At 47.5% G+C, this 70,402-nt stretch overlaps 2 protein-coding genes and 1 long non-coding RNA gene across 6 annotated transcripts in view; 2 read left to right on the top strand and 1 right to left on the bottom strand.

The window, feature by feature from the left end:
- Positions 1–1,237: 1,237 nt before the first annotated feature.
- On the top strand, positions 1,238–30,965 carry FOXO4 (forkhead box O4). Its single transcript, XM_081180472.1, has 3 exons — positions 1,238–1,945; positions 20,430–21,664; positions 27,597–30,965. Exons 1-2 carry the CDS (start codon positions 1,484–1,486, stop codon positions 21,645–21,647), a joined length of 1,680 nt encoding a protein of 559 aa, XP_081036598.1. The 5' UTR covers positions 1,238–1,483; the 3' UTR covers positions 21,648–21,664; positions 27,597–30,965.
- A 5,967-nt stretch (positions 30,966–36,932) lies between these two features.
- GDPD2 (glycerophosphodiester phosphodiesterase domain containing 2) lies at positions 36,933–58,095 on the bottom strand. 4 transcript variants are annotated; one of them, XM_081180475.1, is made up of 16 exons: positions 57,573–58,095; positions 54,789–54,923; positions 50,694–50,797; positions 50,505–50,598; positions 47,412–47,471; positions 45,521–45,619; positions 44,101–44,194; positions 43,034–43,179; positions 42,464–42,546; positions 42,183–42,333; positions 40,523–40,738; positions 40,053–40,204; positions 38,681–38,828; positions 38,447–38,529; positions 37,752–37,780; positions 36,933–37,380 (listed from the first exon to the last, which is right to left on the bottom strand). In XM_081180475.1, the coding sequence occupies exons 2-16, from the start codon at positions 54,888–54,890 to the stop codon at positions 37,328–37,330; spliced, it is 1,614 nt and encodes a 537-aa protein (XP_081036601.1). In that variant the 5' UTR covers positions 54,891–54,923; positions 57,573–58,095; the 3' UTR covers positions 36,933–37,327. The 4 variants fall into 4 exon arrangements, with proteins under 4 accessions (XP_081036601.1, XP_081036602.1, XP_081036603.1 ...); XM_081180476.1 differs by having other exon boundaries at positions 54,789–54,920; positions 57,573–57,732; XM_081180477.1 differs by lacking the exon at positions 57,573–58,095 and adding an exon at positions 55,100–55,228.
- A 10,648-nt stretch (positions 58,096–68,743) lies between these two features.
- The window catches only part of LOC308578381, an 8,498-nt gene continuing 6,839 nt past the window's right edge, over positions 68,744–70,402 (top strand). The window contains exon 1 of the long non-coding RNA XR_014003912.1: positions 68,744–69,341. This is a non-coding gene — a long non-coding RNA (uncharacterized lncRNA). The remainder of the gene's footprint in view (positions 69,342–70,402) is intronic.

Genomic DNA, 70,402 nt, shown 5'->3' on the forward strand with positions numbered 1-70,402 from the left:
AACAACTTTAATCACTCTTAAGGAAACTACCCTTCCCAGGATCTTTTGGGGGAAGGCATGACTGTTTAAAGTCCAGGCACTGAGTTCCAGCTCCGAGAGCCTTCTGGCAGATCCCTCACTGGGAGAAGTGAAGTTACAGGGAACCAGCAGAGGGCATTCTTGGTAGTAGTTGTCAAGGAGATAACCATATGTCTTCTTGAAGACACATGAAAGCAGCCCTGCTCCAACCAACTGAGCTATCCAGGTTCATACAGAAGTTTTTGATGTTTTATTGTGTTTTTGTATTTTGCTGGAGGCCACCCACAGTGGCTCAGGGAACCTAGTCAGATGGGTGGGATATAAATAATAACATTATTATTAAACTGGTATGATGCTGGTTTAAAATGTACACTTCAGGTGCCCCTTCCCCTCTTCAGCCAGTTTCATGGCTGAAGATCTGACCTTTGCTCACCTTGCACCGCAGGCAGCATCTGTCCTGAGTTCCTCCAACCGAGGAAGCTCATCCTCTCCAGAGACAAGCTGAATCTTGCAGCATCTTCTCAACTTGAGCGAAGCTTGCCTCCCCGCCCTCGGCCCCCCCAAGCAGTTTTATTCACATGTGAAAAACTGCAAATGTATTTTTCAATTTCTAAATGTCTATCTCATATGGAGAGAGAAAAACCACACGCAGAGACTTTGTGTAGAATAGTAGTAAGTACACACACACAAGCGAGAGAATTTGTGTAGGTTTAATCGATTAATAAATCAGTTGGCTAGCTGTCGTCTAATCAATCATTGAAGACGCCTTTAATCTGGCTGCATCATCCACGCGCGGGAGGGGGGCGATTAGACAGAACAGCCCCGGCAGAGCTTCGCCGTGGCGGGCAAAGGGGGGAGTAGCAACCGCTGGACACACCAGCCAAAGGAGTGGGAGCGCAGCGCCGCCTAGCACGGCGCACTTGTTTTGGATGAAGCGGATTGGTTGGTTGCTTATGTAACGCCGGCACGGTGGGGCGGGGGGGGAGGAGGAGGGAGACAGGGGGTAAGCTAGAAGCTGGAACTCTGGGGTTTGTAGTCCACATGATCTCCCTCCTTCCTCGAAAGAAAGTCTCGCGCTTGGCCTGACGGGAAACCGCGTCCAGCTTCGAGACGCTTCCCCCCGCCCGCTGTCGCTTGGGGGACTACGGCTCCCAAGGTGCACCGCGTGCGCACGCGCGGGCTCATTTCCAACTCCCCCGCCCCTCTCCCCGTCTGTGATAAACAGTGCCGCCGAGGCGCCTGCTCTCGTGGCGGAGCGCTCAGTTCTGAGCAAGAATCGGCGGCGAGCGGGAGGGCACTCAGGGCGGGCGGTACCACCGAGAGATCGAGATCGAGGCGCGGGCAAAGCCGCCGCTCGGGCCGCGCCACCTTCGGGCGAGGACCGGGGAGATCGCCGCGCGGGTCCGATCGTCGGCGGGTGATGTGGCGGCGCTGAGGGCGGCCGGAGCCCCGGAGCGTCGCCATCATGGCGGAGCCGGCGGGGAGCCCCTCAGCGGCGGAGCCTCCCTCGGTGGCGGCGGCTTTGGACCCGGAGTTCCCCCCTCAGAGCCGGCCGCGCTCTTGCACTTGGCCGCTGCCCCGCCCGGAGCTGGCGGCGGCCGACACGGAGCCCGGGGCAGCGCCCGGCAGCGGGCTGGGGAGCCCTGAGGAGCCGGCCGGGGTGGCGGCGGCCGGGGCAGCGGCGGCCGCGGCGCCGGGAGGCGGCGGCGGGTCCGGCGGAGCGCGGAAGAGCGGCGGCGGCGGCGGGTCCGGCGGCGGGGCGCGTCGCAACGCCTGGGGCAGCCAGTCTTACGCGGACCTCATCAGCCAAGCCATCGAGAGCGCCCCGGACAAGCGCCTGACGCTGGCGCAGATCTACGAGTGGATGGTCCGCTCCGTGCCTTACTTCCGCGACAAGGGCGACAGCAACAGCTCCGCCGGATGGAAGGTGAGTCCCCGGGGGTGGCGAGGGGGCAAGAAGTGGCTTCGTGGGGAAGACAGCAGAAAACCAGCCGACAACAACAAAGCAAGAGAACACGCCGCGGGGTTGATTCGGTTTGTTATCCACCTACGCCGCTTTACATTCGTAAAGCAGCTTACAAACAGAAGACAGCAACAGCACAATCTGCCCGCCTAAGTTACTGCACTCGGAGTAGACCCATCGGAATCACCTAATCCAAATTGAGCCGTACCCAGTTATTTCGGTGGGGCTGATCGGGAGTGGGGGTGGCATATTAGATGCAAGCCTATATCCACGCCGCTTTCCATTCGCATGAATTGCAAAGTGGCTAGCAAAGAGAAAACAACAACAGCATAATGTGCCCCACTAAGTTACTGCACTTGATATAAACCCATCAGAATCAGCGGGCCGAAATTGAGTCATGCCCAGTTATTTCGGTGGGTCTGAACTGGAGTGGAGCTGGCATATTGGATGTGATCCTGTAAATTGGGCAGTTCTTCTGCTTAGTAAGGCCACAAGAGAGTGTGCAGGATCTTAAGTTTTCTCCGGAACCCATCCAGTGAGGTGGTGAACAAAGCATCTGGGCTCTCTCGACCCTGCCACCTTCCTTCTCCAGTTTGCTCTGTTCACCATCTAGCCCAGGGGTCCTCAAACTTTTCCAGCAGGGAGCCGGTCCACTGTCCCTCACACCTTGTGGGGGCCCGGACTATATATTTTTTTTGGGGGGGGGGAATGAACAAATTCCTATGCCCCGCAAATAACCCAGAGATGCATTTTAAATAAAAGAACACATTGTACTCCGGCTGCCAGCCGGATTGTGAAGGCAATTTGCCTTAGTTTGCCTACCCATGATCTAGCCTGCCTGCTGAACAATTCTGAGGAGCTCCAGTGCCTATGTGATGTTTTTGCCATTCCAGATAATAGCAAATGGTTCAAATTTGGATTTTGGATAGTTTTCTTATGGTCCATTGTGGCTACATTTTATGCACATGGATGATAGTGTTCCTGTGGTGTACTTGAGTGCTGCCTCCTGTGCTCTTGTTTCAGGAGCCATTGCAACATTCCTGTAAGGTAGGCTAGTATTATCTTTCCTGTCTTGCAGAGTTGGAAGATTGAGTGAGTGTTGTTGACCGCTGAGTATGGTGAAAGGGAGATTGAAGCTGACTGCTTCCTGATTGTTTGTTGCTAAGCTACATGGAGCTATGACACTTCTACCTTTTCTTCCTTATCTCTCTTTCCACATCCCCCAACATCCCTGTGTTTATTCTTATATACTACATTTCCAAGTCATTTTTCTGCCACGGCACCTAAAGGCATATAGTGGCATGTGGTCTAAAAGACAAATACAGAATGCAAATACAGGAGGAGAAAAGAATACCTTTTCTTGGCAGGGTTTCTGTATCATCCTGAACAAACATTTTAATGCTTGGCAGATTATGCTTCCAACTTGCTTTACCAGCAACATCTTGACTTTATGGCTTTTCATAATAAAAGTTTTAGGATACTGCCCCTTTGCTTTTAGAATTTTTTTTGAGACCAAAGACCTCAACAGGTGACACTTTTTCTTGACAGAGCTGCTGTGCCAGTGTTAAAGGCACTTGAAAGAATTAAAAGGTGGAGACATCAGGGGATTGGGCACTGTCAGATTTTTACATGGAACCGTGTATAGCAGAGATTTTCAACCTTTTTGAGTCCATGGCTCCCTTGACATTCTTTCTACGGCTCCCCTCTGGGGAAACACGTTCTGGGTCTCAGAAGCCCAGTTATGTCACACCCTCCCTCGTAGAGTGTTCCCTCAGCCTCCTCTCCTCTCCCCTCTCCCTAGGAGTTCTCGGGGCAGCCACCACCTCCACCCCTGGTCTCTGAGCTCCCCTCCCCAAACAAAGGTGCCTGCTCCCTGGCCTGCCCCAGAAGCCCCATTCACCTCTGGAGCTTGTAGCCAGGGCTGCTGCAACAAACAGCCACACAAGCCTTTGGAAGGTTGAGACGCAAGAGGGCATCAGAGGAGGGAGAGAAGAAAAGAGGGATAGAGGCCAGTGTTGCCTGTGGCACCCTGGCTATCATTCAAGGCACCCCAGGGGGCCACGGTACACTGGTTGAGAACCACAGGTGTATAGTATTGCGCTGGCACTGGGATTATTAGTCAGCCTGCAAGCCAATTTCCAGTGCCAGCTAGGGAGGCATGGGAAAAGCATTCATCTCTTGCACAGAACATGAATGCGGAGTGTTGGAGAGAGAGGATAGTAAATAAGCCTTGTCCGTACAAAGGAGTCTGCTTCCTCTTGTGACCGATTGTGGTAGGGACTTTGGAGCTCCTAGATTTTAACTCTTCTACAGTTTTTGATCCACATGGAGAGGCTGCTGGATTTGACTTGGTGTATTTCTACATGTGCTAGTAATGTTGACTTCTGCAGAGTGGCTCTCTGAACAAAGGGGTGGATTGGTTCAGTCTCCTTTTTCCTGTGTCACAACACTGGCCTGATTACTGTGTGATGTCCCAGATACCCATAGTTTAGCTAAATTCCAACGGCAAACAACAGAGGATAGCCCTTTCTGAAGCTGTCATCTGTGCTGGATTAGGGAAATCTTGTTGCCAGAAATTGGGAGGATGATAGTAAAAACACTGTCTTTAGGGACTGAAAATATTCTGGAAATGTTCTCTCATCCTCCCCCCACCTCCTTCCTGCACATACTGTATTTACTCAAATCTAATGCTCACCTTTTTTGGCCAAATTACAATGCAAAAAATACAGTGTGCATTAGATTTGATGGCACATTTACATTCTCCAGCAAATCCTTTTTTTGTTTCAAGGTCCTGAAAATTGAGGTGCACATTAGATTCAATGCTGCATTAGACTTGAGTAAATATGGTAGCTGATATCTTCTAAAAACATAGTTTTAGACAGGAATTTGGGGAGATGGGGAGAAGGAATTCCAGCTTTGTTCTGTTCCATACAATTTTCTCTTATATGAATTTCTTTAAGTAATCTGTTAGTTTAGACATGCCTTCTTCAGCCTGGTGCCCTCCAGATGTTTTGGGTTATGTTTCCCATCAGCCTGACCATGGTTCCTGAGGCAGATGAAAGTTGTACCCAGAGGGCAGCAGGTTGGGCAAAGGTGGTCTAGAATGACTCTTTTTACCTAGGCAAACCTTGCCTTGGATCAGCCTAAATATTTATCTGGGCCAGCAGTGCCTCTGATAGTATCTAATAAAGGGTAGTGAGCAAGTATTAGGAGATGGAATTGGGGGGTTTCACAGCTGACTACTTCCCCACCCCATGTGTGTCTTTTCCTTCTTCCCTCCAGTGTGACCCTTAAGTTCACTTTGTTTCAGCACTTCCAAGAAAGGCCACTCCCTGCCCCCTTTGTAAATGTTCTCAGAAATTTCTTGGAAAGGCACGAGCTCGATCTGGAACTCTAGGCCAAGCTGCTGTGGAAGACCAAGTGTCACTTGAATAGTTTTCAATACTGGGCTTCAGTTCTTTGTCACCCAGCTGCGTTGATACTCAGTATAAATAACTCCTTCATAGCATGCATTCCTGGCTCACACAACCCATCCTTCAGAACAAGAACTCCGGGCAGAGAGGGAACATGCATGCTCTGTGCTGAGGAAGTTCAGTAAGGCTGAAAAGGCACTTAGAACGATCACTCTTTCTTTCAGATATGAGCCTTATTTGTCCTAAAAATGGGAAATGCCTGTATTAAAGGGAGTTGGCTCCTTCAGCGGCTTCATATGAGGTAGCTGTCCCGCTCTCGCAGGCCTATTCAGAATCCCAGAATAGCACCACATGCCAGAATGATCTACTCCTTGCAAGCTCGCATTTAAAGTACAGTGGTACCTCGGGTTACATACGCTTCAGGTTACACACTCCGCTAACCCAGAAATAGTGCTTCAGGTTAAGAACTTTGCTTCATGATAAGAACAGAAATCGTGCTCCGGCGGCGCAGTGGCAGCAGCAGGAGGCCCCATTAGCTAAAGTGGTGCTTCAGGTTAAGAACAGTTTCAGGTTTAGTACGGACCTCCGGAACAAATTAAGTACTTAACCCGAGGTACCACTGTAGTAACAAAAAAATACTCTTTTGCTTTTGAAGCACATGGACTTGCTTTGATTTTGGAGTTAATTTCCCCTCTTTTGCAAATATAGACAACTACCCTGTAGTTTATTCTGTGGTGCAGAAGCTTGCCTGAGGATGTCCCATAGGCTTCAAGGCTCAGCAGAACTTGAACTTGGTTACCTGTGTTCATATCTATCACACTGGCTGCCTTTTGTTTCTTTAGTCAATTCTCATTGTCCTCCACCCCCCTCAAACCCCGTCTGCCAAGTAAATGAAGATGTTCTGTTAGTGAAGGATGAATTAACAACAGTCCTACAAGCAGACACTGAACAGTTTCTTCCTGTCCTTTATTCTGCAGGATTCCCTTGTATGGATAGACACTTAATGAAAGGTTTTGTTCTAAAGCAGTTGAAACACATGTTTTGGCAGTGAGAACTGTTTTGAGCTGTCACTTATGCCAGGCATCTCCCATACAGGTGTCAGGAATATGGTTGAAGTCCCTTTCCCAGTGCTTGTGCTTTTAGCACGGGAAGCACAAGGATTTGCCAACAATATTGTGCCTTAATATTTATTTATTTTCTATCTTTAGAGAAGCATTCTGTATCATGCCAGTGAATCTGAGCACTGTAGTTAGGCCTGAACAACATAGACTATAAAATTAATCCCACCCAATCGACTAGAATGTGGTCTAACTCCCCCCATTAAATCCATCTCAACTAAAAGAAAATACCGAAGATTCTGGCGTATTAGGCGACTGGGCAGCTTCCTCCTGGTGTGGAGCCCGCCGCCCATTGCTGCTGCCCAGCGAAGCTGTCGCTGCTGCAGCAGTGGGTGGTGGGCTCCATGTTGGGAGGAAGCTGTCCAGCGAAGCTGGCTTAGCATCACTGGGCAGCTTTGTTGGGCAGCTTCCTCCCGGTGCGGAGCCTGCCACCCACTGCAGCCATACCCGGTGTATAAGACGACCCCCAACTTTTTAACCTCTTTTCCGGGGTTAAAAAGTCATCTTATGCGCCAGAATCTATGGTAACTCACCCTGAAACTCACTTACCAATGGTACCTAACACAAGGTAAACTAGGGCTGAGGCGCCCAGGATCCTCACCAAAATGCTGGAGAGGCTGCACCTCCATAGGCACATACCTTCACATGTGGTGGGAATGTCCCAAAATCCAACCTGTCATACAAGAACACCAGTCATAAAGAAATATGCAAAATAAATAAGTAGGTATTAGACGTCACCACAGAACATCGTCCAAGTTAATAATGCCCACTCACATTATGCAGAGCTCATAACCCACCTAATCTCAGCAGCCAGAAGCCTCATAGCCAGACACTGGAGGGACTTGTCAGGAGTAAACATGGGCAAATGGTATCAAACAGTATGGGAAACGGCCTCACTAGAAAAGCTAACCAATAAACTGAAACTGACATGGGGATAAATAGAAGAAGATGTTCTCACTCCAGTATGGTTCCTCTTCATCACATACACAGCCCAACAAGAATCTACCAACAGTGTACAAATCATTCTGGCTAACGACCCAAAAATCCACCCTCTCACACACATGAACAACTCTCACTACAGCCAACCAAAGAACCAACCAAACTCTAGGCTACCCCCAACCTCTCTCACCACCAAGGAAACATAAGTGAACAGAAAGAGAACCCATACAAGTGATGCTGACACAAAACCCCACATATAAAGAAAATAAGCATTACCGCCTGACCCCACCCCTCTCACCATCCCCTCCATCTGTCCCCTTCTTTTCTTACCGACCTTATACTGCATGCAACACTCAAGTCTCACAACAAATGTAACTGATCTGTAGAAAATGCAACTTGAGAAAAGAGACAATGCACATATTTTTTAAACTAAAATCTTCAATATTTTTTTTTTAAAGAGAAGGATGTTATAGCATTCGTGTATGTCTGTAGACTCTTGTGCAATTTTCTTGATGAATCATGAAGCATTTAAAATCCTTTCGGCTTTGAATGCTGCTTGGGTAAAGCTATACTTTGTATCTGTTAAATGGAAGCAAAACATTTCTATTGGTTTCATAGTAGGACTGTTAAAAGATTGGCATAAGATACCAGATTCTGCCCCAATCTTATAGAAACTTTCATACGTCTCTTTCAGGAAACTGCCTTAAGGATCCCTACACTTGACTGACTGAGCTCAGGCAAGATGGGATTGGCAAGTCCAAATTAATAGGGACAAGGGGGAAATTACTAAGTAGTTAGGCTGCATAAATTTCAGGGTAATGATTTATTGGTTATCCCCACTCACTGTGGCTGTCTTCACTCTTGTAGAGTCACCTGCCTCTATCAGAGTGCAAGCTTATAAGCTTACAGGGGAAAGTGGCTTTCTTTTAGAATGGAAACCCACAGATGTAGCAAAGAGAACAGTACAGTCATACCTCGGGTTGAAGTTGCTTCAGGTTGAGTGTTTTCAGGTTGTGCTCTGCGGCAACCCGGAAGTAACGGAACACGTTACTTCTGGGTTTCGCTGCTCGTGCATGCGCAGGTGGTCAAAATGATGTCATGCGCAGAAGCGGCGAATCACAACACGCGCAGACACGGGTTGCGTTCTGTTCTGGATGCGAACGGGGCTCTGGAACAGATTCCGTTCGTATCCAGAGGTACCACTGTACTCTGAAAAAATGGTATGTGAGAATCACCATACACCAGAAATCATCAAAGTTGATTTCCTCTACTTAGCTTGGACATCCTCCTTGTAAACCCAGTGTGTTTCTTCATTTGCAAGAAAGGCACTTCCAATTTTTCATTGATCAGAGGCTGTTCTTGTGTGCTGCTTTATGCTGGTGTGGATAGCTGTTTGCTTGGCTTCTTTCTGTGTATGGAATTTTATGACTTGTATCATTCCCAAAACAAGATGATTTATGTAGAAGATTTGGACATAATTCTCTTGGGTAGGTAAGAACCAAAGAGGTAAACTATACTTTGAGCACTGCTGCATAATAAATGTTGATGTTCAGGAGTAGGTGTGGTACATTGGAAAGGGTTCTCCAGCAACACCTGGGCTTGTCTGACTCAAACAGTTCTGTTGAAGCTTTGCAAAAGTTATGCTTTTGATATGCAAGTTACATGCATATTGGTGGGCCCAGCCTACAAGCATCTCACTTACAGTGCATGCCAGCTGGCAGATGAGATGGGTGATGAATGGAAATACAATGTATTAGAAAAAGATGAGGTGGCAAGCACAGTAGCACAATCCTATCCCAGTAATATCTTTGGGCATCTTTGCTAGGGAACCCACAGAGAGTATCTGCTCTGAGGTGTTGTCAGCCATGCCTATTCCTGAGTGAACTCTAGATTAAAAGCAGGGTGTGCTTAACTGAACAAGGACGGAACAGGACAAACATGCCCCACCCCAGAGCCATTTGGGTGCAGAGTCCCAGAGGGCACTTTCCCACTCCCTCCTCACATTGCTTGCTCTTCATAACTCAAGCTGAATTGTCTTGGAAAACCTTGGTGCTGTTTCTGCCAGTTTTTGAAAGAAGCTGTTTTCCCTGAAGAGAGCATGTGTACAGGTTGGCCTGCAGCTGTACTGAGCCCCAGAATAACTGCTTCCAGGCGCTTATACTGTGCCACCAGTTGTCCATATGAAGTGACTCTCCACCTACTATCTTTTGGCTTTTGTGCCTCTTGTCCATAAGACTTGATTTTGGGTTAAACATTCTACAGCAGTGTTTCCCAACCTTTTTTGGGCAAAGGCACACTTGTTTCATGAAAAAAATCTCGAGGCACACCACCATTAGAAAATGTTTAAAAAATTAACTCTGTGCCTATATTGACTATATATAAAGTAACTCTCTTTAATAGGAATCAATGAAGGCATATTCTACATATGTAGCTGAAATAGTCGAAAAAATTCTGAGTTGTAAGAATGGGCTTGTATCATGCCAGATGGGGAAAGGTCACTTTTTACTTATGTAAAAAAAAAATAAAAAAATAGTAACAGCATAGAAGGTAATGGTTAGGCTAGCATCCCTCTTCCAAATATGCTAGGTTTTTATTTGCAGGGACTGTTCTACATGGGAAAGCATTCAGCACTGTCATTCTCCCATCTGCCATCTGAATTGGTACTATTCTGGGTCAACTTACTCTGCTGCATATGTAGATGAAAATGGCACCAAGTGTGGGGGAGGGGGCAGAACAGGTTTCAGATACAGGATATTAAGCATACACGTACTTCAGATTGAACTGGTTGCTTGCTTTGCAAGTTTTCATTTCCCAAATGACTGCCTTGGCAAGCGCAATACCTACCAGGCTCAACGCCGGTCTCGCGCTGCCGCTTCCCGCGCTCTCAAGGACCCGGGAGGAGGAAGGCGTGAAGGGAATCCCGAAGGCGCGGAAACCTCGCGCATGCGCAGGCCTTCCGTCTGCGACAGCCCAGTAGGCCGGCCGAAGCGAGCGGCGATGGGATGTGGGAGGGAGCTCGCTCGCCGCCCCGCGTGTGCCTATGTGGGGCACGTTACAGCCCCGTGACGTCAGCGCCACGCAGGCAGCCAGGCAGGCAGATGGCGAGAGCCCCGCGCTGGGCGGCCTCTCCTCGCCGCCGCCGCCCCGCCTCTCGCCGCCCGACTCGCCCGCCTCCCTCCCACGGCACACCAGGCAACGTCTCGCGGCACACTAGTGTGCCGCGGAACACCGGTTGGGAAACACTGTTCTACAGAACATGTTGTGCACAGCCCCAACTTTTTACTCCCTTCCTGGCTGTGAAAGGAGAACTTACCGTATTTTTCGCTCTATAGGACACACTTTTTCCCCTTCAAAAATGAAGGGGAAATGTGTGTGCGTCCTATGAAGCGAAGACGCCATAGCCCCGCGACCCTCTCCCGGCTGGAGAGGTGACGCGCGGCTATGGCAGGAGCCTCTCCGCTGCGCCTTTCCGCTGCTCCCTGACCTGCTCTTTGGGGCTGGTGGTGGGCTTCCCCCTGCCAGCCCCAAAGAGCAGGTCGAAAGGAACCTGAAGCCTGGAGAGCGAGAGGGGTCAGTGCACACCAACCCCTCTCACTCTCCAGGCTTCCAAGGTAGCTGCCTGAACGGCACCTTGTTTTAGAGCGGGAAAACAAGAGGGGGAAAGTTCTCCCCCTCTCTGCGCAGTGCCTCCTGCCGCTTCACTGAAGGGGCGCTGGGCAGAGAGGGGGAGAATTTTTTTTTCTTTTTCTCCCCCTTCTAAAACAAAGTGCGTCCTATGGTGTGAAAAATATGGTAACTGGCACTAGGATCTTTGTATGAAAAGATAGTAGATTTGCCTATGAGCTGTGTGTGGTGTGTCCTAGGTTTAGGTAAACTAACTTATTTGCAACTTGGGAACCTTTAGTGCTTTGCATTATTTAGGGTTAGTGTTGGAGGAAGGGAGGAAGAGCAGTGTTCTTGTGCTTTTAACAGTTGTGGCAGGCAGAATGTCAGCAGGTTAAGCTTGTTCTAGTACGGAAATACTAGGAATTTAGTTTGCATAACTTTTGATGACCTCCTTCTTTGCAGACCTCAGTAGTATGGAGGTTAGAATCCCACTGTAAGGTAGAATAATTACTTGAGGGAGGGAGGCTTGTGCTCTGCGATGTTGTGGGTTGGAGAAATTTCAGTTGCAGGCTTGTGTACTATACTTACAGATAAAGGAAGAACGTGTCTGCTAGATCAGGCCTAAGGCCAATGTAGTCCAGCATCCTGTTCTCGTAGTGACCAACCAGATTCCTTTGGGGAACCCACAAGCAAGACCTGAGTGCAACAGCCGCTCTCCTCGCATATTCCCTAGCAAGTGGCATTCAGAGGCATCTTGACCATGACAGCTTTGAGGGAAATAACCTACTGTTACTGTGGTAACAACTTTTTTGTCAAGTTCTTCCTCAAGCTTCACTTTTTTCTGTGAAGCCTTTTCCCCCCAAGTCTTTTCTAACAACTGCAAAGCTAGCTAATTGCACTTAGCCGTTGTCATCTGCTGCCCTTGCCTTTTTCCACTGCTCCCCTTTCTGTGTTAGACTTTAGATTGTAAGGGTCTCATTTGCTATCAAACATCACCTACATTCAGTGGCGGAGCTTCATGCTCCACTGGGGGGGGGGGGGAGTGGAGAGCAGGCGGGGCGGGACTGGCGTGCATCCCGGGGGCGTAGCACACTACCTGCGGGGGCATGGTGCCCAGCACAGGGTAGGGGGCAGTTGCGATGGCACCCCACCGGGATCATGCTGCCGGGGTGGTGCGCTCCCCCCACACTCCTCTTCCTCTGCCAGTGCCTACATTAGCACTCTGTTAAAAGGTAGGTAGCTGTGAGAGAAGGGATGCTTTCTAAGGCTGAAATTCTTCCAGCTGCATTGGAGAGAGTGCAAGCTGCTGCTTTGGCATGGAGGTAGGGCTTGCCATTTGATATGGGAGGTGCCTTTCATTCCTCCCAGGAAAGTCGATGAGTATTTGGCACATCAAACTTTATTTGAAAACATCATTTTCTGTCTGTCCTGGTGAGGACAATTTGCCCCCAGCTTTGCTGCCAAATTCCTCACACATTTGAGGAGTTCCAAACAGGTACTAGCACCCTGGCATTTAAGAACCACACCAGAGGTTCCTGAAAAACAGTCAATATGTGCTGTCAAAATAGTATTTGCTTTAAGATGGTTGATGTGTGAGGCCTTTATTGGTTTTTCCTCTGCCCCTCATCATCACAGAACTTAGAATCACAGAATTGTAGAGCTGGAAGAGACCCTGAGGCTCATCTAGTCCAAGCCCCTGCAATGCAGATATGTGCAGCTGTCCCATATGGGGATCGAACCTGCAACCTTGGCATTATCAGCACCATGCTCTAAGCAGCTGAGCTATCCAGGTTGATGTCCTAAAATATATTTATAATTCAGAAAGTTTGAATTAGGGTTGGGTGAGGGGAGAGTTGAGGGTCAGCAGAGACTGAGCATTAAAAAGAAGAGCCTGTTCAAGACTGTTACCCCATTAAAGCTGTACTATCTATTAACTACATTTCGATACAAATAGTAATTATTTATTTATTTATACCCCACCCATCTGGCTGAGTTTCCCCAGCCACTCTGGGCGGCTTCCAATCGAATGTTAAAAACAATACAGCATTTAAAAACAATACAGCATTTTCAAATTAGAACAAAGGGTGGGGAAAGTATTTTCAAATTTGGTGCTTGGTCAAGTAACTGAGATACTGTTGCCTCCCCCCTTCCCACACTCAAACAACCACTTACCACAGGGGTCAGCAAACTTTTTCATGAGGGGGCTGGCCCACTGTCACTCAGACTTTGTGGGGGGCCGGACTATATTTTGAAAAATAAGTACCCTGCAAGGCAGTCCCACATCTGGCTCTGGACCTGGAGAAGGAACGCACTCTGCATGCGCTCAGAAGCGTGTCTCGCGCCACCCGCCCCCACTGTTGTTGATGAGGAGCAGCTGCTCCATTGGCCTTGGAGCTCCCAGGTGGCGTGCACCACGTGCTGCAGCCCGTCATCCAAGGCCAGGGGGGGCGGTAGGCTGGGCAGGCAGCGCGCCCTCCAGCTGCTCCAGTACAGCTGCTGAGTGTGCCTCCTGCAGCAGCGCCGAGCTGGACACCAGGCATGGGGCCAGCAGGCGAACCAAGCTCTGGCTGAAGCCCTGCGACGTGCCCGTCATGATGCCCATGGCATGGCTCAGACCTGCCACCTGCCCGTCGGCCTCTCCATCCATGGCTGCACTGGTTTACCTCAGCAAACTTCCTGTAGCCAATCCAAAGCCATGCCAGCGTCACAGAAGTCAGTCCCTGCGCGGCGAGGCATCTGTGGCTTCTTTTCAAGGAAATGCTGTGCCGTGCCAGTTTAGCTCAGTGTGGGGACTGACTGAGCGGGCAGCAGGGTCCACAAGCTGGATTTACGAGTCTGGTGGGCTGCATCCGGCCCCCGGGCCATAGTTTGCCGACCCCTGACTTAGTATAAATGATCAGGAAGGCTTTGTGGTTGGTATGGTATCTGATTTCCTAATCGATCAGTTATATTGCTATATTTGTTTTTGAACACACACACACTCACATATATGGGGTATATAGATTTTGCGCAACTCTGCCCAGATTTTTTTGTTTGACCCCCTCAGGATTCCTCTTGTGTTTTACTTGCTGGCTTTTGTTTTCTTCTACTTTGGGTCCTGATGTCTCTTAATGACTAGATTTAGCTATTATTGTAGAAGCCAAGTATGATAAGTCTGTTGTACCAGAAGAGCACTGTGCTGAAACTGGTTTTTTTAAAACCCTATAAAACCATAAGTAGCTCCAGCTCACTATAATTTTACAGACAGTCTCCTTCCATGTATTCCATGACAACCAGCAATTAGAATGAAATTGGATTGCCCTATTAGTAGCTTCATGAAACACACATGTACTATGTCCAAATGGCGAGGGTATAGCAAGAGGCATTCAAGGTGGCTGTTCTTCCCTCTGAACTCTCTCCAAAACATGGGCTTTTTGTTTTGCAAAGAGGATATATGGGTAGCCTGGGATTAAACCAGTAGGAAGGTATTTAAATTGATTGTGTCACTCTGATGTATTTTATCTCTTTCAAAAACAAGTGGATTATCTGCTCCGCCACACAGAGCCTTGGAGGTGTAGTGGAGTGCTTGGACTGTAAATCTAGATACGTGTAATAGAAAGCACTTCTCACTAGTATTCTCAGCAAAATGTAGAAAAACCAAGCCTACCTAGGAACGCCCTGTGGTGGCTTGTTTTTGTGAATGTTCAGACAGCCTTTGTGTGTGGTTGAAAGTGCTGTTGGAATCACTTTGTCACAGAGCAATAGAGTAGGGGGAAAGTGAGTGTTGGAAACATGTTCACTAACTGGGAGCCTGCAAACCCTCAATTTGCGTTAAATACCATTTAGCTAGAAACATAGTTGATGTGGTAGTTCCAAGCTTTTTATCTTTTCACCAAGTTTGCTTTGGATGCTCCAAAGATTGCTTGCTCCATAATAATGAGAAGAAAATAATAATAATAATAATAATAATAATAATAATAATAATAATAATAATACTACTACTACAGTGGTACCTCTGGATGCAAACGGGATCTGTTCCGGAGCCCCGTTCGCATCCTAAAGCGAACGCAACCTGCTTCTGCGAGAGTCGCGATATGCCACTTCCGCGCATGTGCGCGATGTCATTTTGAGTGTCTGCGCATGCGCGAGCGGCGAAACCCGAAAGTAATGCATTCCGTTACTTCCGGGTCATCGCAGAGCATAACCTGAAAACGCTCAAGCTGAAGCATATTTAACCCGAGGTGTGACTGTAATAATAATCCTTTATTTCATCTGTAGTTTCAGAACTACTATGGTAATTCTAAACTGGGCAACCCTTGAACTCTGGATTTTTAGGGAACGTTGTGTTGGGGTTCTACCTTAACTACCTCCTGGATATTCTTACTGGGGTGACTGTGGCTAAGTCACTGGGTTGCCTGAGCCACAGTCTAGTGCTGAAGGGACATTGCTTGGTGGCAGAACATTTCTTTGCATGCAGAAACCCCCAGGACCAGTCTCCAGATAGAACAGGAAATGACTGTTGTCTGAAACCCCAGAAAGTTGTTGCCAATCAGTATAGACACTAATGAGCTAGATGAACCCAAGGGTAGTTTTCCATGTTCTAGCTGTCTGTGCTGTCATGCCTTGGTTTCTGAACTTATTAAAACCAACACACTAAAAAATACTGTACAGTATTATCTTCATCAGAGAAGCTAAGGCAGGGGCCAGCAAACTTTTTCAGCAGGGGGCTGGTCCACTGTCCCTCAGACCTTGTGGGGAGCCGGACTATATTTTGGAAAAAAAATAATGAATGAATTCCTATGCCCCACAAATAACCCAGAGGCGCATTTTAAATAAAAGGACACATTCTACTCATATAAAAACACCAGGCAGGCCCGCAGATAACCCAGAGCTAAGGTATGGGTAGGCAAACTAAGCCCCAGGGGCCAGATCCGGCCCAATCGCCTTCTAAATCCAGCCCGTGGACAGTCCAGGAATCAGCGTGTTTTTACATGAGTAGAATGTGCGCTTATATTTAAAATGCATCTCTGGGTTATTTGTGGGGCATAGGAATTCGTTCATCCCCCCCCAAAAAAATATAGTCCGTCCCCCCACAAGTTCTGAGGGACAGTGGACCGGCCCTCTGCTGAAAAAGTTTGCTGACTCCTGAGCTAAGGCTTGATAGTTTCATCCTGTAGTTCCAGAACAGTTCTGCTGTTGGGCCAAGGACATCTGTTGATGCAAGGCTTAGCACACTGTGGTTCTGTCTGAGGAGGCCCGTTACCCAGAAACAAAACCTTACTACTATTCCTAGGAAGTTACATGCTGTTCTAAACCTCTTGGTTTCAAGTCACTCTGAAGCGTGTGGAGCCAAAGTCTTGTGGTTATGCAATTAAACTGCAGTCGTTCCTTTTGGGGAGGGAGGGTGGCTCCTGTTGGTCAGCTGGTTGACTCACTCCCTGTGGGGCGGGGCTGTGCAGCAACTTGTAGCTTGTAAACCACTGGGAGGGAAAATAATTATTCCATTCTAAATCAAGGGCAGCTATGGCATGACTATGGGGTGGTATTGGGTTTTTTCTTATTTGCAAAAGCTGCAGAAGAGATATTTGGAAGCCAGAGACCTCCAAGCCATAGTTGTCAACTTTTCCCTTTTCTTGTGAGGAATCCTGTTCGGAATAAGGGAATTTCCCTTTAAAAAAGGGAAACGTTTACAGCTATGCTCCAGGCTGGTGTAGCTGTTTGCAAAGGCTTTGAAAACAGCATTGTGTATTGGAATACACAAACTTCTGGTGGTGTAGGCACAGTTGAGGTTAATGACCAGTTCATGGAATTGCTTATTCTGTCACTAAGTCACTGATCCATCATGCTTCCCAGTTTGGAAGAGAAATCAGCATTTTCAGGGTCCACCCATGTGCCAAAAGAGGCCTAGGTCAGTTGAAATTGAGGACTTGTGTTTTAATGGCCCCAGCTGGGCTACCTTCTATTTCACTTGGGCTTGATGGGAAAAGTAAGCTATGGGAATAGTTCTCTGAATATTCCACACAACTGGAGTTGGAATCTTCCATTGGCAATGCCTTCTTGGAATTTGATCTGATATCAGCCGAGATGGCCACCCAGAAGAGACGGGAATGTGGCACAACACAGTGATTGGGTTGGCAGCTGATTCCCTTGGCAGTCAAAAGCTGGTGATTGCAAATCAGTTGGGAGTAGTAAACAGTGTTAGAAACTCAGATAAATAAACTAGGTGCCAAATGGCTTCTTAAACCAAGGTTGCAATCGCCAAAATGAAATGTCTAGTTACCATATTGGGGCCAGATGGCTCTAAAGTAATTTTTTTCAAATGATGGACTGACTGTGATTGATTCTCAGTTAAACATCTGGCTGGTTCAGATAATAGAATCATAGAATCATAGAGTTGGAAGAGACCACAAGGGCCATCGAGTCCAACCCCCTGCCAAGCAGGAAACACCATCAGAGCACTCTTGACATATGGTTGTCAAGCCTCTGCTTAAAGACCTCCAAAGTAGGAGACTCCACCACACTCCTTGGCAGCAAATTCCACTGTCGAACAGCTCTTACTGTCAGGAAGTTCTTCCGAATGTTTAGGTGGAATCTTCTTTCTTGTAGTTTGGATCCATTGCTCCGTGTCCGCTTCTCTGGAGCAGCAGAAAACAACCTTTCTCCCTCCTCTATGTGACATCCTTTTATATATTTGAACATGGCTATCATATCACCCCTTAACCTCCTCTTCTCCAGGCTAAACATGCCCAGCTCCCTTAGCCGTTCCTCATAAGGCATTGTTTCCAGGCCTTTGACCATTTTGGTTGCCCTCCTCTGGACACGTTCCAGTTTGTCAGTGTCCTTCTTGAATTGTGGTGCCCAGAACTGGACACAGTACTCCAGGTGAGGTCTGACCAGAGCAGAATACAGTGGCACTATTACTTCCCTTGATCTAGATGCTATACTCCTATTGATGCAGCCCAGAATTGCATTGGCTTTTTTAGCTGCCGCGTCACACTGTTGGCTCATGTCAAGTTTGTGGTCAACCAAGACTCCTAGATCCTTTTCACATGTACTGCTCTCAAGCCAGGTGTCACCCATCTTGTATTTGTGCCTCTCATTTCCCCCCCCCCCCAAGTGCAATACTTTACATTTCTCCCTGTTAAAATTCATCTTGTTTGTTTTGGCCCAGTTCTCTAATCTGTCAAGGTCGTTTTGAAGTGTGATCCTGTCCTCTGGGGTGTTAGCCACCCCTCCCAGTTTGGTGTCATCTGCAAATTTGATCAGGATGCCCTTGAGTCCATCATCCAAGTCATTGATAAAGATGTTGAATAAGACCGGGCCCAAGACAGAACCCTGTGGCACCCCACTAGTCACTCTTCTCCAGGATGAAGAGGAACCATTGATGAGCACCCTTTGGGTTCGTTCAGTCAGCCAGTTACAAATCCACTGAGTGGTACATAGTCAAGACCGCATTTTACCAGCTTCTTTACAAGAATATGTTTGATGTTTGAGCTTTGAGAACTTAAAGAAGAAAAGTCACTTGATTCGGGCACAGTCCACATATATATTGGCCTATTCCGACCTCTCTTTTTTTAATGGTAACTGCTCCTGCTCAAGCTGCACAGAAAAAGCATTTTTGTTCCAGAAATTTATTCTGATAGTGCAGATAAAATATAACTGACGTAATTCAACAGGATGGGGTATTAGGGTGTGAAAGCAGTCCAGATCCAATGATCCCCAGATGGTGGAGGTGCCATCCTGGTGCCCAGGCATCTTCACTTGGTCACAAGTGGTTGGAAGCCAGATGCAAAATGCACCTGGCGCCTGGCTAGTTTTGAACACTGGTAGGAAGGCAAAGGATGTAGAGGGGGAGTTACATGCAGAGGATTGAAAGAACAACTTTTTACATAAATGTCTTATTGCAATTTTTATAATAAAGGAAAACATTCAAATTGTTTGAAGAAAATAGGATAAAATATAAAAGAAGGAAATAAAAAGGGAAGGGGGAAAAAAGAATAAGGAGCATACAAACATAAAATGCATATTCATGTTCTCAAATGTTCTTTGCACTCAAGTAAATGATTACAGTTTCATTTCAATGAATTTGTAAAGACATTAGAAATTATCCTAAAGTATCCCTCAGTAACGATGCTCAGGTCAATGGTAGCCTTCAATCATGTTACATTTGCAGTACATAAGAAAGAAAGGAAAAGCAACTTTCCTGGAAAGTGCCTTTTTTGTTGGTTGGATTGCATCTCTGTCTTGTTTGTTTAGATAGTTTTTCCATGGGGGCAGCTGTGAAAGGACAACTCACTGCATGACTCTTGGCTCACTGCTGTACCTGCTTCCTGGGTATTCCTTCATATTTATGTTGGTTTGAACTTCCCAAGCAGAAGTTCCCAAACATCTTTGCTTACAGTGGGAAAGGCAAATTGCCTTTTCGGTCACCTTAGTCTCTGATGTCAGTCTTAAAATGCTGGGTGCAGTTTTTTTTCTAGATTGGTATAGAAAAAAAAAGGCATGTTCATGGACTTCTATGCCAAGCAATGCCTCTTCCTTTTTGTTTTTTGCTAAAGTCTATGTTGAGCAAGGACACAGAACCTGTGACAACTTCCCCCTCCCCCAGATCTTGTTGCTCTTGAATGTCCATCACTCATAAACCAACATGACCAGTGGCCAAGGGTGATGGGAGTTACAGACCTGAAATTCAGTGTGGGGCTTCATGAGAGAGGGCATTCTCAGCCCAGGCTCCTCTATTATGGAATCTGCCCCCCCCCCCAAACAAGGCTGGCACCCACTATTATGCATTTTGTGAGTTTACCCAGGCCATTGGATTAATTATTGCTGCTGATTTGCTCTGAATGTTAACTCTTTTCATCATTCATTCATTCATTCGTGCGTTACGGTGCTTAATGTACCGTATTTTTTGCACCATAACACTCACTTTTTTCCTCCTAGAAAGTAAGGGGAAATGTCTGTGCGTGTTATGGAGGGAATGCCTATGGGTGGCATGCCTACGGATTTTCCTCCTCTAAAAACTATGTGCGTGTTATGGTTGGGTGCGTGTTATAGAGCGAAAAATACGGTAACTCTCTGGGATGCACATTTTTTAAAAAAATTAAGAGTGGGCTAAACATAGTTTAAGTACATAAATTAAGTATGGGGGTGAGAGTAAAAGATTGTCCATATCTGCTTGAGAGAGGAGAATGGTCTGATGCAGGGTTTCCCAAACTTGGATCTCCAGTTGTTTTTTGACTATAGCTCCCATTATCCCTAGCTAGCAGGACCAGTGGTCAGGGATGATGGGAGTTGGAGTCCTAAAGCAGCTGGAGACCCAAGTTTGGGAAGTCCTGGTCTAATGGGCTATATGGGAATGATGCTAACACACTGCCCTTTTCCACTTCCTTCCAGAACTCCATCCGACACAACCTCTCCCTGCATAGCAAGTTCATTAAAGTGCACAACGAGGCTACAGGGAAGAGCTCTTGGTGGATGCTGAATCCAGAAGGCGGCAAGAGTGGAAAGGCCCCACGGAGGAGAGCGGCCTCCATGGACAACAGCAGCAAGCTGGTCAAGCCCAGAGGAAAAGCTCCCAGGAAGAAGGCAGTCATGCCAGTGGCCCCGGAATCTACTGCCGACAGCCCAGGCTCCCAGTACTCCAAGTGGCCTGGCAGCCCTTCTTCCAGAAGCAACGAGGACTCTGATGTGTGGACCAGCATCCGGCCTCGGACCAGCTCCAATGCCAGCACCATCAGTGCAAGGCTTTCCCCCATCCTAACTGAGCCAGATGACCTTGGAGACGAGGCGCTCCTTCCATCCCTTGTCTACTCCAGCGCATCTAGCAGTGTCCCACCCACAGTGACAGAGGAGCTGGAACTCATTGACGGCCTGAATCTGATGTCATCAAGCTCATCTTTGCTGTCAACTCAGCAGCCTTCTCCAGGCGGTCTGGCACAGAGGAATCCCAGTTTCTCCTTGCGAAGCCAGAGCTCAGCTGCTCAGGCATCGTCATTTGGCAGCTCCCTCTTCAACCCTGTTGATATCTCTCTGCACAGCTCTGCCAGCCACTTCTCTAGCCCACAGACCCTGGAAGCCCTCCTGACATCCAACTCACCACCACCCAGTGACGTAATGATGACACAGGTAGATCCGATCCTCCCGCAGAGCGGAGGCAGGTTGAACAGCCAGACTTTTCTGCTTCTGGGGGAGCAGCCCTCCAAAAACAGGATGAGGCCAGTTAACCCATTAAGAAAGCCTCCGGAGCAGCAGCTGGAGTCGGTTGGCACTGCTTCCTTGCCGACTGCATTTTCAATGGCATCTCCTCAGAATACAGTCAGCCTGTCAGCTTTGAAGGCACCGGGCTCCACACAGCCTGCCCAGGCGGTCCAGCTGGGCACCCAGCCATTTCTGTCTGCAGCTACATTTGCCCCCTGTGGAGGCAATCAGGACAGATTGCCCAATGATTTGGACGATATGTACATGGAAAACCTTGAATGTGATGTGGATTACATAATCAACACTGACCTCATGGATGGAGAAGGACTGGACTTCAATTTTGAACCCCTTCCATCTGCTCCCAGCTATCCCAACACGTCACAGGCCTCCAACCATACCTGGGTACCCAGTTAACTTCAGGATTGACAAAGGTAGGTGGATGTATGCAACCCACACTTCTCCAGCCTGGTGCCCTCCAGATGTTTTGCACTACAACTCCAATCCCTGCACTTTCCTATTTCAGATTGTCACAGGTTCTGAAAAGTCACACAGTGGTGAGGGTTACCCCTACTATCAGGAGTAGTTAATCACATGAAATAAGTGAAGTTAACTCTTTATTAGAAAAACAACAACAGGATCTGCACAGGAGTGTCAGGCCTAATGAGCATTAGCAAGTTTTCTTTGGTTGCAGACTCTGAAGGTCCCTCCTTCCTAGCAGCTGCCTAATTCCTCTCCTTGCCCAGGTTTCCCCAAGCAATCTGAGCCTGCACCTGCATGGCACTAATTTACTGCCTCGGCCCATTATACCTGAAGGAACATCTCCACCCCCATTGATCAGCCTGGACACTGAGGTGCCTCCTCCAACAGTCTTCTGTTGGTTCCCTTACTGTGAGAAGTGAAGTTACAGGGAACCAGGCAGATGTCAAGGAGATAAAGAACTACATAACTTTTAGAAGACCTCTGAAGGCAGCCCTGTATAGGGAAGTTTTGATATTTTACTATGTTTTATATATGTTGTAGGGACACGGGTGGTGCTGTGGTCTAAACCACAGAGCCTAGGACTTGCCGATCAGTAGGTCGGTGGTTCAAATCCCAGCAACGGGGTGAGCTCCCGTTGCTCAGTCCCTGCTCCTGCCAACCTAGCAGTTCGAAAGCACGTCAAAGTGCAAGTAGACAAGTAGGTACTGCTCCGGTGGGAAGGTAAACAACGTTTCCGTGCGCTGCTCTGGTTTGCCAGAAGCGGCTTAGTCATGCTGGCCACATGACCCGGAAGCTGTTTGTGGACAAACGCCGGCTCCTTTGGCCTATAGAGCGAGATGAGCACCGCAACCCCAGAGTCGTCCGTGACTGTTACCTTTACCTTTATATATGTTGTAAGCCTCCCAGAGTGACTGGGTAAACTCAGCCAGATGGGTGGGGGTTACAAATAATAAAATTTTATTATTATTATTATTATTATTATTATTATTATTATTATTATTTTAAAAAAAATATTTCTCCTCCACCCTCTTCATGCCTCTCCTGCTTCTGGGAGACTGGGGCGGGGGGAGGTTGCCACAACAAGAAAGGGAAACAGACACCTGTGACTCTTCACCAGCCTGACTCATCTCTGCCTCTTGGCTTCCCTCAACCCACTCTCCTGCTTCAGCTTCAGCTTCTGCCTCTGAGTCTGGACTGCTCTCTGCCACAGACTCACCCAGTTCTCTAAGCCCTGTTACCTCTTCAGCTTCCAGCACCTCCTTTTCCCCATCTTCTCCCTCTCATCGCCATCCCACACCAATTCCTGGCTCTGAGGCTTTTACCATTGGAAGTTCTCTGGCTTTTTCTGTCCACCATTCCTCTGCATCCAATCTGTTCCCGACACCTACACAGGGCTGAAAAATAATTCAGGTATTGAGGTGCTGAATCAGAATCTCCAGCTTTGGTTTAATCCCACCAGCTGTTCTGCCATAAAGTGATTGCATGGTCAAGCTAACAAACTGTGAGTGCTTAATACCTTAGAAAGTGTGAGGAACACAAGGAGTATGATATAATAATTCTCCATTCCATCCATCTCAGCATCTTTTTGATCTTGGTGCTGCTGTTAATATGGGCAGCACTAGCTATGACATTAAATTAATTTATTACATTGAATGTGTGCATTCTTTAAATGCATAAAACCTAAATAGCCATTGACCCATGAGAAGAATTTGGTCTAGACTAGAGCAGGGGTGTGGAAGCGGGTGGCACTCTGGTCTAAACCACAGAGCCTCTTGGGCTTGCTGATCAGAAGGTTGGCAGTTTGAATCCCCATAACAGGGTGAGCTCCTGTTGCTCGGTCCCAGCTTCTGCCAACCTAGCAGTTCGAAACACGTCAAAAAGGGCAAGTAGATAAATAGGTACCACTCCGGCGGGAAGGCAGATGGCATTTCCATGCACTGCTCTGGTGTCACCAGAAGCAGCTTAGGCATGCTGGCCACCTGACCCAGAAAAACTGTCTATGGACAAACGCCGGCTCCTTCGGCCTGTAAAGCGAGATAAGCACCGCAACCCCGGAGTCGTCTGCGACTGGACCTAATGGTCAGGGATCCTTTACCTTTTAGCGCAGGGATTATTATACCTGCCACCCACTAATGCATCTTTCTTGATGGTAAAATTTCCCTACCACCCACCAGTCCTCGATGGAAGGAGGATTCACTTTGTGCCATAGAACCCCCTACCACCCACCTAGAATCCTGAAACGCCCACTAGTGGGCGGTAGGGATCAGGTTGACAACCCCTAGTCTAGAGGGTGGGGGCCTGGAATGGATCCAACGAGACTTTTCCTGCAAAATCAAAATGCAGCAGAGGGGAGTTATTAGGTTCATAGCAGTGGGGAGGCTTAACTCCCCCCCCCCAGTGCAGGGGGACCCACACAGCAACTATTCATATTTTTCAAAATAAATTTAATAAATGAATACTAAACACATTACTGTAATTCATTTAAAATCAGGTGTTTGGCCCCCTTCCCCCCCAGTATTTGCCCTAGATTTTGTGAAGTGAAAGCTTGTCCAGTATTATGGAAGCAAGTTGTCCCTTTGTAAATGTGTGATTCAGATTCTGGGAGGGTTGAGAGTGGGCAAATTATTATTTTATTGGATTTCTTACCCACCCTTCACCATGAGGTGCCAGGGTGAGTCACAACAACTTTAAAATATGACATTGAAACCACTTCAGATGGATTACAATCATGGGAATAAGGTGGCCCTAAAATATATATCTTAGGTGTCAAGGGCCAGGGTAGTGGGGAGTGTATTTAGGATCTGACAAAAAGTACATAATGAATGTGCCAGACGCATTTCTGTGAGGAGGGTATTTCACAGCTTAGGGGTTGCCACAGTGGATGCCCTTTCCTGTGTTGCCCTCCACCAACTTCTGAGGTCACCTTCCTTTGCCACCACCTCATGCAAATGTCTTTAGACAGGATTGTGACCTGTTAGATGGTGGTTTATTGTGCCTAGCTCTAAACCTGTTTTAATGTCACTGGGGCTACAGCATAAACAGCAGCAACAGGCACCCAGATGGTTGTGTCAAAGGTGCCTCTGTTCTAGCAAAGCATTTGGCCTCCCAGGTTTCTTGTGTTCAGAGCATTGTCCTCCATCCTGAGACACAATGAGGTTGTAGAGCAGGTGTGGGGAACCTGTGGCCCTCCAGGTATTGATGATTCCACTGCCCATGAATACCATCCAACATGGCCCATGGGTTAGATATGATGAGAGTTGTAGCCCCATGACATCTGGAGAGCCACAGGTTCCACACTCCTGACATAGTGTAGAAATGTGCCCCAAACTCTCCTTTCCTTCTCGGTTATAGACAGGAGTCTTTGCCTAAGAATGAGTTCCTAATCATGTTGGCAAAACTGAGCCAAATTGTGTATGGCAGGTGTTGGGAGCAGGATTTCCTAAAATGCTTATGCCCTCTGTACAGCAGAAGAAATCCTGCTTCTTCCTCAAAAGGAGGGTGATATATGGGTGTTATGGAGTTCTTCCCTGCTGGCTATTTTCCTTATGCCTTGTAAGTTATTGCTGGCCCCATTCTTCTAGCCAGGCATTTTTGTGTGTGACAGTACTTACCAGTATGGAGTGCTGGCACCTCTTCTTTTGCTGCCCATGGCAGCCACTTTGTGTGGGCACCCCACAGCACTTTTTTTGTGTTTTACTTAGAAAAAGAGCAAACCAATAAAGTTATCAGTAAAAGCTGTTAGCAACAAATATTTAAAACATTCAAGCACCATTGACATAAACAATAAAAAGAAAACAGAATAAAGCATTATGCATGTCTGGGTAGGCTTGCATTACCTAACAAAAATGCTTTAAGCAGGTGCTGAAAAAAGCTCCCTGATGTCTGTAGGCAGGGAGTTCCAAGGCCACCCACCTGTCATATGGCATCAGACAATTCGAAGTTACAGCCACAGGAGCAGACACTGGCTTATTGCCAATCTTAGTACTGTAGTCCCACAGTGCTAAGGCTTATATCCAATCTTAGCACCACAGACCTAAGACTGGAGATAACCTTATTGGATCTCCGCACTGTGATGCTACGCGCTAAGATTCAAGAGCTCCCTTATCTCCACTCTTGGCACTTGTAGGTAAAGGGTAAAGGGACCCCTGACCATTAGGTCCAGTCGCGGACAACTCTGGAATTGCACCACTCATCTCGCTTTATTGGCTGAGGGAGCCGGCGTACAGCTTCCGGGTCATGTGGCCAGCAGGACTAAGCCGCTTCTGGCGAACCAGAACAGCGCACGGAAACGCTGTTTACCTTCCCGCCAGAGCAGTACCTATTTATATAATTGAACTTTGATGTGTTTTCGAACTGCTAGGTTGGCAGGAGCAGGGACTGAGCAACGGGAGCTCACCCCGTCACAGGGATTCAAACCGTCAACCTTCTGATTGGCAAGTCCTAGGCTCAGTGGTTTATCCCACAGTGCCACCTGTGTCCCGTATCTCCACTCTTGGCACTTAGGATGTAGATCAGATAATAAATCTCCACTATGCATGTAAAGTGACTGCCAGCTGGGCATCATTTGCCCAAAAGGGCCTTGTGGGCCAAATTCAATGGTCTGGCAATCCTAATTATTCATGCAGGCTGGACATCACCCACTGTGGCAAAGATGGAAACTGACCAATTAAGAGATGCTTTTATTTAAGGGTCAGCCAATTGTGGACAAGCACATAAAAAAATACTTTGCCTTCAAAAGTGTGCCATGTGTGGCTTAAAATAAAAAAAGGAGTCAACTTTTGTAAAGAACTTGTGAAGCTGTCTTTTCAGATTCATTGGAGAAAATCCACTATTTTCTACTCAGAATGGCTGCAGTTTTCCAGGATCAGACAGAACTCTTTCCCAGCTGTTCTGCCTGAGAATTCTTTACCTGGAGGTGCTGGGGAATGAGCCAGGGCCTAATGCATTCAGTGAGCTATCATTTTGCAAGGGCCCCTTTCCATACTTCTCTGCCTGATCACCTGGATGCAGTTACTACCACAGGCAGTAAGGTGACTGACAGGCTGTTTGTAGACTCAGAACAGTAACTTCTCTGTAGCATTGCTTTCATAGATTTAGTGCCTGCTTCGGTCTTCAAGACAGTATTGCTAGCAAACCATTTCACATGTTTGATTCTGTTTCATACTTATTTTTGAGGATGACCAGGACATGGCAGAGAAGATGAGTTAATCCTCTCCCCCTCCCTCCTGGCCCAAAGCTAGGGTAACCAGAAGTGTACGATACTTGTGGCCATATGACAGATGTGATGGGCAGCTGTGAGCTGTCGCTCTGTCTCACACCATCCCTCATCCTTGAGTTCTGCTGAACTCTGATTTCTATTGCCATGTGCAGATAAGGGTTGCTTTGGATGGAAGGTGCTGATGGGCAGGAGGGTGCATATATGGAAGAAGGAGACTTCAGGGAAGTTGGAGCAGAAATGATACTGACGGCAGAATGAGCCTACGTAACAGGATGCATTTGAGGCCTTGAACCAAGAGGTGAAAAGAGTCTGGGCTTCCAAGAGGTTGTAGTAATTACACAATGCACAATCCCTGGGGCTTTGGGGCTAGAAGCAATCTGACAGTTGTGGATTAATATGGAGCCTCTGTTGGGGGCAGATTAACCTACATTTGCCTGGTGTGGGAGTCTTGAAGCTCGCAAACCTCTGTGGATTCAGGCTTTGGCTCTAAACTGGGAATCAGACCTTCAGAAATGGAGGTGCTCAAGGAACAGTGATACTAAATATCTGGAAACCGGAGTTCCCTCAAGGCTGGATGTGTCTTACTCTGTTGTGTGTATTTTCTGTTGTACATCCATGCACAGTAGTGCACTAAGTATCTTCTCTCTCCCCCCCTCCCCCCACAGTGCCCTTCTGGTCCTGGAGTTATTGCACTCCCAGAGGAGTCTGGAATGCAAAGAGCACCTGGTGTCCGTCTTACTGTTCTGCAAACCAGCTGGAAGCAAGGGTGAAGCAAACGGCAACTGGAAGAGAGAGAGATCCTGTTAAGTGCCACATCTTTTCCTGAGCCTCCCGTTAAGCCCTGCAAGCCCCATCCAGGAGCCTGAGAAGAGGCCCAGGAAGTGCTCCACCCATGGCCAAAGACACTTCCTGCCCTTCATAAGCATTCTCCGGATTGATGGGGTTTTGGCCTGGCCGCGATAGGTCAGAGAGCTGTCTGAAGGGGGAGGGCATTGATCACCCCTCCAGCTGATCTCAGCCTCAACTCCCCTTTGACTTGACACCCTGTGGATGGGGTGAGAAGATGGTCTGTGAATCATGTGGCTGTCTGAGTTGAGAAGTCCCTCCCCTCTTGAGCACTTCCCTTGTTCCTTTTCTGATGGGAGCAGGTGGTGGTGCTGGAGGAGGAGGAGGCTGAGGGAAGTAAAGTTGCCCTGTTTGGGGTGGTGGTGGTGGGAAGCTGTAGAACTCATTATTGACTGTGCACCTGGCCTACAGGTGCCTTCTGGAAGTTAAGGCCCGGTCTGACCTTGTGAAACCCTCACCTATGTGTTCTTGGGCAGCACTTCCCTGAAACAATGGCTCCCCCAAAGCAGGCAAGCAGGTGCTAAAAGCTGTTGCTAAGAAACCAAAATGACTTCTCTTTGGGTTCGTTTCTGGGCTGTTTTGTGTTGCAGCTGAGAAATGGAAAACCCATATCTGGCCTTAACCAGAGCCCTGATCTGCATTTTCCCTTTTTCTAGTCCAGAAGGGCATTTTTCTACAGATGAACTATTTTGGAGGTTGCTTTTTCTTCTCCTCCCCCTGACATGGGCAGAAGGCAGGGCTTTCTGTGGCAGCCTTCAAACTGTATTATTTGTGTCTCTGTATTATGAGTGCCTTTCCTTCCCTCAGAGATGGCGCTACTGGCAGTAGCTGTTGCTTTTCAAAACTGCATCAAGAACAATGTGGCAACTCCTTGGGTGCATTTGCTGGGGGGTGGGAATGGGAATGGGGAGAGAAGGGCACGGAAGCAGCTTTGTTCTTTGGAACTGGGGCAGGTGGTGGAGTTGCACGTTATAGATAATTACCTGCAAAGCTAGCAGCAGATTAAATAGAAGCTTTTGTAAACTTTGGCGCGGGGTTGGGAAGAACTGTCTATATTTTAATGCAGAATCCTATGGCGTCATTGGCTAAAAGTGCAGCCTGTTTTCTTGCAGCTTTACACCTTTTGATACCAGACAAAACACTAAAGCACACAAGGCCCAGGGATGGGTCTGAAGATGGGATTATGGGACAGCTACCCTGCTGGGGGGAGGATGGGGAGGGGTCCTCCTTTCAACCTTGTGCTTTTCAGTAGCTAATTATGAATTGCCAGCAGGACATGTTGGGGTCCTCTAAGCCTTAGAATAGCTGGGTCACAGCTGCCACTGTGGATGCCTTTTGAGCCCTTGCCCACTTTGTGCAGAGCCCTGGCAGAGCGGTGGCTGGCTCAGGCCCACCTCTGCTGAGCAACTGTGATGGCCTTGGGTGGGTTGCCTGCTGTGAGCTTTCGCTGTTAAGCTTGGGAGGCAGAACAAATAAAATAATAGCTAGGATTCTGAGGGTTGGGGGACCACTTTATTGCCATGAGAAAAGTACCTTGAGGAGCCAGGGAAACTCTAGAGGAGATCTGGTAGCTCCTTGGATAGATGGGAGAATTAAGGGTGTCAGAAATGGGGACTGTGGGTGGATTCCTGTCTGGTATGGCCCTGCTCAGGAAAGGGGCGATATTTGCAGGCTATTCTTTCTACCCTAGGGATGTTATGTTTGGAGTCTCACTTGAGCTACTGTAGCCGGGTGGGAGCAGGTGAGGCTTCAGCCCCCTGAAGCACTCTCAGGAAGGGCAAACAGCACAAGCCTTCTCTTCAGCCACTTACTTTCTAAAAAACTTTCCTCAGAGCCTTCCTTAGGTTAACAAAGGTCCTCTGTGGTTAGCACAGGGCAAAGGGTGTGTTCTGAAGCACATGTGCAGAATATGTCAGCTAGGGAGGCATGACTTGAGGAAGCACCCAGGCTCCCCCTGCTTGCAGCAGCAGCAGCCCTGGTCCTTGGTAGCACGCTCTTGCTGTTTCCTGCTGTGACCTCCAAGCGAGTCACACTAGGTGTTTGCAGGTTCAGCCCAGGCCCTGTCACCTCCCCTAGCTTAGAATGGCACTCCTGTCCTCTCCCAGCACACATGTAGAGCAGTTCCCTGACAGCCATTGCTGTAGTAGTAAGCCTACTTTTAAAAATGAGGGAAGCCAGCAGAGTTGAGCAGCAAGTGCTACGCAGTGGCAGGAACTAACCTGCTTCTGAGCCAGGGTTGCTCAGGGAAGTCCCCTGCCTCACTTTGCATGGCAGGCCTCAGCCAGGTTGGGCTCGGGGAAGAAGCATAAGTAACATGAAGAACTACATCCTCTAACTTAGAGTTGGTTAATTGTGTAAGAACTGCCACTGCTCTGCTTCACTTCTATGCCTAAGGTGGGCTACATCAAAGCCTTAGGGCCGTTCACACTAAAAAAGGGGTCAGTTGGTGATCTAAAGTATACGAAGGATGAACTGATCTGCATTAAGCAATTGTGAGCAGCCTCCCAGAACCCCTTGCTTCTTGTTGCCTTTTCCTCCCCAGCTGCTTCAGAGGACTCTGAGCAGGAAGGTGGGGCTGGTTTTGGTGCCTCAGAATAATTAAAAATGAAGGCAACAGAGTGTGGTGCAGTGGTAGAATGCACTCCTCTTTGATGATCTTGGTCTGCTGCTAAGTTAGCTTGTCAAACAGTCGGCAGGGGAAGCTTTGGCGATTTGGGAGCAGCAGGGTGGAAGCTACGTGTTGGATATTTGTGCGACTCTCAGGGTGGGCTGCTGAGGCCTCTTCTCCCCAGAAGTAATATCTAGACACAGCAGGTGACCTTTGGCTGGCCTCTTTCCAGGACGGACCTGTGGACTCCATGGGCAAAGAGGTCCATGCTGTGTGCCTGATCTCCTTGGACTGCTGCCCTGCTCTGGTACAGTTGATGGCTTGGGGAGAAGCTGGTTCAAAACAGGCTTTTCCCTGTTTCTCCTGAGGAAGTGATCCCTCATGCTAATGCTCTATTTTGCTTTTGTCCCTTTTGTAACCCGCTTTGAGGTTTTTTCTACAATCAAGCGGTATATAAATTTTATGAAATAAATAATAAATAAATTGTAGCAATACAGTCTCTACCAGCGACCCCCCCCCAAACTGTGTGGAATGTGCTGGAGGTCAAAACGTGACAAATAAATATCTATAATCTCTATTATCTGCCAGTGTCATAGCATTTCTTGTTTCCTATCCCTGTAATAGTCAGGAAACGGGGATTCTGGTGAATGTGTCTGCCAATTGAGTATGGGAGAAGCTTTGACCCCATGGCAAAGGTTGCTGTGCTGGCTGCGGTCATCTTGCCTGCTGGTCTGGGCCTAGTATTGGAGATAAAAGCCCATGGTTCAACACATGCTGGTTGCAAAGTTTAAGCCTGGGGCAAGTTATGGCACAGCGACTGTGTCTGAGCACAGTGTGGACTGCATTCGCCACACCAGTCAGTCCATGCAGTGAGTCTTCCCCTCACCACAGGTGTTAAGTTGGAGGTGGGAGCTGCAAAAAAATAAACGGTTCTGTTATGTGAGTAAGGATCATAAGTTGGCCTGCAGAAGGACACATCTATTTAGTTCAGGACTTGCCTCCCAAAAGGAGCCACCACCCAAGTGCTCTCATTGTACAGGGAGAACCAGCTCTGTCTGTTCTGATGGTGGAAGTTCTGTTCTTTGCTAGTCTGCCTAATAGCTGTTACTAAACCTATTCCTCAAGGGAATAGTTTGTGCGTGTTGCATCTGGCACTCTCCACTTCCACCTGGGAAAGGAGGTGGGACTGCTCCAGCTCCAGCTTCACCCAGGAGCAGCTGAGAGAGAGCTGCTTCTGAGATGGGCTTGTTGCTTGGCTTGAGAAGGAGCTGAAAGCCAAGTGCAGCAAGGAAATCCAACAGATTAGCCACTTCTGGGGGCACTGAAGTGAACAGTTGATTTTTGGAAGAGAGAAAACCCCACTTATTAAAGGTGGAGGGCGGAATTATCAACACATTGAGTGACTTTGCCAGTGGCCAAGCTCCCAAAAGTGTTGGCAGCAGTGATTCCATTCCTTGGATATACAGTGGTACCTCGGGTTAAGTACTTAATTCGTTCCGGAGGTGCATACTTAACCTGAAACTGTTCTTAACCTGAAGTACCACTTTAGCTAATGGGGCCTCCTGCTGCTGCTGCGCCACCGGAGCATGATTTCTGTTCTCATCCTGAAGCAGTTCTTAACCTGAAGCACTATTTCTGGGTTAGCGGAGTCTGTAACCTGTAGCATCTGTAACCTGAAGCGTATGTAACCCGAGGTACCACTGTATAGTGAAAAACCATTTTGCAAGCCCCCAAAAGCTACTCAGCAAGCCTTTTCATTTTTTAAAAAGCAGTGAAATAACTGCCTTGTGCCATCGGCATGATTTAGGCTAGTGTGACAGCAGAGTTGGTTCGCTTTGCTGCCTGTAATTTCTCTCTTGACAAACTGGGAAAGGGGAAGGTGCAAGCAGGAACAAGGAAGAGGAGCCTCCCCTCCTGCTTTGTGGAGTAAACGAGTGAGCAGCTGTGGTTCAGCCAACAGCCGATGACTCCTTGGGGCAGGCTGCATTCCAGCACAGAGAGCTGCTCTTTGTAGGCCAGCACATTCCATTTTTTCCTCCCACCAGCAGGACTGGGAGCAGCCTCTGCCTGCTGCCTCTGTCAAGACAGCCGCCTGCTCCCTGTGGTAGTCAAGGTAGGTAGCTGCATTTGCCTGTTCCACCCTCAGGAAGCTGAGCCAGCTGTGACCTACTGTCTGGTGCTGTACATAGCCAGATGGAGCCTATGCAGGTCTGTGGAAAACATGAGCTCTATAGACTGGTCTGATCACTCCAGTCAGCCAATCCATGTCTTATCTGCAAAGTTGCATGCTGTATCCTGAGGTGCTTTTAAACCTCAGCATTTTGCATAAAGAAAAATAATCCTAAATCGTGCTAATACAGAAACTTGGCTCAGTTAAGTGTCAGTGTAGCCAAGGAAGGGGCCAAGAGCTGCGTATGTTACTGGGGGAAAAGAGTTAAAAGTGGGTGTTTGTAATGGAATACTCCTGCAGGCCCCATGGCCTCCTCCGGCAACTGGAACAGCTACACAGCATTCCTGGGAAGCTGTTCTGGGACTCACAGCTGCTCTCTTGTGAGCACCCGGTAGCAGAGTAAAGCAGCGCAGACAGAGGTGAGGAGGTATCTGGGCATACCTACTTTATTTCTACCAATTACAGATTAAAGAACATAACAAACAAACATAACATGTATGAGAGGAGCAGCCCTCAATCAGACATCCTGTCTTGTTGCAAGACAGAGCCAGAGCAGAAAGAAAAAGTACAATACTGTAGTACCAGAGACAGAAGTCACACAGACAGGCTTCCTTTCTCACGGAACAGAAAGTAAACAATAGGATCAGATGATCCTTAAAATGGGAGGAGTGAAATACTAACAGTTTGCATACATTCTTCTCTTATTTTACTTATACTCTGCAGTTTAGGTCAAGGATGGGGAACCAGATGCTGACCTCCAACTTCCACCAGCCCCTGTAACTACTGCCAGTGGTCAGGGATAGTGGGAGGGAGGAACTCGGAAACCTCTGGAGGAACACAGGTTCTTCATCCGAGCCTTAGACACAGGAAAGGAGACAGATGGGTTTGGGGGAATAGCTTGATGGAAGGGATGGGGAATGTGACTTTTTAGTTGCTGTTTGACTCCCAGCTCCCATCTGCCCCAGTCAGCCTGTCCGCTGCCCAGAAATGATGGGAGTTAGAGGAAGATAGAATCCGGATTCAAGATGACCTGCACAGATTGGGGAACTGGACAAAACAACCAACCAACATGAATTTCAGCAGGGGACAAAGTCAGGGTTCTGCACTTAGGCAGGAATCATCAGATGCACAAATATAGGATGAGGACATCTGGTTTGACAGCAGCACATGTGAAAAGGATCTAGGGGTTAAACTTGGTAGACGTCAAGTTTAACATGAATCAACAGTGTGGTGCAGCGGGGGTGGGTGGGGGGTGGAGCCAATGCAATTCTAGGTTGCATCAAGAGAAGTCTAGTGTCCCGATCAAGAGAAGTAATAGTTCCAATCTCTTCTGCCTTGATCAAACCACACCTGGAATACTGTGTCCAGTTCTGGGCGCTACATTTTAAGGACATTGACAAGCTGGAACATGAACAGAGGAAGGTGACCAAGATGATAAAGGGTCTGGAAATCAAAATTTATGAGGAATGGTTGAGGATGTTTAGCCTGGAGAAGAGAAGTCCGAGAAGTGATATGATAGCTGTCTTCAAATATCAATTAAGGGCTGTCACATGGAAGACTGAGCAAGCTTGTTTTTTGCTGCTCCAGAGCATATGACCCAAACCAAACTGCAAGAAAGGAGATTCTGACTAAATGTTAGGAAGACTTTCCGATGGCAAGAGCTGTTCCATATTGGAACGGACTACTTCAGAAGAAGATGGTGGGTTCTCCTCCACTGGAGGCTTTTAAGCAGGTTGGATGGCCATCTGTCAGGGATGTGATTCCTGCATTGCAGGGGGCTGGTCCAGGTGACCCTTTGTGTCCCTTCCAGTCCTACAGTTCTGTGATTCTATCCCTGGTTAAATACAGAGGAAAGGCCCCTTTTGCACATGAGTACAAAAGGCCCCAAGATGGCAACCCTGTCATTTCTAGTTAAAAGGGTTAGGTCCTAAGCTAGATGGATAAATAGTCTGACATGGTATAAAGAAGCATGCTATGTTCTCTGTGCTTGGATGAGAATAAGGTTTTTCTCTCCTCAAAAGTTCCATGATTGGTGGTGGCAAGCAGCAGGAGCAGCAGCAGCAGCCCAGATCTTCACTGCTTCCAACAAATCAGCAGTTATTGGAGATGCGGTGCCACCTGGTGGTCAAGAATTCCAGGAGAGATTTCAACTCCCACCCAAACACAATACGCAGGACATTCTCCATCTGGCTGGCCAGGGACATGTTTTCACTTATGTGAGCACTGGTACAGTCTGTTATAGTTAGTGCTTTGGCTGCTTAAGCAGTAGCCCATCTCTGCTTGAGGTTAAGTGGTAGCACATTTTGGCAGAGCTGTAGCTCGTACAGCTTTTGACTTCAAGCCTTGTTTGCCTCTGGAGCTGCATTATTGCTTCATTCCCATTGTGCCATTGAAGTCAGTTGCGTGACACCTTGCCCTTAGCAGCTATGCTGAAAGTTCAAATGGGTCTTAAGGGCAGCCAGATAATTGTGTGCCCTTTCCGTGAGACGTCTGCTGCTGCTGCTGTCTGAACCTAAATACCTCCTAGAAGCACTGTGGAAAGTTTCCTGTTAAGTGGGTTCAGATTCCATGCTAAGCATTTAGTATATAGCTTCCTCCTTTAAGCTGTGCCATCCTCTCCTTCACCCCAAGATCTTTGCCCATACCAAAGCAACATTTGCAAGCCTATGTTTTTAATGAAACTTGGACTGCAACCTCATTACAATTTATTTAAACCAACTCACTTCCAAAGCAGGTTAATTAATCAGCAAACTAAATCTGCACACCAGTAAAAGTGTTTTGAAAACAATAAGTATGCTTTCCCTCTAGAAGAGAAATTGCTTCTTAAGATGGTGCTTTGTCACAGGAAGCTCTTTCATAAAAATAAGCCTACTGCCCAGTTATGCAGGTGTGTAAGTCCTATTAGCAGAGACTTAGGGCTGCAACATTTTTTGCAACTTCTGATCTTTATCAAAATAGCAGCAGCTCCTTCAGCTTATTAAAAGAACCATGGTGAAGTTTCAATAAAAGATCCTTTCTTGTGCTTTATGCAGCATCCCTCAAGGCTGTCTGAAAATCTGCAGCCAAGAAAGGAACTTCTTTCAAGCCCTTGGTCTCAGGAACAAGTAGGAGCTATCTATAGCACTCTGTACCTACAGAGAAACAATCTTTTCACATGCTCTGCGGCCAAACCTTGGTCTTATAAACAGGTTTCAGGCCCAGATAAGCTGATGGGCAGCAACTTTAGCCTTGCCTTTTTGTGGGGATTGGTGGCACAAATGAGCTCTGCACAAGGAACTTTGCCACTTGCCAGATTGGGAGTGCTGGGCCCTTAGAAGTTGGTCCCTGACACAGCAAAGGAGGGTGTAGCATGGCAACGTATGAGGTAGTTTACTGAACCTCCAGGAAGCATTCTGCAGTTTTTCACACCCTGCATATTTTGGCTTGGTTCTACCTTAGCATAACACACAGGGAAGTGTGGGGTTATGTGGTACCCATGGTTTACTGAAACGAGTGAAGATCACAAACCACAGCTTGAAGCTGGCTTCTCTCAATACATCACTGTTAATACCGCAGTTTGTCCACCTTCAGGTATAAAATGAAAAATTGCAGTTTAAAGTGGAAGCAGGCGCTTGGCACAACTACAAGGTGATTGGAGAGGATGGGGGAAGTGTATGAGCCTGAGACTTGTAAATGCTTTTTTTCTTTAATTAAGTGATGTTTATTCAAAATGTGGTCGTTAATTCTGGTTAGTGAACAAAACACTACTGTGCCGCTACCACCAGAGCTATACCCGGAACCTCTTTTATTCAACATGTCAAAAGACTAAGAAGTTTGCTCTTCCCACTAAAAGACACAGTTTTCTGTGAAGAATTCTGCAAGGGGTTCTTGAGCAGGGGAAAGATCTCAAAGTATCTTTAAAAGTATGCCTGTTTGGCTAGAAACACAGGTAGAACAGATTCATGGGGAGGGAGGGGGTGCCTCCCTTCCCTACAACGCACTGTTGCACAATGAGACACAACAGGTTGGCACTTTTGACACAGACAAAGCAGGCTGGGATTTGGAAGGGATGGCGTCACTCTTGTGGAGAGGCTGGCGCTGGGCTGATCAACTCTTGTATATGTAATGTTAAGCAATGGTTTAGTGTAGCTCTATGCTAGATCACAGCCTATAGCAGCCTTCACCAAAGTGGTGCCTTCCAGCTGTTTTGGATTACAACTCCCATCTGGCTGGGGCTAATAGGAAGTGCAGTCCCAAATTGCTGGAGGGCACCAGGCTGGCAAAGGCTGAATGAGAGCCATGTTTGAGATGCAAAGTGCCTAGCTGCAAGAAAGCATGTACTTTCTCTTCGTCCTTGTCCTCCACACCCCTGGAACAAGAACTGCAGCCTGGCTCAGCTTTCTCAAATCAGGCAGGGTCTTTTATTGATAACAGTTTCAGAAGCATGTAAGAAAAAAGAAAATTTCTATCACCTCCCAGACCAGGGACAACACTTAAACCTTAAGATGGGATCTCCAGTTCTTTGCCACAACTGGTACAGTCCTTTCCCGGCAGTTTCAGGATCTAGGCCATGCTGAGAGAGATGATTGCAGGATAATTGCAGAAGTCCTGCTGTGCTCCCCAGAGGTTATGTGGCGGCTGTGCCTCTTGGCTCCCGGGGTCAGAGGCCCCCACAACCAGGTCTCAGCAACAGCCAGAAGCCATCCCCAGAAAAGACATTTTGAAAGGTGAAAACTGCCCTGCCCATTCACCAATGGGAAGGACAGGGCCTCTGCTCTGTTTGTGCTGATATGTCACTCAGACAACAGGCTGTGGATCTTTGTCAGGAGCACATCTGAGTCATAACCTGGAAGAGCAGAAAGGAAAAAGAAGAATGTCAACACAGGAGATCCTGGGTAGGGGACTACTAGCTTTATGGTCTATTCACTGTGGGTCAAGGTGTTTGTATGTTTTAAACAGACAGGCTCCACCTGCAGGGTCATTGTGGGTGAGAACCATGTACGCTACCCTTAAGCTCCTTCGAAGAAAGGTGCAATAGAAATAACTGCAGCCTCTGCCCACTGATGGAGTTGCTGAATAGAGTTCAAGTCACCCCTGTCAGTTTGCAGGTATCCCAAACGATGGTGGAAAGTGGATCGCTTTTCTTTGTACAGCACAACACACACAAAATATAGCAGAAATATCACACCGATCTGAAGGCCCAACGTCTCCCTTTACCTTGTGGCTCTTTTCTTCGGGACCATTTTCTGTAAGGGGAAGAGGGGGAATAAGTTAGCTCAGAGACAGGTGTGCCCTCCCACCCTCAGCTTCAGCGCTAGTTGTTCTGCCAGAGACAAGGGAAGTATTTTGATCTTGGTGGAATAGAGGAAGCTAGGATATATCACGCCAGTCATTAGCCATGTTGCAAATACAGGGGGATTATTTTACCCACAACTTATTACCAACAATTCCAAGAAAAAGAGGAGAGCAACCATCCAATGGAGCTCAGGAACCTGAAAAAATATTTTAGGTAGGTCAACAGTGTCACTCAGTGTTGAGGCCATGTTTGGATTAGGGAAGAGCAGAGCAGAGGTGAGGTCAAGGCTGCAAGGACACACCAGCAAGACTGGCAGATTGGTCCATGACATCAGGTGACTGACAGGTGGGTGGCGCCCAAGTGAATACACTTGTGCATTGGTTTTCCTAAATGCCCCCTTGGTAGGCAGAGCCCAGCCCATGCTGTGAAGACATGGCTATATAGCAGGGAAGGCGGTCATCAGTGGCCCCCACAACTCCCATCAGCCCCAGGCAGAATGGCTAATGGTCAATGAATCATGGGAGTGCCACAGGTTTCCCCAGCCCTGCTATGTTAGGGGTTGGCAGCTGCAGGATGCCCTGCCCATGCAGAAGGGAGCTCCTCACACTCTACTCACTTCAGCAAGAAGAAGGCCCAGACAATCAGCAGAAAGGAGACACAGTCTGTCACAATCCAGATCATTTGGTATGTGGCACGAGGCTGTGGAGAAGGGAACATGGGGAATGGAGGTCATTGGGGTGGGAGAAAGGGCAAACGGGCAGCTGCCAGTTTCCCCGGGAAGCTGCCTACACAGGGGTGGTGGTGGTGGTGGTCTACAAGTCTAGTCCTTCCCTGCCACTGCCAGTCTTACCAGTAGCCAGAGGGGGCGCTCCATTCCCTGCAGCACCTGGCAAGCATTAGTGGTGACAGAGTTGGCTCCTGCGCACCACAGGATCGAGAAGAGCCACGGGGCGTTCACCACGTACAAGTTCACAGAGATGTTGTCACGGCGATACTCCCTAGGGAAGAAGGTGGGATTCATGGTACCAAAGCAGAATAGGGAAACTCCCGTGAAGCCTCTAGGGAGGAGAAACCCTAGTGCCTAAGATACGCTGAAGGGAAAAGACAGGCTCCCAGAAGCAAAGGCAGAGAGGGAGACTGAGCGTAAGCCCCACAGTTTCCACCCACAGAGTTTGCTGCTGTGTTCTGGGACGATGTTCAGGGCTTATCATCTGGGGTTAGATATACACTGGTACCTCAGGTTAAGTACTTAATTCCAGAGGTCCGTTCTTAACCTGAAACTGTTCTTAACCTGAAGCACCACTTTAGCTAATGGGGCCTCCCACTGCCGCCGCGCTGCCAGAGCACGATTTCTGTTCTCACCCTGAAGCAAAGTTCTTAACCTGAAGCACTATTTCTGGGTTAGCGGAGTGAAGCGTATATAACCTGAAGCGTATGTAACCCGAGGTACCACTGTATCCTTTGCTCACCCCAAAAGGGTGCCAGATCCCCTGCATGCCCTGTGTGAGAGCATCCAGCAGACAGTGGTGGACTTTGGGGTCTCAAGTTTCAGCGGCACCCTGTGTGACACCAACATTTGGCACGCACACACCCTGGCCTGCATTCTAAATAATGGTTGCAGTGCCACCGAGGCTCCACGTCCGGTGTAACTGAACTGGTTGTGCTCCCCTAAATCCACTCCTGCTGCAGATACCATTCTATCAGGAGGTCCATTCTGCACCATGTTGGAATCGGGCCTTTAGTTTGGAAGTATCTCCCCTCTGGAACTCCCTCCCACTGCATATCAGAGGGGCACTTTCTCTATTGCCTTTTTGGAACCTGCTAAAGACATTCCTCTTTCAACAAGCTTTCTAAGTGGAAATTTTATCCTGGCGATTATCTGGCTTGGATCTGCATTGATTTTGTGCATGTGCTGTTCTAAATTGTTCTCCTTTATGTAGGATTCTGTCCAAAGTTAGTTCCACTCAAAGTGATCCAACTGAAATTTGTGGACGTGATTAACTTGGGTCCATTGATTTCAATGAGCCTACTCTATATTTCCAAACTTATTCATGGAGTAACAAAAACTTGAGACTTTTTTTTCAAAAAGAAAAGACGTTGTCTCAGGATGCTCAAACTATCTTTGCTAGCCAATTCTCTTTCCTTGACCTATGCCTGGGACAGACACCAACCTGCCCCACTGTCACTGCCCTCCCTCCTGCGCATCGCCTCCCCCAACTAACCGGATTTCAGTGCTGCTCAGATTTTGGTAGGGCAGGTTAATACGCATAAGGTCTTCTGTTTCATTGCTCAGCTTCTTCCGGCCATAGACCTGCTGGAACCTGGGCGCCCGCTGCTTCACCCAGTCTCGAAACTCGTCAGGGAGCCACAGGATCTGGGAAGGAGGGAAATGGTAAGCAAGAGATCCCTCCTCACTCCCACTGCTTCATGGGGGGCAAGACCTACAAGAGAGGACTTGCTGTGCTCATTAGGCCAGACACTCCTGTGTAGATCCCGTTTTTGTTAATAAACAGCTACTTGCTCTATTTGCTCAGTGTGATTTACTGCTGGCTTGATCTTGCCTTCCTTGTTGTTTGCATTCAGGCAGAATTTCTCAAGGCAAGCATGCCAGCCTCATCCCTGTCCACCCACTTTCCCCACCAACTCCAAGGGGAAGCCCACTGTGTCCTGTCAAGCAGTGAGGACAACTCACCAGCTCCGGGGAGATGTCTGAATGGAGGATAGTCTCCACAGTGACATTGACAAGGTCCTCATAGTGGGGATCCTCCTCGGGACGCAAGTCAAACATGACGGACACGTTGTGCCTCTTGGCCTCAACCAGCAGCTGCTTCAGAGACAGAACACGCTGTGCCTGTGCCAAAGCTCGTTCTGCCTTTGAGAGGCTTCGTGCTGTGGGGAAGGGCGGCTTCTGGTAGGGGGCAAGAATGGAGTCAATGAGAGAGGACATCATAGAGCCCTGCAGCTCCGGGCTTTTCCAACCCAGGCTTAGTTCCCCATTGAGGGCGAATAGGCAATCACCACCCATCCATTTTTGCTGCATGCAAGGGCTTCCCCAGTCAGATCTAAGGATCTTGCTCACTACAAGGGAGCATAATGAACACTGTACCATTCACTCCTATGGGACAAGAGAAAGTAAGAGGGCAATTGCACTTGAGAGAATGCTGTTTCCATGGTCTGGGACTGGTAATCACAATAATATTCATTCAACAAAATATTTAATGGTATTCAGCATTGCTCAACAAACCAAAATGTAAACATAGAAACAGTTTATTGATGATAACCATTTTGACAAGCAGTTGCAAAGCAAGGCTATGTGATACAAAACAAGAACGAAACCAAACCAGAGGCCTCTTGAAAAAGAACAGTGTTTTGAAAGTGTTTGAATAAGCCTCCCTTGGGAGAGAGTTCTGAAGTATCAGGGCTGCTCAAAGAAAGCCCTGGTCTTTTGTGAAGGATACTTACCTTCACAGTAAGACAGAATTTGGAGCAGGACCACATCAGGATATCAAAGGATTTACCCAATTAGCATGCAGCCCATGGAGCTCTGCTACCTCAGAGCAGTCATCTGCACAGCCTATTGAGCACACGGGCTCAGTAGGGATCAGATCATCATCAGCAAATACCACAGCCCACATGCCCCTATTGGATTCATTAGATCTGGTCCTATTGAGGGACTAAGCCAGGTGCCAATCACCTTTCTGGGCCCACAGGAACATTTGGAATTTTGAGAAAGTACCATGCGCACCAGTCACAAAACGTTGGTATGTGTGAGTTGCAGGGAAGCATGGCGTAATGCAAATTGGCTGCCACACCTAAAAGAGCAGAGAAAATTGAAGGCAAGCCCCCTCCAGCATCACTGGGAAGGGGGGGGGGAGAGGCATCTTGACAGAGAGAAGCCCTTTGCACCTCTCCTCTGTTCAGAATGGAAAAGAGGGTGGGTGTCCAATTCTGGAGGGTATGTCCCATGTAGGAGAGGCTGAACTGGTGAAAACAGGGGCTGAGCAGGAAGAGCTAAACGTCTCCCATGTATTGCGGATTTTGGAGCAGATATATGCTGAGATCTTTGCGGGTGCCGTAAAGGTACAGATGGGCACAATGGAGAAGCCCACACTGGCAAACCCAGGTCTGTGTATTCTGGTAGTAAGAATTACAGCCAGATATACAGCACCTTCTTGTCTGTTCTCCATCCCACACAACAGGAAATCATTTCCCACCGTATTGTATCCCTTCAGAGAGCAAATGCACAGGGAGCAACCAATGCTATTCCACTCATGCAAGTCAGCCCAGCAGCACCCATTTCACCCCACCAAGCTTGCACAGGGCTTGACTTGGCCCCACCACACAGCTCTCACCTGCAGAAACCAGCTGCCAGCATCAAGTTGCTGCAGCTGTGTCCAGTTGAAGGAGCTGGCATTGGACTGGGCTTGAGCAGGGAAAACCTCTTGCACATTTGTGGTCCGGATGAGCTTCTCGTCATGCATGATGAAAGGGACCCCATCGGCACTGCCAGGCGAGAAAGAGGAAAAGAGCTTGGTCTGGGGAATGGATTCATCTCTACTGCTGGAGGGAGAAGTTGCCTTGGGGCCTCCTCATCTCCCACAGACAGCTGATCTGCCACCTCCGCTCCCCTTACCTCACCAGGACATCTGTCTCCAAGACGCTCACTCCATAGTCAACTGCCTTCTGGAAGGACATCAGAGTATTCTCAGGTGCAAGCTGGATGGAGATTAAAAATGGACATAAAATGACAGGTGGGAGAGGGCCTTCTTGGTGGCTGCCTCCAAGCTTTGGAAGTCCCTCCCTAGAGAAGCTAAACTGCTGTCTTTCTGCTAGCCAGTGAAGACTTTGTTGTTCCAACAGGCCTTTGGGAACTGACTGCTTTTAATGAAAGGGCTGGTGCTGTGCTGCTTTCATTGTAATTATCTGCATATATTTTTGTATAATTTTAATTCTACCAGTGCTAAATCGCATATTAATGATGGATTTTTCTATGTCTTTTCTTGTTTTTATCTGTAGGCTACTTTGAGTCCTTTTGGGGGGAAAGGTAGAATATAAATCTAAGAAGAAGAAGAAGGAGGGGGAGTGGTGGTGGAGGAAGAGATAAGGCACCTCTGGATCCCTTTAGTCAGTCTCCCTGTCCCCAGTTGGATATGCCACCTATTATTCTGCTTCTTGCTGTGCAAAGGAGGTGCTGGCTACTCACCATGGGAGCTCCACGGTGCCCGAACAGAGCTGGCTTGGGGGGCAGCTGGCTGTACTCCAAAAGACAGGGGGAATCAATACCCAGTGGGGCTAAGTACAGAGCAAACACTGCACCCAGATACAACAGCAACAGAAGAGTTCTGAGGACTGTGGAGAAACAGACAGATGGAAAATGCAGGTAAAATGCAACGGCAGTCTTGGAAGAAGATAACAGCAAGCTAGACCTTCATTACTAGCATTGAGAAGACATTCCAGGTAAGATATCAGAACTGGGCCCCCAGCTCTTTGGGATCATCCTAGTCTCTTCCCACCAGTGAGGCTACTTGTTTCTTCAGAGTGGAACTCTAATAATGCAATGGTGCCACCTGCTAGAGCCCTAAAGAAATATCTGAGCAACACACTGCAGCATGCAGTGCTGCCAATAAACAAGACGTAGGGCCCCTCCATACTGGCATTTTATTCAGAGTGTAGTCTGCAACATGCTCTTGGCACAATAGTGGTGCATTAGTGGTGAATTTAGTCTGCTTTGCTAGTTGTTCTGTGATGCTTCCCCACCGCTGCTATGTCATTGTTGTCTGGAGGGGCTATAAAACGACAAAAGTGGGACAACTTTCCCCTCACTCTCCCAGTTTTGGTACAAATAAATAGGATTTTAACAGGATATGCACTGGCTGGAAATGAAGCAGTATGACTGCCCCAAACATTTGCAGGTGCAAACAGTATTTGAAGTGAGATTGTGTGTAATTGTCCGAGTAGCCTTATCACAAGCACAAATAATCATGAATGAGTGGTAAAAAAAGACACTAGGGCTGGATCGACACTGATCTGGAAAACTATATATTTCCCAATGCAAGTCCTCATTGGCAACATTTCGCTGCTCTACAGGGCTATCCGGTGTCACATTTTAATAACACATTTCTAACGTTTTAAATGATGAGGGTAGATTAGTCCTAGGAGGGACCCCGTGTGGCCTTGAAACATTGTCCAACACCTAAGGAAGACTCCGAAATGCCTGCTGTAGGGGCCTGTACTGGGAGAGAACAAGAATAGCTTTGGCCTCCCTGGTACCTGAGCAGGATGTACGGTAAAAGCAGTCAGCCACTGGCCAGGCAAGCAGTGTCATGCCCACCACAGCTCCGATGTGCAGGAAGGGACCTGTTGCCTGGCAGGGCAGAAACAAGAGTTAGCCATTGGTTTGGAGTTTCCAAGAGAGTCATATCAGGCTGCAGCAACATGGAACAAACAGAGCAGGTAGAATGAAGGGGCAATGCCAGGGAATAGGCTGGCCCTGAAGCTAAGCTTTTAACCCATAGTTCCCTGCAGGATAATGGCACAGGGCATCAAGGGCTGGAGTCCTCACCCAGAAGGAAAAGCCACAGTTAGTGTTAATTGCTGCAAGATGCTTTCACAAGGAATGACTCATAAATTAAATAAGTGATCTGGAAATTAAACTGTACTAAGATTATAAGCTTTTGGCAAGAGGCGTTGAGGTTTATAAATGAACTTCTTTATGGCGATATAATCTTAACCACCAAATATGTTTTACTGGAGTGTCTGAAATGCATAGCAAATGTGGAAGGTTTGGAACTTGCAACACTGCAGCCAGAGTAGCCACAACAAGGAACTGGAAATCAGATAAACCAGCTGACATCTTGCAATGGTAATAAAACATATGGAATATATAGCACTGTTGACAAAACTTGCATGTTATAAAAGAGATGCTGAAGGATGTGCATAAAACCAATTTTATTGAAAAATTGAGTACTAGATAAGGTTGAACATTCCAAAACAATGTTCAACCTTATCTAGTATTCTCAGTCTTATAATTTGTCATTTTGCTTAAAATATAATAATGAGCAAGGATGCCTGATTATATAATGCTCCTTAAACCATAACTGACATTTTGTATATACATGATATTAAGACATTATATATCTATTATTTATTTTTGTAGCCCCTTTATTTTGGGATATAAAACTTGGTCAAAATGTGCAAGGGTGTTCTGTGTTCCAATCAACTTTGCCTCCTCCTGTCTGGTCTTCATCAGCCATAAGAACCACCCTACCACCGGCACATTGCCTGACTTGCTTCGTACTACCTGTACTGGGTGGGATGCTAGAGGGCAGGGGGTATCAGACTTTTCCTGGGGGTCTACCTGTGCTGTCAGTTGTCTGGCCAACAAGGTCCAACAGGTGCACAAGCAACTGTTGCTGAATGTACCCACTGGGATGGTTCACAAGTTAACTGCTGTGTAGAAGCTGCTATGAATCATTCCATGTTTCAGTTGCTGCTGCAAGCGATGCCATGCGCAGCAGCTCAGCAAGAAGGGAAGGCAAGGAAAAAAACACAACCTGTGCCAAAATCACATGGCAAACACTTGTTATATCCCAAAATCTCACCATTCAATTCATTTTTGGGCAGCATTCATGTGGCAACTGTGCCATGGCTCATATTCTCTGAGATCATGCCATCAGCTGTGGATTCTTACCTGCAGGGAGATGCGGGCACTTTCCCACTGCTCTTCCCACTGAACCTCCACCCCCACAAAAGCAGAAGCCACCACAAGTGCCGTCAGGATCAGAAGAAGCTGGAAGGAAGAGAAGACAGCATCAAGTGCCTGGGGGCGGGGACAACTGTATTCAAGCCACTTTAAGAGCTTTATTTTGAAAAGGAGGCAGTATGTATAGACCAGGGATCGGCAAACCTTTTCAGCAAGGGGCCAGTCCATTGTCCCTCAGACCTTGCGGGGGGCCAGACTATATTTTGGGTGAAAAAATGAACCCTCTCTCTTTTCCCTCCCCCCATAAATCTCTTGCCCCCTCCCTCTCCCTGGGTAGTGCCTCTTTTCCTGCCAGCGGCACCTCCTCCCCCTGCTTTTCCTCATTCTGAAGGAGGACTTTGCATAAGAACATGCGGCAGCGTCCCTCTTTTTTGTCTTTTCCCCTAGGGAGCTCAGAAAGCGGTTGGGCCGGGTTAACGACCCTTGCGGGCCTGATCCGGCCCGCGGACTGTAGTTTGCCAACCCCTGGTATAGACTGTCAAGACCTTTCTGCAAGGACTGTACTACTTTGGTTATTTTGTACATTGTTGCAACTAAATAAAGCTATTGGTTTCTCACCATTCTGGAAAAAAGTGTGCTTGCTTTGGCAACACATACATTACAAATTATTTTTTTTTTGGGGGGGGAGTGAAAAGTTTGGAGCTGCAGGGTTCTGTTCTGGGCCTAGTGTTGTTGAACATCTTTAGAGAGATTGTTTTGCATTTGGAATGGGAAAGTAATAAGTTTGCTTGTGAGTGTTTGAGAGAGAGAGAAAGTGAGTAGCAGAACATAGAATCACAGAATGGTAGAGTTGGAAGGGATCCCGAGGGTCATGCCGTCCCTGCAATGCATATATTGGGGTGCAGTGAGGCTTCTCTCTGGGGAAGCTGATGTGTGTATCCTTTTCACTTCCACCTGTGTTCTACTTGCATGTTTGTAGGGAATGGTGAATATGTCAGTTTCAGTTTATTTTAGTTTCCTATTTTTCTAGTCTTAAGCCCGGTTCCCTACATTTCCAAATCAGTTACAAGTCCTTGTGAAAAGCCGTTAAGCATTTTAGTGCGTATTTATATGCACACTTTACTGTATGCATTTTTAACATATTGCTTGGCTGGAGAACTACACAGAAAAAAAATAGAGAAATGTAAATTTCAAAGCACAGCAGTATTTTGGTTCTCACATTGTAGTCATGTTTCTATTAAATGTGAAGTGAATCAATTTTTTCCTCCATCCTTACAAAACATTGCAAGCCCCCAGTGTCCTCTCCCCTTCAATGGTATTGTTATATTAGCTCATTACTGACTTTATTGGAAAAATATTTGTTAGTTTATAGCACTGGCTTTATTGGAAAAGTCTGGAAATCTGTGGTATTTTTGCTTACAGTGCCTTATCGTTTTAATTGTTTGGTTTTTATTCTGTAAATTACCTTGTTATCTTATAATAGAAGACAGTTTCTAAACATTTTAATAAGGAAAATAAACTTACATAGTGCCATCAATGTGCAAGGCACTGTGCAAAGTGAAACTCTGTCCCAAGGAGCTTACAGACTAAAATGTAACAGGAGAGGACCACCAGGCCGTTTTGGGCCAACCACACCCACCTGTCATTCACTTAACATCAAAAGACATCAGGAGAAGAGATCTGTTGTACTTTATCTCAGCACTAAGTGCAAAAATAAATAAATGCATGCTCATTTGATACTGGGAATCCACCTAGTTAATGGTGGTGATCTGGTGTGCACCAACATTATGCAGCAGCAGCACAAACTTTTGTGTACGATTGTGCCTTCCACAAAGGAAACCGATAAGAAGTTGGAATTGTGCTTGGGGCAGGGATTTACCTTGTGTATCCAATGGAGCTTCAGGGGCTGGTGCCAGAGCTGCAGGCAGAGTGCCAGAACCTATAATTAAAATGGGAGAGTGATGTCACTTAGGACCAAAGAGCCCACTTTGGATTCTGGGACAAGGATTGCAGGAGGACCACATTCTCATACGAAGATGATGGTGTTGACACCACTCAAAAATGAAGAAAAGCCATAACTCTGCAGTTAGGCAACCTGCTTTCTATACCCAAAGCCTTCAGACCTGTATTATGAAAGTTGGCAGATACTTTCCTATTTGCATTACAAATTCCACTGTCACAAAAGTCTCAGCCACTAACCACTAGACACCCTTCTCAGAACCTTCCTTCTGGCTTCTGAGATATTCACTTATACAGTGGTACCTCAGGTTACATATGCTTCAGGTTACAGACTCCACTAACCCAGAAATAGTACCTTGGGTTAAGAACTTTGCTTCAGGATGAGAACAGAAATTGTGCTCCAGCGGCGCAGCAGCAGCAGGAGGCCCTATTAGCTAAAGTGGTGCTTCAGGTTAAGAACAGTTTCAGGTTAAGAACGGACCTCCAGAACGAATTAAGTACTTAACGCGAGGTACCACTGTATACGTTTTAGGCTAATCTTATCCAGCTGATGGAGAAGGGGCTGTGGCTCAGTGGTAGAGCATCTGCTTTGCATGCAAAAGGCCCTGTGTTCAATTCCGAATCTCTCCAGGCAGGGCTGGGAGAGGCACCCTCTCTGAAGCCCTGGAGAACTGCTGCCATTGAGTGCAGAGAATACTGAGCCAGATGGACCAGCAGTCTCACTCAGTCCGAAGGTACCGTATTTTTCGCTCCATAAGACGCACCGGCCCATAAGACGCACCTAGATTTTGGGGGGGGGGGAAATAAAGGGAAAAAAATTTATTTCCCCCCCAGGTGCGCTGCGCTACACCAGGAGCTTGGGGCGTGCGGAGCTCAGCGCGCCCCAAGCTTCTGCGTGCCGGCAAGGTCTCCGCTAGCGTGGGAGAGCCGGGCGCCTCTCCCAGGGCTAGCGGACCCCTGCACTAATCCAGAAGCTTGGGGCAGGCTGAGGTCAGCGCGCCCCAAGCTTCTGCGTGCCGGCAAGCAGTCCGCTAGCCCTGGGAGAGCCACGGGGCTCTCCCAGGGCTAGCGGATCGCTGCGCTATACCAGGAGCTTGGGGCGTGCTGAGCTCAGCGCGCCCCAAGCTTCTAGGTGCGCGCAAGCAGTCCGCTGCCGCCCCAAGCCTCGCGCACCCGGCAGGAGGTCCCGCCGGGTGCGCGAGGCTTGGGGCGGCAGCGGACTGCTTGCCCGCACCTAGAAGCAGCGCGCCCCAAGCTTCTAGGTGCGCGCAAGCAGTCCGCTGCTGTCCCAAGCCTCGCGCACCCGGCAGGAGGTCCCACCGGGTGCGCGAGGCTTGAGGCGGCAGCGGACTGCTTGCCCGCACCTAGAAGCAGCGCGCCCCAAGCTTCTAGGTGCGCGCAAGCAGTCCGCTGCCGCCCCAAGCCTCGCGCACCCGGCAGGAGGTCCCACCGGGTGCGCGAGGCTTGGGGCGGCAGCGGACTGCTTGCCCGCACCTAGAAGCTTGGGGCGTGCTGAGCTCAGCGCGCCCCAAGCTTCTAGGTGCGCGCAAGCAGTCCGCTAGCCTTGGGAGAGCCGCGGGGCTCTCCCAGGGCTAGCGGATCGCTGCGCTACACCAGGAGCTTGGGGCGTGCTGAGCTCAGCGCGCCCCAAGCTTCTGCGTGCGCGCAAGCAGTCCGCTAGTCTTGGGAGAGCCGCGGGGCTCTCCCAGGGCTAGCGGATCGCTGCGCTACACCAGGAGCTTGGGGCGTGCTGAGCTCAGTGCGCCCCAAGCTTCTAGGTGCGCGCAAGCAGTCCGCTACCGCCCCAAGCCTCGCGCACCCGGTGGGACCTCCTGCCGGGTGCGCGAGGCTTGCAGACACTCGCCCGAAGCAGGGGGAGCCCTCCCGAGGGCTCCCCGTGCATCGGGCGACAGGCTGCCGCCCCAAGCCTCGCGCACCCGGTGGGACCTCCTGCCGGGTGCGCGAGGCTTGCAGACACTCCCCGCACGCGCTCTTCCGGCTGGGGAGGTGACGGGCGGCTATAGAGGCTCCTGCCATAGCCGCGCGTCACCTCTCCAGCCGGGAGAGGGTCGCGGGGGGCTTCTTTAGCCCCGTGCGCGTGCTCTCCCGGCTGGAGAGGTGACACGGGGCTGTAGAGGTTCCTGCCATAGCCGCGTGTCACCTCTCCAGTCGGGAGAGGGTCGCGGGGCTATGGCTTCTTCGCTCCATAGGACGCACACACATTTCCCCTTCATTTTTGAAGGGGGAAAAGTGCGTCCTATAGAGCGAAAAATACGGTATCTACTAATGTTCCTACTTTGTGTGTGTCTGTTTTAAAGTACAGTGGTACCTCGAGTTACATACGCTTCAGGTTACACACTCCGCTAACCCAGAAATAGTGCTTCAGGTTAAGAACTTTGCTTCAGGATGAGAACAGAAATCGTTCTCCTGTGGCGCAGCAGCAGCGGGAGGCCCCATTAGCTAAAGTGGTGCTTCAGGTTAAGAACAGTTTCAGGTTAAGTACGGACCTCTGGAACGAATTAAGTACTTAACCCGAGGTACCACTGTACACTGGTATTCTCAATGTGCTGATTTAACTTTCTCCCAAGGAGCTCTATTAAGTTTTATGAAATGTTGTGCTTAGATATTGCTGGCTCTCTCAAAAAACTGGAGTTCCCAGACTTAATCACATACTAGCAAATTCAGATAGATAGGTATGTCTTGTGTTACAAACCCACTTTTCCCAAAGACCTGACTTTTTCTAATAAGGAAAGTGATGGGAAAATATGCTGGAAAGTGTGGGATAACCCTTGTTTTGATGCAACATCATGTAACCTCTCCTCTAACAAATCAGGATAAATGCTCTACAAATAGGTTATATGAAACGGCCCTTAGTAGACAGAACAGCATGTTCCCAAATGGGTTTTAAGAAGTTGATTTCCCCCCACCCCCCAACCACCCCAAAGCGAGACCAGGGAATTCTGGAGGTACGGTGCAAGTGTCCTGGGAAAAGAGCCAAATAAAAAGGGTGTACCAGGAGCAGTGAGGAGAAGGTGACCAGAGTTGTTGTTCCAGACAGCATCACCATCGACCAGTCAAGCCACCATCCTGTCTTGCGGAAAATGAATCTGTTGGGCAGGGAAAAAACCCCGAGGTGAGGAAGGGTTATGACAAAGGTAGCTGGAGAGAATCTTAGGGGGGGCACCCTGGGCCTTCTACTCACTCATTGAGATTGTGGAAATCATTGAGGGTGACAAAGGCAAGGTAGAACCAGGCCAGGGCGAAAAGGCACACGCAGAAGACGAAGAAGAACCAGGCACAGTCGCACTGTGAAGAGGAGGAACAGGTTAGAAAATGAACCACCGGCAGATGCACCTCAATAGGTGGCTCTTGACTCTTGGATGACACACCCTCTGGCCTGGAAGCCCCACTTGCAGCTCCAGATGTGCAAGGCTGGCTGTGGCTACACAGTGGAGGGCATGCCCTAGGCACATGCTTTAGGTGGTCATCTGTGAGATCAGACAGGAAAGTACCCATGACAGGTTCCTTTTCAGTGACATTGCTGTGGAATTTCCTCCTACTGTCAGCCTCCTTCTCCTTTAGTATCTGGATCAACCTGGTGAATCCAGATGTTTTGGACTACAATTTGCATCAGCCCCAGCCACTAAGGGATAATGAGAGTGGTTCCCACCAAAACAACTGGAGGGAACCAAGCTGTTGAGGGCTGATTTAGACACTTGCTGAAAATTGTTTCAGCAAGCTTTTGGTTTTATTTCTTACCATCTGCTGTGCCTGTGGTACTGCATTTGTTTTTTATCTGGTGCCATTACGCTGTGGCTGTGCACACACTCCCATTTGCTCTAGATGCAGCACACCACTAGTTTGGGAAGTAGTGTACATATGATGTTAGTCCTTCTCCTTATTATCACCATAATCACTGATTAATCACCTTCTAAACTGCCATCTCAAGGCGATTTACATAAAAAATAATTTAAAACAGTTTTTAAAATAAAAGACAGCTCCGAATACATTTAAAACAGGACTATCCGGCATCAATCCTGTCGTTCCTTATAAAATCTGAACTTTGGTATGTCTTCCCTTCCCAACTAGCTTTGATCCAAAGCGAGAGAGAAAAGATTCAAATAGCTACGGTATATTTAAACCTGAAAATTTGTACACAACATGTTTTAATCTTGTAAGCCAGTTTGTGTCTCCACACAGAAAAGTGAGTTAAAAGTAACGAATGAAATTATGCTTTTGCCTTGCTTGATCTAAGGCTGAGCTGCGGCACCGACAGCAGATTCTGATTTATAGCCCACCTTAAATCAAGCTCTGAGGACAGCTTAGCCTTAGACTGAAGATTAGATAATAATTTTGAAAGTGATTTGAGGAGCTTTACATCCCTTGGGGAACATACATATTTCATTTGTTCTGAAATCATTTTGCTGATGTGCCTTGAAATGAAAGGTTGGACATAAGATCTTGTATTTTCTTCCATGCTTTTGGCTTCTTCTTAGTAAGGGTAGATAGACTATTTTGCTGTTAATTTGAATTTTGTCTTTAGTAGTTTTATTTCCAAGCTTTAGGATTAATTGTTGGCCCAGTTGTATAATACTGAGCTGATTGCTAGGTGTGTTTCGGTGGGCCTTTTGAAATGTTGATTCTATGTTTATATTTTGGCAATATGTTTTGAATTGTTAATGATTACCTTGGAAAGTAGATGCTAAACATTTTACTAGGTGTTGTTATATTACATTGTTATTGCATGGTATTCTGATGCTTTAGGTTTACCACAGAAAGGCAACATGCAGGTAAACTGAAGCTAGCCAAGTGCACATAAAGCCCTATACATGGAGGCATACCTGAGCAGAATATATACATTGTGAGCAGCAATCCCTCTTTCAAATGGCCTTCAAATGGCCTCTCTGGAGGGAAAAACATGCCATCTGTCTCCAGCCCTGCACTGCTTAGAGGGCCTACACTGCAGGAGGGGTGGGAAGCAGAAAGAACGCTTTCCCCCATGGCCATCCCCCCTGGCTTCCTCCCACCCACATTCTCAGGAACTCACTTTCTGTCACGTGATCAGATAATGCCTCTTCTCACTTTTGCTGAACATGCCACCCCAGTGGTGGAGCAAGCCAGTCGGGTGCCTGGGGCAGCGCGCATGCCCTGCGCCCAGGGGCGGGGCCAGCCACCTGTGGGGCAGGGCGAGCCGGGGCAGGACACCCCGCTGGGCCTCTGAGGAGTCTGCCTGCCTCCTCCCACTCAGCTGCCCTACAACTGAGGGGGAGGCGGTGGGCGAACCTTTGGGGGCAGTGTGGAGGCTAAGGGCGCCCAAGCCACCGCATCTCTCCCAGGAGAGATGCGTGGCTCGGGCACGGTGCAAGCCCCATGGTGAGTGCCGCCTGGCATTTTGTCTCAGTGGTTACACCCGGGGTGGCCTGCCCCACCACACCCCTTTCCTCCGCCCCTGTGTCACCCAGTATACGAAGGGGTGGAGCTGGAGCCACAGACTCTGTGGCTGCCCATGACTGCTACTTCCTCTAAGCTCCCGTCGCCTGCTCACCTCTGCCCATCCCTGCTGTGTTGCCATGTTTGTTTTTTAATTATGGTTTTAATGTAGTTGTTGCAAACCATTCGGGGATTCTAATTAATAGAGGGTGGTTTAGAAATTCATAATGATAATTATCATGTGGGGTTGCCCATGGGCCTGGTCTGGAAACTCCATCTAGTGCAAAACACTGCAGTTAGGCTGTTGATGGAGATGGATTATCACCAGCACATAACTCCAGTTTTCAAAAGCTTGCACTGGCTGCCCATATGCTACTGGGTCAAGTTCAAAGTTCCTGCATTAATTCACAAGGCCCTTAAGTACTTGGATCCCGATCCCTGCCTGATCCCTGATGTATTTGCGGGAATCGTAGTTAGGGGTCCCGAATGGCACTGCTTGCATCTGCCAGGAGCCAAGCGTTCCCGTATTGTGGAATTCTCTCCCGACTGAGACCAGACAGCAGGGCTGGGTGATGTATCAATACATTGTCTGAAGTTGGTTCGAAGTCCACATTGTGAGAACAGTTCTATAATATTTGACATGGCGACATAACACAATTCACAATTTGTGAGGGTGCTATGTAAAAAATTGTGAAATGGGAAAACCCGTGAAGCCAGTCATCGCTTCTCTTATGTTTCCTGCTGCCCCTGTTGCTCTCTGTACTATAAAATAACAGTTGTAATGATATGCTAAAGGTAAGTAAAAATGTACCCTTTATAGACCCCTAAGTAGTAGCAGTTGCCAAGACATTGGCCTATTTGCCTCTACATAGTTACATCCTTTTTTCAGATATTGTGATATATCAGTATATCACAATGTTTAGCTGCTGATATATCACAATGATGAAAACCAGAAACTGCCAGCCCTACCAGGCAGTCCCTCCCTCCCTCCCTCCCTCCCGCAACGAAGACTTCTTTTTTTAAAAAAGAAATATTCAGCAGGCACTTTAAGGAAGCTTTTTATTATTGATTTTAACTGATTTCCCCCTGATTATATATTTGTAACCGCATTGTACATTGCTTAGAAAAAGGGTTTTAAGCAGCATTAAAAATTGTTGAACTAAATAATGATGAAGATGAAATGATAATAATGATACAATGAGGACCAGGATACTTTACAGGCATGGCTACATTCCCCCACTGTGCTGGGAAACCAGTTTGTCTTTTGCTGTCAAGAAAGAGAAGGGGGCCATGATTAGTCAGTAAGAGGGAATTTCTGACACGTCAGGGCAGGCAAGCCATCTTTCTCTGTGAGAGTCAGGCAGACCGACCAATTCCAGCACCAGGTCTCCTGGAACTTTTGAGAGCACAGCACTGAGTGGGCCAAAACTGAGGGTGCTAGGAGAGGGTGGTGAGAGAGAGAAAGCGAGAGCTGGAGGATCCTGCCATATTGGACACTAAGGAAAACAGGTCAAAACACAGCTGCCTAAGGACAAAGATTTCTGTTGAATTTTTGCTGGAGCTTCTGTTTCTTTCCTCCCTCCTATTCCTTTTTCCTTTTTAGATTATGAGTCTGAGGGCAGGGACTGTCTTGATTTTTGCAAGTCTCTCTGGGAGTCCTTTTGGCGATGGGGTAGGGAATAAATGCTGTGAAAAATGAACTTTTAAAAAGCCCTTGACAGAAAAAGGGTCCATGCCTGGCACCCCCTGCCCCTCTTCTCCAGGACATGCCAGTGCTCTCCTCATGCCTCATGACGCCACAGAGCCAGGCCAGCCAGTACTCTCTAAACACATCCCTACAGATGCTGGAGAAGAGTTGCCCACTCACCTTGCTGGTTACCAGACCCTTCTTGTTACGAGTCCAACGGCAGCTGTAGAGGCACAGCAGGCAGGTGGCACACCGGCTGCAGCAACCTGCATCCTTCACCATGGTGCGTCAAGTAGTGGAGGACACCAGGCCCTGCTGGGGGAACACATGTAGCCTATTGGTACTGCATGGTAGGGCACGTGGAGTTTGCAGGGAGGAGGCAGATAATGCAGGAATAGGTGTGGCAAGGGGGGGGGGATAAGGAAGGAAAGAAACCACGCTGGCTTGAATGGGTCTTCAGCCTTCCGCCTCTCCTGCTCTTTTCCACTCACCAGGAACAGTTGCGGTTTGCAAAAGGGAGTGCGGAAGTGTGTGAAGTTCAACGAGATCCCAAGCTCCGTTCCCCCACTGTCATCACCCAGCGCAAATGTTGCGGGTGCAATACCAGAAGAGGCTAATCTAGATCAGGCACCAGGCCAACGGAAACCTGCGCACGGTGGCGGCGGCGGCGGGGGGGGGGGGGAGAGAACTCAACCTGCCTGGTGAGTTGCACCCCGGGCACCCCACCCCAAATTTGCAAGCTGGGGCAGGCCCATGTTGCAAGGAGTCGGGTTAGTATGGAGCTTAATCGTACCTCTCTCCTCCAGAGAGTGAAAGATAAAGAGGCAGACACAACACATGAGAGCAACGGGACAGGAGGGTGCGGGGAAACCCACAAACACAGCCCCTCCTCCCCCTGCTTCTGGTGTTGTTAGGGTTTATACCCGGAAGTCACATTTTGGAGAGGAGAGTCTGCTTCCTGCGTACTCACTTAACCCTACTTACTAGCCTCATTCATTCATTTCTTTCATGTGCAAGCAAAGGCTATTCCCTCAAACGGCCTGCTGTTAAGCAGCTCTGAGTGGAGCGCTTGGAACCCCTATGGAGGGTCTGTTTACAGAACAGGTGAAGCACATGAAGGGTGGAAGCCTGTTACTTGCAGCTCCTCCTCCTCCAGCTGCTGTGAGAGCAGGATGCTGGACTAGATGGGTCACTGGCTCTTCTTAAGTCCTCAGCTGAATTAAAACCCAGATTCCAGCACACTAACTCAAGCTACCTAACATCAGCCACACAAACAGGGCAAGGAAGACATGCAGACCTGCTTGTTTTCCCATTAAACCCTGTCTCCATGTCCCTCTCCCCATCCTCTGTCCCGCCCCCCCCCGACTGTATGGCCACTGGGGCAGGGACCTGCATTCTTGCTCTTGGGAAAGTATGATGTACACAAATGGCACTGTAACAATAATCACAAATAAAAACCATAATGGCAGTATACGGTATTTCATAATGATGATGCCAGTAATACCTATGAGCCCCCAAAATGCTCTTACAAATCAGAAGCTTGCTTTAATTGGGTTAAGTTTCTCCCCATGTCAAGATAATTGCTTTGGGAAAAGACGTATCCAGCGCCTGGCTTAATACGCACAAGTGTGTTTACCGCAGTCACCCATAACCAATGTCAGAAGAAGCAACAACAAAAACGCATACGATCTTCCTCTTCACACATGGCGATACAGCTCTCTCTCTCTACACGGGGATGGTCTCTGCATCACGTAATGTGTGGAGCAGTTGAGAGATGCAAAGGCGCTGCAGTTGTGAGAGGGAAGGAGCACTCCCGCCCTGCCAAGGCCCCTCAGGCATGGGGAAGGTGTTGCTATGGATACCAGAGAGACTTCAGGCCTTGGTGCACAGGGGCATGTGGGGCAGTGGTGGGGGTGCAGGAGGGGAAAACACGACCATTTGGCTACTCTGCTCAAAAAACACCAGCCTTCTTAGGCCACCTTATCTGAGAGTGCCAGGGTAAGGGCAGGTGGGCAGAGGCGATGCGGAGACCACCCCTGGTTTGGTTGCACTAGGCATGGAGCCTGGGGGACACCCACAATTTTTATTTAGAATGGAGCGTGAGAGGCAGTGGGGCACTGAGGTTTGGTGTTGCACTGGGCACTGCTTAAATTTGAGACTGCAGGTTCTGCCACTGCAGATGGGGACAGCATGGCACCCACTGAGGGGGGGGGGCAGAAGGAGCTGCTAGGGGTGGGGTGACTCTGCAAGTCTTGCAAAACCGGGCAGGCATGGCCCCAGCTTATTTCCGGGGGGGGGGGGAGATTGCAACATTTTGAGGAGTCATGTGTTTAGAAAAAAAACTCATTTTCCTTCTGAATAAAAGTTTGCCTGTACAAAATTATTTAAAGTATGAATGACCAAGATTACATTAGTCAGAGGAAGGGGAGAGCAAGCTGGGAAATAAACTAGTCTTAATTGTATCCTCTCCCTCCCCCACCCTCTCCAGCCCAACTTCACACACAATCCCTATGTGGCACAGAAAGTGGAGGAATGCACATGGAATAATTGCATATAATTATTAAGGAAAACTCCATACAGTGGTGCCCATTTCCATGATGGGGGGGGGGAAGGGGATATCATGGTCTCGCTCTTTTAAAAGAAAGGAAAACTTGGAGAGAAACTTCTTGACCCACCTTCAGAATCCCACACCAAATATTTACCCCATCTAAAGCTGGAAAGTGAAACTAAAATGCGTATTTTCAGAAGACAAGATAGCTCCTTTCTCCAGCCCCTTCCTGCCGTCCCCCACCAAAACAACCCAATTCCTACCTTATTACCATCCCCTGTTTTTGCTGGGTGGGCTGGAGAAAGGAGGGGCCCTTCTTTTCTATGTCCCAGAAAAGAGCCTATTTTGCTTCAAGGCACCTTGCCTACTGCCCAGTTTGCAGCACCTCTGGTGCTCCTCCCAGCCCCCTCACTCACCTTGACCAAGGCCCCAGTCCCCTTGGAGGACAGGCTGAGAAACAGCTGGCTGATCAGATCTCCCTTCTTTTGCAGGCAGTCCAATGAGGCACTTTTATCTGACAGCTGCTTTTATTCTTCCAAGCTGAACTTTTGCTGCGGATGCTCCTCCTCCTCCTCTCCTCCTCCTCCTCGCTTTGCTCTCACCGGCTGTCTCCTCTCACCTGCACAGTAGCTGGCATGAAACCCGTGTGTGTGCCACCTATGGGCAGGGCCAGGCAGGCTAGGTGCACTAGGGAGAGGCAAGAGCGCCTGAACTGGCTGAAGGGCTGCAGCTGGAGGCCAAGGAAGATGCCGCTTTTGTGCCACACTCTTCAGCCACTCAGTTCACAGGCATGGGGAGCTTGTTCTGTGGCTGGCTGGAGAGGCCCAAGGTGGGGGGCGGAGGGTGGGGGGAGCCACTCACTCAGAGCCCAGACCTGAAGTTTGCAGGCAGCCCACGCTCCGAGTGGAGGAGACGGAGGAGGGAGCCAGACAAAGGAGAGGGCTGCCCCAAAAGGAGAGAAAAGGAGCTCTGCACCACCCAGGCGGCTCATTCCACTCTGTCTTCCTCTAGCAAGCAAGAGGAGCTCTAACAAGCATACGCAAGTTTTTTCAGGACCAAGGGCAAGAAGAAACCCAAACAATATCCTCTCTTGTAGTAAAACATTCATAAAACTTAATTGTCTGACCATTTGTAGCCCTTTAATGATACTCCTTCACATCTTCCTCCTCGAGGAGAACCTCTGCCTGCCTAATAGGTATAAAAGCTTCCCTGGGGGGTATGGACAGTTTCTGAGAAACTTAAGTTTTTATTTATGCATTAAAATGATGTTTATATATCACTGCTCAGGGCAACTGTTCACACAAAGCAGCATCATAGAGAATAACCACACAACACACAAAGCAATATACTAAGATTAAAACTGGCAGCATAACCCTTTAAAATTAGCAGTAAAACTTCATCAAGAAAAGTAGCTTAATTAAAAGATTGGAATAATAACATATTAAATGTATGTTCTCTTCTAACTCAGCTTGTGCCATGGGGGAGAGCATCTAGGACTAAGGGGCAACCTCTGAGAAGGCCATGACTCTGGTACCAGTCAACCTAACACAGAAGCCTTATGAGGAACAGTTGAGGGAGCTGGGTATGTTTAGGCTGGAAAAGAGGAGACGGAGAGGAGATATGATAGCCATTGTCAAGTATCTCAAGGCCTGTCACATGGAAGATGGAGCGAGCTTGTTTTCTCCTGCTCTGAAGGGTAGGACTCCAACCAATGGCTTCAAGTTACAAGAAAGGAGATTCTGACCAAACATCAGGAAGAACTTTTTGACAGTAAGAGCTGTTCCACAGTGGAACTGACTGCCTCAGAAAGTTTTGGATTCTTGTTCCTTGGAGGCTTTTAAGCAGGGGTTGGATAGCCATCTGTCATGTATGATCTAGTTGAGATTCCTGCACTGCAGAGGGTTGGAATAGATGACTCTCGGGATCCTTTCCAACTCTACAATTTCATGATTCTACTGTTATGAAGTTGGGTTTTGGGGGGGAGGGAATTGAGATCTTTCAAACCCCTGGACCCAGCAAGTATTAAAATATAAGACAGGCTAGCTTCCTGTGTTGAGGTGCTTTTCTGGGTGATTGGTCATTAAGAGAACAAAGGAAAGTGGGGTCTATGCTAGGCAGAAAATGGGTGGGGCCCCTCCCTCAACTTGCAAAAGTGAGGACAAAAGACAGAGTTTAGAGTCGAGTTATGTGACCTAGAAGCTGGAAAGGAAGAGAGGCAGCCATAGCTGATTTCTGCTGGAATCCAAGACTGTGGCTATGGGAGAAACAAGTCCCTCTTGGGGTGTTAATGCTATGGGCACCTCCATCATAGGCTCAGGTTGTATATTTGTGAACAAACCATATATCTTAAAGACACCACAGTCTTCGCTGAGCTTCATCCTTGAAGGAAATATGAATCCTGGGTAAGCACTAGAAATTCCAAGAATCTTATACTGCTCAGGGATTGGGGCTCATAAGATGCAGATTACTTAGGCAAGGATTTAGAACAATTTAGGCAAAATATATAAAGCAGGTTTGGGAGTTTCTGTGCTATGGAATAACAACTGACCGTCCACAAGTATTCTGTTTTTATACTATAAATTGCCCATTGACGGAGCCAAGAAGAGGTGTGAATTAATGAACTGAAAAAAGAGTATCTTAACCCAGTAAAATTCAAGAGGTGAGACATATATGCTGTCAGACTTCAGTTTTTCAAATTTCAGTGGCGCCGTGTGCAAGGTGTGCAAAATTCAGCATGATCCTGCCTCTCACCTTCTGCTCAATTCTGTCATAGTTGCAGGGCTCTGTGGCGCTGCCTCATGTCTGCCTCTGCTGCAAGAAGGATTAAGTATGCCTGCTCAAGGCCACAGCATAGTCCCTGGCTATACGAGCAGCTGAGCTGTAGGCAAATAATAATAATAATAATAATAATAATAATAATAATAATAATAATAATAATAATTTTTATTTATACTCTGCCCTCCCCAGCCAAGGCCGGGCTCAGAGTGGCTTACAAGCAATAATAAAAACAAGTTGAATGATTACAACTTAAAAACAAAATTAAAATACAACATTAAAATATTGAAACATTAAAATATTAAAATGTAGCCTCATCACAGGAGGAGAAAGGAAAAAGAAAAAAGAAAGAGAGAGAGGGAATCAAACTGGCTCCAAGCCAAAGGCCAGGCGGAACAACTCTGTTTTACAGGCCCTGCAGAAAGAGATCAGATCCTGCAGGGCCCTGGTCTCATGAGGCAGAGCGATCCACCAGGCCGGAGCCAGAGTTGAAAAGGCCGTGGCTATAGCTGAGGCTAATCTAACGTCCTTAGGCCCGGGACCACTAGGGTGTTGCTATTTATGGACCTTGAGGCTCTCCATGGGACATACCGGGAGAGGCGGTCCTGTAGGTACAAGGGTCCAAGGCCGTGAAGGGCTTTAAAGGTCAAAACCAACACCTTAAATCTGGCTCTGTACTCCACCAGGAGCCAGTGCAGCTGGAAAAGCACTGGGTGAATATGCTCCCATGGCAGAGACCCTGTAAGGAGCCTCGCTGCAGCATTCTGCACCCGCTGGAGTTTCTGGGACAGCTTCAAGGGCAGCCCCGCGTAGAGCGAATTACAGTAGTCAAGCCTGGGGATGACCGTCGCATGGATCACTGTGGCCAGATCGGGGCAGGAAAGGTAAGGGACCAACTGCTTGATGTGGCGAAGGTGGAAAAATGTCGCCTTGGCTGTTGCTGTAACCTGCGTCTCCATGGAAAGAGAGGCGTCAAGGATTACACCCAAACTCTTAACGGAAGGCAATGGCACTAATTGGGCATTAGTGGCAAAGGGTCGCATCTCAAGAGTAGAACATCTGCTTTGCATGCAGAAGGCTCCCGGTTCAGTCCCCAGCATCTCCAGGTTGGGCTGGGAGACACCTCTGTCTGAAACCCTGGGCAGCTTCTGCCGGTGAGTGCAGGCAGCTCTGGGTTAGAGCAGGACCAATAGTCCATCTTAGGGTAAGGCAGGTTCCTATGTCTCTACCCTGTCCCAGCCGAGAGAGCGGTGGCAGGAGGCTGAGATGACCAACTCTAGCAGGGGCATGCAGACTGCCCTGGGAAGGTGGGTGTGAATAGGGGCGACTGTCCCAGGCCCCACGCTTTCGACGCCCCTGCTTATCACTGGTGGCACAGACAGTAGCCCAAACTTCCTGGCTGGTCTTGCTGTCTCCTACCCAACTGGATAACCTCTCAAACCGCTCACTTGTTAGAGCAAGGCAGAGAAGTCGGGCGGAGGCAGCAGCAGCAAAAGAAACGAGATTAAGAATGGAGGGAATAGGCCACCAGAGCTAAAGTGGCTGCAAAAAACAAGAAATTTCAAGTTAGCGGGTGAAGGACACAGAGAGGAAGGCCACTGGCACTTTTTGCAGCTGCAAACAACAACACAAAAAAGCCAAGGAGAGAACAGGGAGAGGGAGCCCAACAATGTTAAACCGGGTGCAAAAAATGACACAAAGTAAGACAGGGGAAGGAAATGGGAAGATATTGGCCACCAGTGCTAAACCAGAGGCAAAAAGCCAAAAACTAAATTGGGGGAGGAGAGACTATCAGCATGGAGAGGAGGCAGGATGGCAGAGGCAGAGGGAGATGAAAGCAATGGTGCCCCCCCCCCCGTGTGATTAGCCTTGCACCCTCTTAGGCAGGAGTTGGCAAGGTTTATCTTGCCTGGACTGGATCGGTCCCGCAGAGATCCCTCCGTGGGCTGGATCATGCGTGTGTGAGCGAGCGAGCATGCCCGTGATTTTAAGCATCTGCGCGTGTGAAGACGCGATTTCTGGTGCCAAGGAACCGCGCTGTGTCGGTTCAGTGCAGTGCGCGAGTGGGCAACTCGGTTCAGGGCGGCTTGTGGGCCAATCAAACGACCTCCACAGGCCGCTTCCGGCCCAAGGGCCTTAGGTTGCTGACCCTTGCTCTTAGGGATAGCTCTGGAGACATGATATGTAAAGCAAGCCGTGTTCACAGCCTTGAGGTTGATGCCAAAGCTGGATGCAGGAGCTGAGGATGGAAGGTTTCAGGGTAACCCACAAAGTCAAAGGCCAGCCTGGAATTAATGCTGGAAAGTCATTCCTAAGGAAGGAAAGACCAAGAGCAGAAGGCCAGTGGCGGTAGCAGCCAAGCTCATCTAGTTATAGGGCCATCATCCTGGTGGCGCAGCAATAAAGCTGCTAGCACATTTGCAAAGCTAATTTGCAGGGTCCGGTATGGTTTCAAATGGGGTGGGCAACTATGTGTTGAGAATCCTGGGGGTTGGACTAGATGACCCTCGGGGTCTTTTCCAGTTCTACAACTCTATGATTCTATTATTCTTACCTTGCTCATTGCTTACAGCATGGGTCACTTCTTGTACATTGTGTTTTCTCCCTTCAGGTGGTCTTCTCCCTTCTCCAAAATACACCCTTCCTCCAAAGAACTGTAGACCCCTAGTGAGAGAGCCATCTGGTAGCCACCGACTCTGGGCTTCCTGCCTGGTCCGCCACTGTCATCATTGGCCCATGACGGGGACTTTTCTTTTAAAAAAAATAATAATTTTATTTATATAATTTATTTTACAATATACAAAAAACCCAACTTTAAAAGCAAAAGGTTCATCATCTATCTCTTATTTCGACTGCCCTCCCCCCTCTTTCTGCAGTTCCTTGTTTTTATAATATTTTACTTGCATTTCCAAATTAAACCAAATTATCATTTTCCCCTGTGTTCCATAGACTTCCCCCCACAACTGCTGCACGTTTTTATATTAAGCCTGCTAATGCCTTAATTTGTTTATAATAATTTTGTATGTATTCTTATAAATGATTTCCATTTTTCTTAAAAACTCGATCATTTTGATTTCTTATTCTTTTGGTAACTTTCGCCATTTCTGCATAGTTGTTTCTGTAACTATTCCTCTTTTGTTGGGACGTTTTCTGCTTTCCATTTTTGGGCAAAGATCGTCCAGGAGACCATGGCTGCATACATAAATACATTTCTATATTGTTTAGGTAATTCTCATAATTCTCAAAAGAAAAGCCTACGGTTTTTTTGTTTTTTGTTTTGAAAAAGTTATCTTAAACATGACAGGGACTTTTCAGTGGTGGCTCCCCATTTGCGGAATGGCTTCCCTATTGAGGTGCATGCACCTGTGTCCATCAATATTAACTTCCAGGAATTAAAAGAACAACATCCCTGCACTATTCCTGGCCACCCCAAAGATCACTGAATCCAAGAATGTTTTTCAACGGCAGCTGCTTTTAGAAGTACGTCATCTTCTTCAGACTGCTTTAATTGTTTTAGGGTGCATTTGTTTTTATCCTGTTTTTATCCTCACGCAAGTCACTGAGAGGCAGTGATTGGCCTGAGGCCAACTTTTGGGTTTGAAAAGTTCCCTCATGCTGCAAGGACTACAGTTCCCAGCATCCCCCAGCGCGCCCATTGAGCCGCCAGCTTTCCTTTTGTACCGCTGCGCATGCTGGGTAACGCAGTCCGCTTAATAGCAGCTCTTTGAAGTCCACACAGGGCTGCCGGAAGTAGCCCTTCCAGCGGCACGCTGGGTATTGTAGTCCGTCTGAACCGTTAATCGCCATGGGAACTGCAAGCCGCGATGCCCTTCTGCCGTCTTGTGCTTTGGTTGTCCCTGCCGCCAAGGGAGCAGGTGGCTGGGCCTCTCAGAAGGCCTGGCCGGGGTCTTAAAAAGGAAGCCGTGGCGGAGAGAAAAAGTCCTCAAGCGCAAAGAGCAACATCCCGCCTTATGCCTCAGGAACTCCGCGCAAGGTGTGCTGGGAATTGTAGTCTTTTCCATACCTGCCATGCTCTTAATACTGAAGTACTTTATTAATTGGGAGTAATTTTCATGGAGCGCCCTGGTTCCCAGAACACGTGCACAGCCAGTTGTTTATCTTTAAGGCTTACACAGGACTCTTTGTCCTATATTACTTACTACTACAGGATTCTTTCTCCTAACTTTAACATTCATTCATTCCCCGCCTTTTGCCCTAATAGCGACTCCAGACTTCTTACAGCTAAAAATGAGAGCAGCTTAAAACATAGGGGGGGGGGGGGAAGGTCATTAAAAACAATGTAACACACACATTTTTTTAGAAAGAGAGGTGTCGGACACCTCTGCTATGGTGCCCACTTGAGAGGTGCTGGAACTGAGTTCTGGCAAGTTCCGGCTGAAAAAACCCCAACTTCATACAGTGGTACCTCGGGTTACATACACTTCAGGTTACATATGCTTCAGGTTACAACTCCGCTAACCCAGAAATATTACCTCGGGTTAAGAACTTTGCTTCAGGATGAGAACAGAAATCGCGCAGCAGCGGGAGGCCCCATTAGCTAAAGTGGTGCTTCAGGTTAAGAACAGACCTCCAGAACGAATTAAGTTCTTAACCCAAGGTACCACTGTATATACAATATCAAACTATAAAAAACCCACAAATTGATAGAATTATATATACGGGTGCATGAGGTGCTAGTGGAGGGGTAGTTCCTCCTTCTGGGGTGGTTTGTCCACTTTTGGTCCCCACCCTGCACTCAGATCTCAGCTGGGGCTCCCAAAAGCTATCCGCATAAGACAGCGGCCATGCCTCATGAAAGTGCTTCAACTGGCCAGTTAAACCAAGTGAGGGTAGCTCTCAAACCCTTGGTGAGTTAGGGACTTCCCCTGCATGTGAAGACGGCTTCTGGTAGACTGAGTAGATGAAACCAGTAGTGGGTCCAATGGTGAAGAGATTGGTTCCTTGCATGTGCTGCAGAGGAAGTGAGGGGCAATTTGAGTTCATCAACCTGAGAAGGTATTTCATCTAGGAGAAGAAAAGCTCTGATCCTAAACCTCTGTTACCTTGCAGGATATCTTCGGGAGAAGAAGTAATCCCTACACAAATCTGGAGTCCGTAAGGTGGTTGGATGTCTTCTTTTATGCCTCTTTTGAGATTCCTGCATTGCAGAGGACTGGACTAAGGGTCCATCGGGGTCCCTTCCAACTCTACAATTCCATGATTCTGTGATTTCTCATGGCAACTCCTGCAGCCAAGCTAGTGCCATATATATTGCTTTGGAACACATCAGTGAGGCCAAGAGGGGGTCTTGTCATCTGGGCAGCCTCCATGCACACTGCCCAGGCTTGCACCCCAGAGAGGTTACGTTAGTGCTGCTAATGCAGCGGATAGACTTCAGTCCTGGAGGTGCATTCTATTGCGTCTTGAAACAGACCGATGCCAACTACCTCATTATGGGAGGGCAATGCCTCCCATTTTACAAGATAATCCAGCTCAGAAGAAAATATTATGTTAATCTCAGGGGTACAAAATGCCAGCTGAGAAAAATGCAAGAACTTAATGTGTTAAACCAAAGGTGAAGATGTTATCTGGAAGGACTGCAGGTGCCATCTTGGCAGTCAAGATAACCCCTAAACTAATTAGTAGTTGTATGACTGAGCTCATATTTGTTTATGTACTCACCTGATTTGATGTCGGCTAATTGGCTCACTTATCTTTTGATGTTGGGATGCTTGGCTCTAGGCCCAGAGAGGGGAGAAGCTTTGGACAGTTGTGGGTGAGAAAAAGCTAGAGTAAACCCTATACAAATCTGGAGCCCCTAAGATAATTGGATCCTTCCAGCTGCGTTTGGATCACCCAGAGTCTGATAATAAGTACTGTTGTATGCAAGTCACCTGGAAACCAGGGCCAGCCGAATGCTACTTTCAAGACTTTGTCCTCGTGTTAGGGTTGGAAACACTGTAATACAGAGCTGGATTGCCTTGATTGTGTGACATATTTGCTAAGAACATCATGGTGATTAAAATAGAGGTATTCCTTCAGAAATTACTGTAGCTTGACTGCCTCTTCTTTAGCTAGAGCTAATGTCAAAGGCAAATTCCACCCCTGCTCCTCATCACCAGGGCCGGATTTAGGTTTGATGAGGTCCTAAGCTACTTTATATGTCCAGCTGTCTTTTGTCAACAACAAATTGTCACTGTTTTTTTGTGTTGAATAAATGCTATATGGCAATTTATGGACCTAATAGGTATCTAAAGCCATTTGCACATAACAAAATATGTATTTTATCAAAGTAATTGTTGAACTGAAATACAATTAAGAAGAAGTATATTACTAGTGAAATACAATTAAGAAGTATATTAATAGTGACATAATTATTAAGCTCTAACTATATGTAGGTTTTATTTTATTTTATTTTTATCTTATATTTTGGAACTGTATATCCAGTTTTTCCCCCTTTTATTTTTTGGGGGGCACCCAAGAGAGTGGGACCCTAAGCTATAGCTTGTTTAGCTTATACGTAAATCCGTCACTGCTCATCATAACATTTTTTACTGTTTCTCCATTGATAATGCAGACCAATAGTCTCAGTGACATACACCTGAATGAATGGCAAAAGAATCACTTTGTTATCTCTTGCTCCTCTACACAAGGACAGAAGGTGGATGCATATGATACACAGATTTTACACATTCAGTACACATAGCCAAGATCAGAGATCTCCCACGTTCATGCTGTGAACCCGTTAAAAATATATGCAGAAAAATACTTGACAGATATTGACTGCGACAGTGCCATGACTGGCTTGAATAACTATGCTAAAGACATTACAACTCTGGCAAGATGTCAGCAAAATGACAGTGACAAGTGGCAGTCTGGGTTGACAATAAGTAATGTGATGGAACTGAGGTGTGTGCAAGAGTTGAGGCAGGATTGCAAAAAGTCCCAGAGCTTTCTGATGCCAGCTTTGATAACGGAATGGGGGAGATGGGGGATCTGTGCTTGGGGCTGCCTCATCAAATTGTGTAAATTGGGGACCAAATATCCTTGGGATCCTACCAGCTTTAAGAAGTCATCAAACTGGGGGGATACTTTCTTCAATGAAGATAGGAGCTGCATCTTCTTTGTCACCTATGCCTAGAAGTAAAGTGTGTGATGTTACCATTCATACAACCTTTTCCTTTGTAAATAGCGAATAAACATTGAATAGTTCTCTGACACCCATGAGAAACTCTGGTTTAGGGCAGAATTCACCATCTTCCAATTAATCAGCTTTTCCCACAGCGATAAGCCACGTAGGAAAATGAAAGTGTGTTGTGTATTCAGTGAGGAAAGTAGTAATACCGTTTCTGCCTTTGATCCTAATGAGAAGGAAATAACTTTTCAGGGAGTGGAAGCAAAAACAGTGAGAGTCGAGCATCAGGTTTCAAAACAGCAAAAGAACAGCTGTGAGTGGATAAGCAGAATTACCCAAATCAGCCCCAGCCTGGGGCTTGGAAGCTCTCAGTGCTTATTTGGAAAGTTCGTTCCTCCTTTGTCAAAAGAAGAGGGAAATGGAAATTTCGGAACACTGTGTAAACTTTATGTGGCTGGATCTACAGAGCTGCCTTGTCCAACAGATGAATGGTTAAAGAATATAGAACCAAAAATGATGAAGCTAATTATGCAAGAGACTGTGGACCATGGGCCTCTAGTAAACTGAGGTGACATTGCTTGAGCTGAGTTTGCAAAAGTGACTATCAAGGAGATTGTAGTGTGGCTTGTGTTGATGGCCCAAGATTTTTTGCCACTGAGGCGAATCAGAAAATGGCATTCCCCTGGAAATGCTTGGAATTGTAGCACCTAATTTTTTTTGGAAAAATAAGCAGCACTGATTAAAAATGCAAGTGGGGTTTATGGAGCTGATGTGACTCATCTTTGCTGAGAGGCATCTATAAGTTCCATCCACAGCCTTGGGTCTGGTGACATTCTGAGTATCACACCTGAGCAAGGCTATTGTTTTCCCCCATTCAGTTCTGACTTGTGATTTACTTTCATTTCTGGAATGTTTGTGGCGCCCTAATAAATGACACTTTTAATAGTTGGTTGCCTAAGCTTCTGAGCAGTCTGTACAGGCAGATTGCCTAAGGAAAGATCCTGGTCCAGTTCGCATGCCATGCTACTCAATGGTATACTGTGTATGCATGGATCTCACCCACTTTGCTCCTCCACAAGTTCTAGTGTTACAAAGGAGGGAGGGAGGAAAACTTAGTTCTGAGTCCACTTTCACCCACACTGTCACTGGCTTTGCGTTGCATCGGAGCCCTGGAGTTTGTTTCACTCAAAACCCCCCACAGTATATACCTGATGTAATGCTTGGCTGGAGATTGTTGCTTGTTTTCCATGCAAGTTAGTAGGAAGGAATTCAGTGGGTGAGATCAGTGCATTCATGGTAAATCATTATGGTTTTCTGCGATGTGTTAAATGGCCAATTGTCGTCATGTAGAACAACAATCCTCAGCATACTTACAAGGAAACAAATCCCCTTGAACTTGTTGGAATTTACTAATAAGTAAACATGTGGGTGGCGCTGTGGGTTAAACCACAGAGCCTAGGACTTGCCAATCAGAAGGTCGGTGGTTCGAATCCCCGTGACGGGGTGAGCTCCCGTTGCTCGGTCCCTGCTCCTGCCAACCTAGCAGTTCGAAAGCACGTCAAAGTGCAAGTAGATAAATAGGTACTGCTCCGGCGGGAAGGTAAACGGCATTTCCATGCACTGCTCTGGTTCGCCAGAAGTGGCTTAGTCCTGCTGGCCACATGACCCGGAAGCTGTATGCCGTCTCCCTCGGCCAATAAAGTGAGATGAGCACTGCAACCCCAGAGTCGGTCATGACTGGACCTAATGGTCAGGGGTCCCTTTACTTTTACCTTTAAATATGCATGCAATCTGATACAGCATAAAAGTGTCATAGCTGCTCCCACCATAGCTAGTGTATAGAATCCATAAGGATTATCTGTAGCTTTCATGCCTTCTCTCGCTCTGTTTCTGGCATTTTACCCCTCCTCTTTCACTTCTATGCTCGTTCTCACTCTGCTTGCTCTTCAGCTGCTCAGGTGCCAAACTGAGCCTTGAAAAACATAAGTTGAAAGAGGAGGTGGGAAAGAATGCCACTCTTCCAAATTCTTTCTTCAGCTCTATGTTCTTTCTGGGTGGGTGGGAGGCCGAGCACCCTCACCATGGAATGACAAAGGGGTTATTTAGTAGGGAGGGAGTGCAGAGTCTTTGTGGGCACTAGAGGCGCCATATGAGTGACTTCAGCAGTAGGCCATTCCCATTCTGCAGCTGGGGCGACTCTACCTTAGCTCTGTGTGCTGACCTGGATTAGGAATGCTCTGCATTTTCCCTTCCCAATGTTTTTAAGTTTAAAGTTGTGCTGGCCCTTGGTGGATTTCTTTTTTTATATATATATAAATTTTTATTGGTTTTACAACATTTTTTAAACAATACAAACAAATAAAAAGACAAACAAACATGTATAATTTCATAGCCTTTCCCCCATAACCTTCGTTTCTCAGACTCCCCCATACCTCCCCTTTCTGCATCCCTATTTACAAAATTATTTCAGCAGCTTCTGAGCAATTTTATCAAATATGTGTCCTCTTAATCCTTTCTCTAGCTTAATCTTATGTCACTGTTTCCCTTTTTCTCTCAACACCTCGGCGTTTTAGCATTCATCAATTTTATAATAGCTCTTAAGATAAATTTTAAATTTCTTCCATTCCTCTTCCGCCGTCTCTTTCCTCTGATCACGGATTCTGCCAGTCATCTCAGCCAGTGTCATATAGTCCATCACTTTCATCTGCCATTCTTCCACGGTGGGTAGATCTTGTGTCTTCCAATACTTTGCGATGAGTATTCTTGCTGCTGTCGTAGCGTACATAAAGAAAATTCTATCTTTCTTTGACACCAATTGGCCGACAATGCCCAAGAGAAAGGCTTCTGGTTTCTTAGGGAAAGTACATTTAAGTACCTTTTTCATTTCATTATATATCATTTCCCAGAAAGCCTTAATCTTCAGGCACGTCCACCAAAGGTGGTAGAAAGTATCTTCAGTTTCTTTACACTTCCAACACTTATTATCAGGCAAATGATAAATTTTTGCTAGCTTGACTGGGGTCATGTACCACCTGTAGATCATTTTCATAATATTTTCCTTTAAGACATTACATGCCGTAAATTTTATACCGGTGTTCCACAACCATTCCCAGTCAGCAAACATAATGTTATGACCAATGTCCTGTGCCCACTTAATCATAGCCGATTTAACTGTTTCATCTTGTGTATTCCATTTCAGCAGCAAATTATACATTCTTGACAAGTTCTTGGTATTGGGTTCTAACAATTCAGTTTCTAGTTTTGATTTCTCCACCTGGAAGCCAATTTTCCTATCTTGTTTGTAGACCTCCATTATTTGATAATAATGGAGCCAAT

This window comes from Podarcis bocagei (genome assembly GCF_964188305.1).
Source record: "Podarcis bocagei genome assembly, chromosome: Z".
NCBI classification, from domain to species: Eukaryota; Metazoa; Chordata; class Lepidosauria; order Squamata; family Lacertidae; genus Podarcis; species Podarcis bocagei.

What these genes read in the sequence shown, in the direction of transcription:
- FOXO4 (XM_081180472.1), top strand. Translation starts at nt 1,484, where the DNA reads ATGGCGGAGCCGGCGGGGAGCCCCTCAGCGGCGGAGCCTCCCTCGGTG. An exon ending in ACAGCTCCGCCGGATGGAAG is followed by an intron (nt 1,946 to 20,429) that starts GTGAGTCCCCGG and finishes ACTTCCTTCCAG; the next exon opens with AACTCCATCCGACACAACCT.
- GDPD2 (XM_081180475.1), bottom strand. Translation starts at nt 54,890, where the DNA reads ATGGTGAAGGATGCAGGTTGCTGCAGCCGGTGTGCCACCTGCCTGCTG. An exon ending in GATTTCCACAATCTCAATGA is followed by an intron (nt 50,599 to 50,693) that starts GTGAGTAGAAGG and finishes CCTGCCCAACAG; the next exon opens with ATTCATTTTCCGCAAGACAG. An exon ending in TTACCGTACATCCTGCTCAG is followed by an intron (nt 43,180 to 44,100) that starts GTACCAGGGAGG and finishes GTTTCTCCACAG; the next exon opens with TCCTCAGAACTCTTCTGTTG.